The sequence below is a fragment of the Arachis ipaensis genome, chromosome B8, assembly GCF_059453495.1.
Source record: "Arachis ipaensis isolate K30076 ecotype BB chromosome B8, ASM5945349v1, whole genome shotgun sequence".
NCBI lineage: Eukaryota > Viridiplantae > Streptophyta > Magnoliopsida > Fabales > Fabaceae > Arachis > Arachis ipaensis.
In genome coordinates, this window is record NC_142443.1 from 28,850,104 (window position 1) to 28,901,064 (window position 50,961).

Genomic DNA, 50,961 nt, shown 5'->3' on the forward strand with positions numbered 1-50,961 from the left:
GGAACCTACTAATTCTATAGCCAAGTCAACTCCCCTGATCATGCCAACCAAATTTTATTTTACTCAACCACAAGTAATCATTACTAGCATTATCCACATTAGAAGTTTTTTCAGACCAAAACCATTCCACCTCTAAGCCAAATTGAGTTACCAGATTATAAGAGAGGATGTTAGCTTTTAAATTATGATTCAAAAGAGACTAAATACCATCAAAAGTCCACTTGCCATTAGACCATAAATCTAAAATAAGAAGACATGAGTAAGAGATATACACATAATCATCTTTTCAGATAAGGTCCCTTCCTTCTTCCAAGAATCAAACAAGAATTTTGTTCAAATCGCCCAATACACCAATTAATTTCCTCTTTCAAATAGCCAAAGACTTTTCACAAATACTTCTAAACATGGGAGCCCTTACTGAAATTAAAACTACAACGATCACTGTGAAAAGAGATATACTTCGTTATTAGCATTCTGAGCAAATTTTATCAAGTTATTTAATAAATTGTCATAGTAATTTTTCCATCAAGGAGATGTTACCACAGGATAGATCTCTTATGCCAAGCACTCTATTATTTTTTTGGGAGCAACCAAAACCTTCTAGCTGGTAAGATTTAATCCCTTGTTGTTTGCTTAGCCTTTTCAAAAAAATTTTCTCATCATGGAAGAAATTTTATTAGTTATTGCCTTGGAAAAAAGGAAGACATGCATGTGTTACGAGGGAATAAACGTAACTCCGAATTAATAAGACAAAGTATTCCTGCCCTGCTAAGCATTCTACCTTTTCAACTAGCTAATTTTTCACTAATTTTATGGAAGAAGTTATGAAAAGATGCTGAAGTTGCCTAGGAATGATTGAGATTAACTCTGAGATACTTGCCCAAATCCTGAACAAACCTAATGGAAGGAACTCCCGTAAAGATATCTCTTTTTCTAGCAGAAACATTCTTTGAGCAAAGCACTTTAGATTTATCAACGTTAATTTTCATACCTGAGGCCTTGCAAAACTTATTCATAACCTCCATTACCATTTGCACTTGTTTCTTCCTAACTTTGCAAAAAAGTAATAAGTCATTAGCAAACATCAGGTCAGAAATTCTAGGACCCTTTTAGACACAAAAATTAGCTCCCAACTACCCTCATCCACTTGGTGATTGATATAATAGGCCAGATGTTCTATACACAAAACAAAAAGATAAGGTGACATTAGGTCACCTTGTCTAAGTACATGCCTTGAAAGAAAACTATCCAATTCACTGTCGTTCCAAAGGATAGACAAAGAAGATGCTGATACACAATTCATAATCAGTCTAATAATAAAGTCAGGAAAACCAAAATACTGAAGATTTTGTTCATGGAATCTCCAATCCACCCTATTATAAGTCTTTTCAAAATATATTTTAAAAGCTAGAATACCTTTATTTGACTTAGTATGCATCATGAAATGGAGGACTTCTTGCACAATGATGATATTATCTGGAGATCCTCTCCCTGTGATAAAACCACCTTGAAGTGGGCCAACAATATCAACAAGAAAAGGACGAACACTACAAGAAAAATGTTGAGTACTGTTGGATTTATTGTCGGATTCATCAAATAAATTCGACGGTAAATAATTTATCGTCAGATTGAATTTGACGGTATAAATAGCACCGGAAAATTGTTCACCGGCAGATTATTTTGTCCGACACTAATTATCGACGGTTTTTTCGTCGGTTTTTTAATGAATTTGTCAAGACTAAGTTGCTGATTACTGTCGGATTACACTGACGGTAACTTTGGCGCCATGTTACGTGTTTTGTCGCCCAATTACCGTCAAATTTGTCTGCCGGTAAATTATACGGTAGTTTTTCTTTTTTACAATTAAGCCACAATTAGTAGTCAAATTATAATTCTTATTAACGTAATTAGGACAGAAATTCAAAATTACCAGAAATCAACTAATGATTTTATTAAATATCAATTGTCTGAATATAATAAAATGTCACAGGAGAATAATACAATGAAATAGACATAAAATAAATTAAATTCTTAAACCCTATAGATCTCGGTAATCGTCGCCGTCATCGTCTTCCCCCTGCTGAGACAGCGGAGTAGGTGCTGATATCGGTGCCCTACTAGCAACACCACTGCCTCCAGCATGCATCTGCGTTGAACACCTCTATCTGCTCTCGCAAACGCTCTAGCTTCTCCGTTATTTGCGAGTTTATGGCTGCAGTGTCTCCTATGCGTGTAAGAAGCTTGTTGTACTTCTGTTCAGACTGCTGAGCTTGTTGGTGAAGCTCCTGTGTGAGTGTCTGTACCTCCTCCCTCAAGTAGACAACTTCCTCGGGATCGGTAGGGCTGGTGGCAGAGGTAGATGCAGATGAAGTTGCCAATGCAGAGGCGCGGAGGCCATTGGCGAAGAACAACCCCAACCTGAAAATGTGATTCTTGTGGGTCTCAAAGGCGGTCTCGCACTAAACCCTATCAGGATCTACCACTGAGGTATCAGAGCTGGGGTCGTCGTTCTCACTAGGCAGCTGGGATTAATGGGTCGCCAATCTCTGCAATGTAGTCTTCTTGTGTAACACACGTTGTGATTAGGATTACAGGTAATTAACTTTTAACCGAATAAATCTCAAACTTAGAATTAATTGAAACTCACATAATGAGCTGCAGACTTCTCATCAACAAATCTCTCCTTGTTGGCCTTCAACGTATGGGTATACTTGAAGGTCTCCGCTAGTGTCGCCTTACGATCCAACAACTTAAACTACACATATTGAAATCAACCAATAAAATAAATCAAGAAACAACTAATTCAAGTAATAATTAACAAACATTAGCAAACAACTTACCAACCTGTTCTTCGTCTTCATGAAGGTCGCCAACCCAACTGTATACTTCGACGACCTCGGCGAATCTCTGTTAGCGACGTTCGTCAGACGGTGATGCTTGAACCCCTTATCAGTTCTAAAATGGGCCTCCAGTTCTTTCTAGATAGATAGATGGATCCAAATTGTTAGGTGGTCATGCCCCTGACGAACGTCGCTAATCATCTGGTGAAGTCGTTTAGTTGTCCGGTGGTCATACATCTTCCTGATCATGAGATCATGTTCCGTATCCCATATAAATTTCAACTGCACAAAGTGATTCAACAACATTAGTTAGTTGAAATAAAATATAGTTCAAATACAGTTAATTCATCGTGTAACTCAGCCATGGATGGTCGTACATTGACTTAATCATCTCAGAGATCTCCTGTGTACATACATTATTCAGTGTAAACCTGTCAATGAAAAAAACTTAAGATTAACAAACACATAAACCTTATCCATATAAAAGATATTAAAATAGTAATAATTCACGCCTGCATGCTATCAGGCCAAATCCTCATTAGTATGACAGTCGGTGGTAGAGGGGCATCTTGCTGGGACGCGTTAAACGAATCACCCACCGTAGACTCTATCGTTGGATCTGTAGGGGGCATAGCAGAAGGAAGCACGCAGTTTGGGTTCGGGACCATGAGAACTACTGGTCCGCTGGACCCGCCTGTGCCGTCACAGGGGTCGACAGAGTAGTCGAGGTAGAGGGCGATGACAGAGCAGTCCCTGGAGATTCAGTGAAAATTCTTCCTCTACCATAACCACGAGACCCACTCGATCTATCTCTGCTACCCGTCGTCATGTCTACAAAGAAAATATATTATTAACACTAATCAGTTTATATACTATACAAATCCTTCAACATTTAGGAAAGTACATACTTTTTATATTTAATTTTTTTGTTTGAAAGCCATGTGAAGAAACTTCATACCACCATTACCATATATCTTTTTATTCTAAGTTCACTTTATTTTCATACTTAAATTCATAATATATATATATATATATATATATATATATATATATATATATATATATATATATAATGTTGTACATATAACACACACTTTTACTTAGCATATACATATATCTATCTTTATTTGGAATCATAGTGCTAAATTTAAAGCAATTTATGTTCATATAAATTTACTTAAAAGTGCATCTTAATTATTGATATCAAGCTTAACTTACTCATAAATCCTAAAGTAGCATATGATAACCAAATCCTAAATCATAAATTAATGTATAATTAATTCCTAAATCCTAAATTAACTTCATCGTAAAACCTAAATTAGCATATGATAATCAAATCCTAAATCCTAAATTAACATATAACTAAATCCTAAATTCTAAATTAACTTAACCCTAAATCTTAAATTAGCATATAATAATCAAATCCTAAATTAACATATAACTAAATCCTAAATTAACTTAAACAAAAAAAAAGTGACCATGAAACTTGAGGAGCGAACAGAAGAAGAAGAACTTAGGGGAGGGAGATGCAGTGGCGGTGCTGGACGGCGACGGCGACACATGAACAAAGAGAGAGAGAGAGAAAGAGAGAGAGAGAAAGAGAGAGTTACAATTGACGGAGGGGAGAGGAGGAACGAGCTAGTTTCGGTGAGGGGAAGAGGAGGCGGCGACAGGAGGGGCCGACGGCGGCGGGGAGAGAAGAGGGTTAGAGAGAGAGGGAGAAGAGAGGTTAGAGAGAGAAGGAGAGGGAGATGAGATTTCGAAATAAAGGGGGAGAGAGTTCGCCCTTTGAATTTTAGTGTTCGTTACTAGATAAATCCGACGGTAACGCATTGCGGTCACTAGTTAAAATGCAGTGTTCAACTAAAATAGGTTTACCAGTGGATTTTTTCGCCAGTAAATTTCATGCTACATTTTGTGCCTATTTTTTTCATTTTTCCTCCAACTATTACCGACGAATTTACCATCAGAAATGAAAATCCACTAGTAACACCTAACAAATTTCACATGAAAACCGTCCATAAATTCATCGGTAAAGCCGATGCTAATGTGCGACGCTAAATCTGACGGTAAATTATCCGATGATACTCAGTGTTTTTCTTGTAGTGGAAGTCTGTTGACAAGAACCTTTGTAATAATTTTATACACCACATTACAAAGACTAATAGACCTAAAATTCTTTATAGAAGATAGTACTTCTACCTTAAGAATAAGAACAATTAGAATTTCTACCATCTTGGGGTTAAAGGGACTACCCAAAAAAACATGCAAATTAAATTCCAAACATCAAATCCAATCGTCTCTCAATATTCTTTAAAAAAATAAACTTAAAAACTATCAGGACTTGAAGGCTAATAGGAATTTATGTTAAAGACAACTGCCTTAACTTCTTCCAAAATGACTGGTGTCATTAGATTGTTACACACATCATTATTAAGAGAGGATAAACAGACATGAAAATAATATCTTTTCCATAACGAAATCGTGCGTATTATTTTTCTTTATGACAAATTAAAACTATTTTATAGGATAAAAAAAATAATAAATATGAAAAAATTTGGTACTAAAATAATTTTTTTTATACTGATAAAATTTTGTCTGATTGATTTAGGATTACAAATTATTTTCTTTTTTTGTTTCCAACAGAAACAAAATTGCTCAATTATCTCTATAAAACGAAATGATACTACAAAATAAATAAATAAATAAATAAATAATTTTTTAAAAGCAAGCCAACTTCTTCGGTAATAACCTAAGGGGCAAGTATCCCTTTACATGCACGACTTCAATTATTTGTATTATATATCCTATTTTTAGAAATTTGAATTCAACCTATTTGGCTAATGGGGTGAATAAATCTTCAATATTCTTGGACCTGGTATCTTTGGTGCTAGTGCCTTTGATATCCTTGCTGCACTCCCTGAGTCCTTGATTCTTCTTGGTAATAAACTAATAACTATATCTTTTTTTTTTTTTTTCATTAGAGTAAATTAAGGTTTATTATTCTTCTATCCTTACAGTAGTTCTATTAACTTTTCAGTTAGATTCTCATATTTTAAGAATTTGCAATAATTTAATTTTTATATTAGATAAAAATGTTCAATTAAATTTTCTCAAATTATTTTTTGTTAAAAAATACACAATATTTTTTTATATTTTGTATTTGACATATGATGAACTATGAAATATTCTAAAAATAAATATTTTAAAATTATTGCATTTTCTTAAAATAATAACTAGCTAATAAGGATATGATTATACACATTTTTATTTTGTATAAATTTTTATATTATAAAAATTGAAAATCTAGTAAAATTATAAAAAATAACAGAATAATTAAATTTTAAATTAATTAGACTTGTAAAGTGAGTTGAACTTGCAAAATTATTTGAAACATGTTGAAGTTGCCCTCATTAATATTTTTCAACTACAAAAGGATTATTTTACTGACCACTTAATTATCCTTGTAAATTTTGTATTAGATAGTAATATAACACTAATTGAATAATGTAAATGCTTCAACTTATGCTTTGAAATATTAACTAAAAAAACTACTAATTCGTTTTATATATTTTCATTCAATAGTCAAAGGATATATAGATGATGATTTATCTTGTGACATCTATAAAAAAAAAGCATCGTTTTAGCACATAATTTTATTGTTTGCATATTTTCAAACTTGAATATATTTTCTAGACTTCTAGTTTTGTGTTATCTGTTAATGATGCTGATGATGACTTTGCACAATACGTGTATAGCTAGTTTAGTACATAATTATATATTTTGCACCAATAATCGGTGTTAACTTATTATGAAGAAATGTAATGATTCAATATGGAAAACTAGAATCCTACTCGGAACAAAGAATGCAACTTGATGTTACTATTAAAAGTTTGAAATAACTAACACCATAACAAATCACAAATCTTGATATAGCGCTTGCTTCATTTGAAATAATTAACTCCACTTCTCTTATTATTTTTGTTTGAAATAGTAGCGTTGGTGCTTATATTATTTTCTCTTTGCTAAAACTTGTCAAATCATCTACAACTTGAAGTAAAAATCTGTACGTAAATTTTTATTTTTTATTTTGAATTTTTGTTTCTTTTCAATAATTGTTTTATTTTATTTTGAAAGTATCTGGACTAGTGAGCAGTGGCGAGATAGCACGAGAATATGCTGCAACTGGAGTAGGGTTATTGGCTGGATCGTCAATCTTGCTTGTGACGGTAGTGTGGGAACATGTGTTGTCACTGGCGGCAAAGAATTTCAGCATACGAATGAAGATTCTAGAATATTCTCTCAAGGTTCTAACTCACCACTCTCAAAGCGGCATTGACAGGTCAGTTCCACGGTTCCACCTCACTCCTTTAATTGGTCAACTCTTATACATACAACTCATAGAAAAATTTTTAAGTATATTGAGAACATCGATATTCCAGTTGTTTTAACCGTTGATTTCAATTAATATATATTATATATATATATATTTTAATTCAAATTAATGGTTAAAACAACTGAAATATCGGTGTTTTTGATACACTTGAAACTCTTCCCAACTTATATATATGGAAAGACACAGTAATACTTAAAATAATATAAATAATTTGTTTTATATAAATTTAGCTACCAAATTGATTTTCATATTAGACTGCTTATGTGAAAGGATTAATCTAAAAAAATTAAAGTTTTTTTCTGATTTTTTTACATTTTTTACTAGATAATGATAGAAATTAATATATCTAACTTTTTTAACAAAAAATTTGGCATAAAATTAATTAAATAAAATATGAAAGATTAATTTAATAATTAAAATTTGTTAAAATAAAGTGTTAGAGTAAATTTTTTTGGACTTGATTTTAAGTATTACTTATTTTTTTTTTTTTTGCAAATATTAATTTGAGTAATTATTAAGAGTCTTAATTTAGTTTTTTTTTATTAACACTTAAACAAATAAAAATTTAAAATATATATGTTAAAAACTAAAAATATTAAAATTTTCTGTTTAAAAATTAAGAAGCTAAGATATGATGAATTAGATCTCTCAATTATTCTTACTCTTCTATTGTTAAATATAATGTAAGATCTAGTTATATATTCATCATGATTATTGTCAAACTGAACAACCTATTAGATTATCTTAAATGAATGATTTTGTCCTTAAATTAATGCCTATAACAGATTTGATCTGTTTTAATAGTAAATTGTCCCACCAACTTAAGTTAATTTAGTAGTTAGTTTACTAGTTTACTTAAATAATTATAAAAAATTTAAATTTTATTTTATGTAAACATTAAACTCATTGTTTAACAAAAAATCTTTAAATAAAACTTGAATTCATAACAAATTAATTTTTTGCCAACCAAACTAAAAAAATATCAAAAAAAAAAAAATAGTTTATTCCGATTTGCATACTTAAATTAAAAGAGTCAAAGTACTTCGTCTGAATATTATATCTTATTGTTCGGTAAGTTAGGTTACCGGACGATTTGGATTGTCGGTTGAGTATGAAGATGGATCTCTGCCTCGGTCTGGACTCTGGGAACGGTTAGTGCTGGCTGTCGATCTGCCGAGCTCTTGATGAATTGAGGGAGGTGTCACTGTCACCTGCAATGACACTCCGACGCCCAAGTTAGTAGAGTGTATAGGTGATGCGAGGAGTTGGAGTGGGATGACGTACCTTGGGGAGGGGTAGGACCCTCCCCTTATATACCTTGTCAGTGGGTGGACCCCGCGAGGGGAGGCCTCCTTCCAAGAAGTTTCGCTTCCCCCAGCTGTCAAGCAGCTGTTAGTCAGGACGCGTGTTCGGGTCCTGGGTTTGGGCGGAATGCAAACGCCGACCCGGCCGTGTAGGCCGGTCCGTTTCGGGTCGGGCGGTAGACTTGCTCAGCTGGGCTGGGCCGTAACAGTGCCCCAACGCGCCAGATGCGGACGTAAGCGTCGTGTATGGTGCGTTCCCTCTCTCCATTTTGCCCAGTCGTCGTCTTGCTAGTCCCTCGTGGTGAGGACGCGCCTCCTACGCGTGTACAGACCTGTTCGTTGTAGGGGTGTGTCCTTTGTCGCCTCGTTTACCGCGCCGAGCATTTAATGCTCTTAATGGCAGTTCAAAACCCTGCGAGAAAAGACCATTGTACCTCTGCCTTTTGCGCTTCTCAGAGTTGGTTTCCTTTACAGTTTCCATTTGGTTTTGCTTTAGTTTCACTACATTTTCATTGCTCCCTCATTTCTTTCGTAAGAACCCCCATCGCAAACTCCTGCTTCGTCCAGATTCTTATCAGTTCTTCGATCCCTTTTCATCATCATTCCTATTCTGGTAAGCTTCCTATCCTTTTTCTTAGTATTGGTGTTTATTTTTCGCTTTGCATGTGCGTTTGGTATGAACTGATTGATGTGAATTGCGTATCCTCTTGTGTTTTAGCATTAGGTAGGTACTGTAGGGGGTTACCATTTTAGGATTTTGTTTTTTCGGTCTTCTTATTTCGAGGATTATGACTGATGGATAGGCAATCTATAGTTTTCTGGTGGTGTCGTAGCTTTCTGGTAATACTTCCGGCCTCCCGGGCTTATAGACTGATTTTGAGTGGTGCCCCCACTGTAGGTATGGATCGGCGTCGTGTTGTGAGGGAAGTGAGACCGGCTCCATACGACCGGTACGCCTGGGTGACGTCAGACGTAAAGGAGACCCCAAACCAAATGTCCCTGGAGGAACTTGACGAGTTTTGACGGGCCGACTACCTTTGCAGGGGAACCGACGAGGAAGCTAACTACGCAGCCTTTGTCCCTGCCGATAACGAGCGCATATATGAATTAAATCTGCACTCTCCCCAGGTCCCCGATTGGATGTGGCTGTACAAGGCCATGTTCACTCGCTTGGGAGTTCGCCTTTCCTTCTCCCCCTTTCAGATGGCGCTACTCAACCGTTGTGACGTAGCACCGTCCTAATTGCATCCGAACAGCTGGGCTTCCATTCGCTGCTTCAAGATGGTGTGTGAGTACCTGGAGCTGCCGGTCTCCGTAGAAGTGTTTCTTTTCCTTTTTACTCTTACAAACCCCTCAAAACAGGGGAAGGCTATGAAAGGCTATATGTCTTTTCAGTCGGCCCAAGGCCGACGAATTTTTGGCGTGTTTGAAGATTCCTACCATGGTTTTAAGGATAAGTACTTCAAGGTCCGCCCAGCCGAAGGTCAGCACCCCTTTTGGTTGACTCTAGAGGGGGAACGTCGCATACCGACGTACTGGAGTTTTAGGGCAGGGGCCAACGCTTTTACCAAAGTAACATACAAAGGGTTGTCTCCCGAAAACAAGAGGGTTGCCGATGTCTTGTTGGCCGTTTTTGGGAAAAACCTTGTCAACCCTCATCTTCTATTGGGTGACTGGAACATGGCTAGGAGTTATATCTGTGAGTAATTGTTTTGCTTGTCTAGCGACTTGTTTTTCCTTGCATGTTGTTTTGATTTTTCTGCTTGATTTGACTCGTAGTTTCTTTCTGTGTTTTGCTGCAATGTCAATGTCTGCCGAGGTGACTGGACTTGAGGGTTTGTATAACACCTTCTTGGCCGGTAGTGATGATGATTCCGCTACCCCTGATCAGGAGGCCCCAGGTAACGACGTCAATGAGCCTGAGGCCCAGTCTCAGTCTGCTCAGGGGGAGGGTCCCGAGGTCAATGCCTCTTCGGGTCCTCGGTTGGAGGTGGGGGATGGCTCGGGCTCGCGACCTGACGGGGCTGAGGAGGAAGATGATAATCCCAAGAAAAGAAAATCATCTGCTAGTCCCGAATTCGAGATAATCGAGGAGCCAAGGCAAAAGAGGCCGTCTTCTAGCCCGGAGGGGGTTCTTACTGTTATGGAGAAGAACTTTGATGCCGGAAACTTCATTGACTCCCAGTTACTTCCTGGCACGGAGGATTTCTTCTACGGCGAGGACCTTGCTTCGCAGGTGAGATGGATGTATCGCTGCTTGCTCAGAGGTGCCGCGATAGCGAGGAAAGCTGAATCTGCTCTAGCGGGAGCACGGACTCTGGAGACAAAGCTTGAGTCATCAGTTAAGGCTAACTCAAAGTATAGGGATGAAGTGAAACTACTTCGGGAGCAATTGGTTGCTGCCGAGGAGAGGGCCAAGGTGGCCGAAGAGAAGGCTAAGGCCGCGGAGGAGGAAACGAAGACTGCTGAAGAAAAGGTAAAGACTTCCGATGCGGCCGTGGCACGACTTACCGAGCGGGAGCTCACTTTGGAAAGTCAGCTTAACACCGCTCAGGGTTGAGTGGTCGCGTTAGAGAAAGAGCGTGATGAGGCTCTCTCTTCAGTCAAGATTGCTTAGGATGAGGCTACTGAATTCAAGAAGAAGTATAAAGACACTGTTAAGCAGGGGAGGAATGCTATCTTGACGACTGAGGAGGCTCTAAAGGCACAAGTAAAGCTCCTGGCTCCTGACTTTGATACCTCCGCCGTTGGCGTCTTTAAGACCATCAGGGATGGCAAAATTGTTGACATTCCGAAGAAGTGACTTGTATATCTGTAACGTGTATTTTGTGACTTGTAATCCCTCCTTGCGACCTTTTTAGACTTGTGTACTTTATGACAATGTTTGTTTGCCATTTTGTCGGCGTTTACTTTTTCTTGTTTTCTTTACCGTTTGCTGGTATTAACTCGTTTGTTCGCGAACGCCTTGTTGTTTAGTTGGTAATTGGTGAAGCCGGGATAAGGCTTTTACCGTTTTAGTAGCCGCGTTATGGCGTTTGTAGTTTTGTGGTCCTTGGGGTGATCAGCCCCGAGTCCGTTTACTCGTTACGACGCCTTTCTTAATAACAAGCGACGCAAAAAACAAAATAAATAACAAAAGATGACGAATAATAATGGTAACAAGCTTGACTGTAACATGGTAAAAGATGACAAGTAGAAGATGACAAGTGATTTGTCATAAGGTATTCTTACTAAACTGGCGGGTCTACTCTATGAGTAGAATCTTCTCAAGTTATTCGAGTTCCACGTTCTCGAGACTTCCTTGCCATCTAGTCATTCCAACTTGTAGGCGCCGTTGCCGATCACTTCTTTCACCCTGTAAGGGCCTTCTTAGTTGGCCGTCAGCTTTCCTTCCCTGGGTGTCGGGGCTTCGATATCATTGCGCCTTAGGACCAGGTCGTCTCGCTCGAACTCTTTCTTGAGTACCTTGGCGTTGTAGCGTAAGGCCATTCTTTGCTTTAGCGCTGTCTCTGATAAGTGGGCCATCTCCCTGGCCTCATCCACCAAGTCCTTTTCAACGGCCTCCTCGATTCCTCCCAAGAGTAGTCGCGGGCTCGGCTCGCCGATTTCCACGGGTATTATTGCGTCTACCCCATAGGTGAGTCGGAAAGGTATTTCTCCGGTGGTCGACTGTTGAGTTGTGAGGTAAGACTAGAGAACTAAGGCTAGTTCGTCTGCCCACGCCCCCTTCTTCTGGTTAAGTTACTTTTTGAGGCCTTGTAGGATGACCTTGTTCGCAGCCTCTACCTGTCCGTTGGTTTGGGGATGCTCAACTGACGAGAACTTTTGCTTTATGCCCAAGCCGGCCAGGAATTTTCCGAACCTTTTATCAGCGAACTGGGTCCCGTTGTCTGAGATGACGACTTCCGGGATCCCGAATCTTGCTATTACGTTCCTCCACATGAACTTTTGACAATTGGCTAAGGAAATGCTGGCGAACGGCTCTGCTTCTACCCACTTTGTGTAATAATCAATTGCCACTATCAGGTACTTGACTTGTCCCGGTCCGATCGGAAAGGGTCCTAATAGATCAACTCCCCATTTTGAGAAAGGCCGGGAAGCCGTGAGAAGACTGAGCTCGGTTGCCGGCGCTTTGTGGAAGTTAGAGTTTTTCTGGCATCTTTTGCACCTTCTCACAAACTCTTTAGAATCCGCCATCATGGAGGGCCAATAATACCTGGCCCTGATAAGCTTCCTGGCTAAAGCCTTCCCCCCGATGTGGTGACCACAACATCCTTCGTGGACTTCCCGGAGAACATACTCCGTTTGATCGGGGAGTAGGCATTTCAGCAATGGCTGGCTAAGCCCCTTTTTAAACAACTGGCCCTGTATGATTGCATACTTGGCCACTTCCCGCCTTGTTGCTTTGGCTGTCTTCTCGTCGTTGGGGAGCCTGGCCTTTTCCAAGAAGTCGATGATCGGGTTCATCCAACAAGGCTCTGACTGGGTTAGCTGCAGCACCACTGCTGGTTCTTTCATCAAACCTTGAATGAAGAATCGGTTGCCAGTCCCTGGCTTTGTGCTTGCTAGCTTGGACAGGAGGTCTGCCCGTGTGTTTCTTTCTCTCGTAATGTGTTGGATCGTGACCTCCTCAAACTGCTTGCTCAATTCTTTGACTTTCTCCAGGTACTTCTGTAACAGAGAGTCTCTGGCTTGGTAGGTCCAATTGGTCTGAGACATAACAACCTGCGAGTCACTACACACTTCTAGTCTTGTTGCTCCGACTTCCCTTGCTAGAGCTAGGCCGCCCAGCAGGGCCTCATATTCTGCTTGGTTGTTTGACACCGTGAAGTCGAATTTGACTGACTGCTCGTATATAACTCCGGCTGGGATCTCCAGGATGATTCCTACTCCTCCGAACATTTGGTTGGATGCTCCGTCAACGTGGAGCTTCCACCATGTGTTTGACGCCCCGTCTGGGTCTCCTGTTACTTCTACCAGGAAATCAGCCATGACTTGGGCCTTGATCGCGTGCCTGGGTTCATACTGTAAGTCATACTGGGAGAGTTCGATAGCCCAAGTCATCATTCTACCCGCCAAGTCGGGTTTCTGGAGTACTTGCCGGATTGCCTGATCCATCCTGACGATTACTTGGTGTCCTTGAAAGTACTGCCGCAGCCTGCGCGACGATGTCAAGAGCGCATACGCCATTTTCTCCAGCTTGCTATACCTTAGCTCTGCTCCTTGTAGTGCTTTACTCACAAAATATATTGGTTGTTGAGTCTTCCCCTCTTCTCACACCGAGACCGCCACCAAGGCCTCGTCGGTTACTGCCAAGTACAAGTAGAGCGTTTCTCCCTTCTTAGGTCTTGTGAGGACGGGTGGTGCCGAGACAATTTGTTTGAATTGCTTGAAAGCTTCTTCACATGCCGGGGTCCACTCGAACGCGATTCCCTTCTTCATTAGGTTAAAGAAAGGTAGAGCTTTGGCTGCCGATGCGCCGAGGAAACGAGATAGTGCTGTGATTCTGCCTGCCAGCCTTTGGACATCTTTCACGCTCCCTGGGCTCTTCATCTGAATGATTGCATCGCACTTTTCTGGGTTGGCCTCCACCCCTCGTTGGGTTATCATAAACCCCAAGAACTTACCGGCTTCGACGGTGAAGGCGCACTTTAGCGGATTGAGCCTCATTCCGTGCTGACAAAGAGACGCGAAGACGCTTTCCAGGTCACTTAAAAGGGCTTCGAGCCTGGCAGTCTTGACCAAGATATCGTCTACGTATACCTCTACCGTCTTGCCGATGAGGTCCCTAAAGACCTTGTTCATCAGCCTTTGGTATGTGGCCCCCGCATTCTTCAGTCCGAACGGCATAACCTTGTAGCAATATGTCCCTCCCGGCGTTATGAATGCCGTTTTTTCTTCATCTGGCGGGTGCATCGGTATCTGATTATACCCAGAATAGGCATCCATGAAGCTCAGATATCGGTAACCCGACGCCGCGTCGACAAGAGCATCGATGTTCGGTAGGGGGAAGGAATCTTTGGAACATGCTTTGTTAAGGTCGGATAATCCACGCACATTCTCCATTTCCTGCTAGGCTTTTTAACCAGGACCACGTTTGTGAGCCAGGTCGAGTAATCGAGTTCACGTATAAAGCCCGCTTCCAGTAGGCTGGCCGTCTGTTTGGCCACCTCTTCCGCCATTTCTCGGGACATTTTTCTCCTCCTTTGGGCCACTGGCTTTGCCTCCGGTCTCACGGCCAGCTGGTGTGACATGAACTGGGGGTCTATACCTGGCATGTCGGCCAGAGTCCAGGCAAACAAGTCGTCGTTGGCTCTGATCATCTCTATGAGGGGTTCTTTCAGGGCATGGGGCAGATTCCTGTTTACAAAGGTAAACTTCTCCTCTGAATCACCAACCCTGAACCTTTCAAGGTCTCCCTCTGGTTCCGGTCTGGATTTGTCATCGACCCTGGCGTCTAGGTCGGCAAGAAAGACCCCGGATGCTTCTTTAGATTTCTTTCTCAGGGAGAGGCTGGCATTGTCGCATGCGACTGCCGTCTCTAGATCTCCCCTGATGGTCCCAACTGATCCATCATCAGCTACAAACTTCATTAGCAATAACTTGGTGGAGATCGCCTCCCCAAATTCGTTGATGGTATTCCTCTCCAAGATGAGGTTGTAGGCCATCGAGTCTCTTAAGACCACGAACTCCGCCATTAGCGACCTATTCCCCCTACCTCCGCCTATGGAGGCCGGGAGGGAAATTACGCCGTCTGACTTGATGAAGTTATCACTTAGGCCTACCATGCCGTGCTGGTGACCCCTGAGGTCGGCGTCTCGTAGGCCCAGGGCATCAAAAACATTGCAAAACATGATATTGGAATCAGCTCCTGTGTCCACCAAGATCCGCTTTACTAGGCCGGTGCCCACCCTGGCCGTGATCACCATCGGCGGACTCTCCGTAACCTCATCGAACCATTGATCCTCGGGGCCGAAAGATATCGAGGGCAACCTGCGAGAGGTCGGTGCGGTGCCAGAGGACATAGCTAGAACCTTGGCGTCCTTTTTACTAGCCGACTTCGACCTGGGAGGGACATCCCTTCCAATCACCACATTCACCACGGTGAGGGCATGTTCCGCGTCCTCCTCGGGCTCCCGTCTCTGCTTTACAGTGTGACTTTTGTCCTCGGTTGACCGGTCCCTCCTCCTGGGTTCCCTTATTAGGTGGGCGAACTCGGCCAGCTTTCCTTCTCGGATGGGCTGCTCCAGGGCGTCCTTCAGGTCGAAGCAGTCTTGGGTCTTGTGGCTATATCCCTTGTGATAATCACAGTAAAAGTTCTTGTTTTCTTCTGTCCTGTCCCTGAGTTGTCGGGGCTTCGACAAGATGCCCTTGTCGGCAATTTGCTGATAAACCTCAACGATTGGAGCTGCTAGGGAGTGTAGTTGGTGAACTTCCCAACACGGGGAAAGGGTTTAAAAGTCTTGGCCGTTCCTCCGTCTCTGGAGTGTTCCTTGGACCTCTCACCGCCACCGGACGGGCGGGCACCAGGGTATGCGGGCTGCCGTTTATTGGCTGCCACAACCTGACTTACCTCTTCATCATTAATGTATTCTCTGGCTACGTTCTGAATTTCCTGCATTGTCCAAGTAGGCTTGGTGGTGAGATATTTTCGGAAATCCTCATTTAGCAAACCGTTGGTCAAGCATAAGTTGGCCATCGAATCCGTTAAGCCGTCTATCTCGAGGCACTCATCGTTGAATCTGTCCAGGTATTTTCTGGTCGGCTCGCCGTTTTGCTGCGTCACCCCTAGCAGGTTAATCGAGTGTTTTGCTTTGGCGATGCGCGTGGTAAATTGGGCCAAGAAAGAACGACTGATGTCGGCAAACGTGGTTATGGAACCCTGGGGGAGGCCATTAAACCAACGAATCGCCGGCCCAGTTAAGGTTACCGGGAAAGCCCGGCATCTCACTTCGTTGCCTACCCCTTCTAGGTTCATCCTAGCCTCGAAGGCCGTTAGATGCTCCTGGGGATCTTGGGTACCGTCGTACCTCATATCTGTCGGCTTGTCAAAGTGCTTTGGTAGCCGTACTCCAAGGATCGAGTGGTGGAAAGGGGTTGCCCCCATGACCACCAGTTGCCTTTCCCTACCATGTTCTCTGTTAGGGAGGCCTCTCCTCATCCTTTCTCGGCGGTTCACTTGCGGTGGTCGGCTTCTTCTTCTTCCTCGTCTGTCGCTTTCCCAGTCTTCTTCTTCGGTGTCTCTTGTTGGCGATCTGTCGTAGACCAGCAGGTCTCGCCTTCTCCTTAGCACTTCTCTGCTCTCCTGGGTTTCTGATTCTGTCCGGGGGCTCGAGGTCCACCTGGAGCGGCTCCTCCGGCGACTCCTTTCTCCCTTTTGTGTGGATCGGGAAGGTTCCTGGCTAGGAGTGGGCTGATGACTTTCACGGTTGGCTACTTCTCGCTCCAAGTTTTGCACCCTGTGGCGCAGCTCTTATATTATCCTAGCGTTGTCGCTGCCTGTCCCTCCAAAGGGTCGTCCCTCTGTGTGTCGCGGGGGAGATCTGCTGCCTTCGCAAACGGGGGCTCTGGCGGCTACCCCACTGCCTCGGGGATCTATCCCTTCCCCGCGGGTCCCGGCCCCACCAGAAACCAAAACAAAATCCATGTTGGGGAGAGTCCCCACAGACGGTGCCAATGTTCGGTAAGTCAGGTTACCGGACGATTCGGGTTGTCGATTGAGTATGAAGATGGGTCTCTGCCTCGGTCTAGACTCTGGAAACGGTTAGCGTTGGCTGCGGATCTGCCGAGCTCTTGATGAATTGAGGGGGGGAGGGTGTCACCTGCAATGACACTCCGACGCCCAAGTTAGTAGAGTGTATAGGTGATGCGAAGAGTTGGAGTAGGATGACGTACCTTGGGGAGGGGTAGGACCCTCCCCTTATATACCTTGTCAGTGGGTGGGCCCCGTGAGGGGAGGCCTCCTTCCAGGAAGTTTCGCTTCCCCCAGCTATCAAGCAGCTGTCAGTCAGGACGCGTGTTCAGGTCCTGGGTTTGGGCGAAATGCAAACGCCGATCCAGCCATGTAGGCTGGTCTATTTCAGGTCGGGTGGTAGAACTTACTTTCATAACTTGGCGTCGGCAAGAAGAAGGAATAATAGAATTGATGCTTTGGTGATTAATGGAAAGTTGGTAAGAAATCAAGCTAGGATTAAGATTGCCATCAGGAAGTTCTACAGAGATTTGTATCACCATGAGAGATCATCGGTGGTAGGTTTTAAGGACGGACTGGTTAACCGGATTAACGAAGAAAAATCCAGTGCGTTGGAGAGAATACCGTCATTGGAGGAGATTAGAGAGGCTGTTTGGGACTGTGAATTCTCTAAGGCTCCAGGTAGCGACGGGTATAATATGAACTTCATCAAGAAGTGTTGGGATGAGATTGGTACAGATTTCTCGTCAGCTGTACTGGACTTCTTTCGCTCATCAAGGTTGCCGTCTGACTCCAATATTACTTGGGTGGCCCTTGCACCGAAGTACTCTGGACCCAAGGAGATCAAAGACCTCCGGCCGATCAGTATGGTAGGCTGCATATACAAAGTAATTTTCAAGGTGATGGTCAGAAGGATGAGATTAGTGATGCCAGGCCTAGTAGGGGAGTCTCAAAGTGCATTTGTGAAAGGTCAAAAAATTCATGACGGAGCACTGATTGCGTGCGAAACAGTGCAATGGTTGAAGACGAGGAAGAAAAAGGCGGCAATTATTAAATTAGACTTCCAAAAGGCTTATGATCGGGTAAAATGGAACTTTGTGGATATAGTGCTGCAGAAGATGAGATTTGGTTGGAGATGGAGAGAATGGGTTAGGGAGTGTATCGGCACAGTGTCCATGGCAATTCTGATAAATGGTTCCCCATCAAAACCATTCAAGATGGAGAGAGGCTTGAGACAAGGTGACCCACTGTCTCCGTTCTTATTTGTTCTGGTAGTGGATGTCCTACACAGGATGGTAGGAGAGGCAGTGAGGAACAGACGAATCTCGCCGCTGCTGATTGGTAAGGAAAACATAGAGTTGTCACATCTCCAGTTTGCAGATGACACTATATTATTCTGCCCACCGGAGAAGGAGACCATCAGAAACTATGTCAGATTGTTAAGATGCTTTGAGATAATGTCGGGGTTAACAATTAACTTTGATAAATCCAGTTTAATCCCAATCAATTGTGAACAGTATTGGACTGACAACATGTGCAGCTTATTGGGATGTAAAGAGGCGAACCTTCCAGTCAGATATCTTGGTATTCCTCTAGGTGCAAACCTGAGGCCGGTCAAGACATGGAAACCGATAATCGACAAGGTTGAGGAAAAGCTCAGTTTGTGGAAGGCTAAGGTGCTGAATAAAAAGGGTAAGCTAGTCCTTATAAAGTCTGTGTTGAATAGCTTGCCAGTGTACTACCTGAGCCTATACAAGATGCCGAAGGCCGTGGCAGAAAAGTTGATATCATTACAGAGAAGATTCTTATGGAGCAAGGAGGAAGGTAGGAGTGGTATAGCACTAGTTAAGTGGGAAATAATTCAGGCCCCTAAAAAGGAGGGTGGTTTGGGGGTAGGTGATGCAGTGATTAGAAACTCTGCTCTACTCTTTAAGTGGTGGTGGCGCTTTTCAAAGGAGGAGTGTCCTTTATGGAAGAAGGTTGTATGCTCCTGCTACGACTTAAATCCAAATATGATGTTATCAACCCAGCCACTGCCTACTAGAGGGGGTCCATAGAAGGACATATGTCAGTTGCAGCTCAAGGATAGTAATGTAAGGGATAAGATGATTACTGGGTTGTCCATGGAGGTGGGTGATGGAAGGAGGACTCTGTTCTGGGAAGATGTCTGGCTTCAAGGCGGTTCACTCAAGTTGAGGTTTTCGAGACTCTTCTCTGTTTCAAACCAGCAAGGATCTGTCATAGGGGATTGTGGGTTTTGGGATGGGTTAGAATGGGTTTGGAACTTCCAGTGGAGGCGAGGCCTATATCAATGGGAGTTGGAATTATTAGATAGCTTGCATGAGTCTTTAAGGCCTATTAAACTAGCAAGTGACAAGCAAGACAGAGTTATGGAAGTTTGGTAAGGAAGAAATTTTTCAACTAACTCTTTTGTGCAGGTGGTGCAATCAGATACTCTCCCGGAGGATATCACCAGCTTCAGCTTCACCAGAACCATATGGAAAGGTTTGGCGCCACCACGAGTGGAGTTATTTATTTGGTTTGTTCTGATAGGAAGAGTAAATACTAAAAAAAGACTACATATGTTTGGAATACTTAGTCATGGAGACAACATATGTGTGTTATGTAAAAAAGATGTTGAACATATTCACCACTTGTTCCTGGGTTGAGTTTACTTGGCAGGTATGGTGTCGATGGCTTTCTGATTTCGGGAGAGAGTGGTCTATTCCAGGCTCACTAAAGGAACATTTTGAGAGCTGGACAGGAGTCGCAAACAGAAAGGAGGAGCGGAATAGGTGGATGTTGTGCTTCTTTGCGGTTATTTGGAATGTATGGCTTGAGAGGAACAGGCGAATTTTTAATTCCAAAGAAAGTAATCCAGAAGAGGTGTTTGAAAGATTCTTGACTAGCTATGGAGAGTGGAGTAGTTAGTTTGAAACCTTGTTGTTGTTGATGGCAATGCCGAAGATGACAATAGGGATAGTTTAATTACTTTTGCTTTATTTCCTTTATTTTCATGACTACAGTTTGGTTGTCTACCGCTCCACTGTATTGTGTTGAGCTCTCGTTCAAAAAAACAAAATACTTTTTTTCGTTACTTGTTCTTCCTGTTTCAAGATGGAGTTATGTGTTATAAATAATTTGGGTTTTCTTCTTGTCACATTAATAATATTATTTGGAGTTTTTTGTTGGTTTTAAAATATTTTAATTATTTTTTTGATATTTAAAATTTTCAAGGGCATTTTAGTAATTTTCTCTTATTATTTTGTTATTATTGTGGCAGATCGTGGCATTACCACAGATTTGGAGACAAGTTACACCGCATGGATCATGATTGTCTGATTTGTCTCGGTCATACCACTTGCAATTATGCAAATTCCAAATTTATTCCAATTTTCCTATGTCCCAAGAAATGTCACCTTTATTATTGCTCTCATTATCACTGCCATTTTTCTCATTATGTATTTCACTTATCAGATTTATCAACAAAAATCATTTTCTTTTCTAATAAAAAATTTGAGAATCCATTTTACTACTTTAATATATATATATATATATATATATATATATATATATATATATATATATATATATATATTATGGGTCTTTCTGTGGAAACTTTCACGAACAATCGTCGTTTTTTGATGGTTTTTCCGCTTCTCACGGCTGCTCTTTCCACCGTTGGAATGGAAAGTAAGAAAATAAGTCAAGCTAGAAGGAAAGCACTTTTAGATCAGTCGTGGACGGGGGAATTGCATGAATGACGAGCTTAAGCCTATAGTAAATATCGTCTGGTCTTCGAGCTGGTAGTTGGACCCAATTGGAGTAGTAGTGACAGGAGGGCATCATCTAGGTTGGAAATCTCCATTCATTGTTAGAGCTGTTGGAGAGCTTTAGAGCTCACTGGCGGACCCCCGCGTAGTAGGCACTAAGATATGCCTGTACTTTCAGATAGGTTGCTTTTCCTTCTGACTGATTAATGCAGAAACTGTATAAAAAAAGGACCGAGAACTACATATGGTCTGGTTCTATAGTATTTTTATTTATCCTTATAAGAGGGAGGGCGTGCTAAAGCCATGAATTTGATGAAGCTAATGGGGCTCCATGTCACTTTCTCGATCGAATTCTCCATATAAGAAAGCAGCATTAGGGTCGACTCAAGCAAGGGTTACAGTTACAAGAATAGGTCTTCGATCCGTTCATTCTGTCTTCAGTCTTTCAAGCTGAATTTCTTCTTGCATTTCCCCAAATAGAAATTTTAGGCGCAATAGAAAGGAATGCTGTAACCGGGATGGCGAGGTACTGTAGAAGAAAAAACCGCAAAATCCGATCCAATTTATCGTTTGTTGAATACCTCAATCCCAGGGCTAGAGATCCTCCTATAATAGTATAGTGCTGCGTAAACAAAATATTAGCTGTTTTTGTTTGGATTACTGTCTTAAACAAACCTGAAAGCAGGCTCGATCGTCGAAGCCAATTAGCAAGGAGCAGAGATATTATAAGTCCCACGAGCGAATCGGGGAACACATCCGGGAATACATGAGAGAGGAGGTTGGTGTTCCTCAACCCGTGGCCAAAAGTGGTGATTCGCCTCTTTGGAAAGGAATTTGCCTTCGTGTTCCGCAGGCGCTCAACGTCTAATTATATATATATATATATATATATATAATCATTTTGTTTGATCTCATGAGTATAGAAAAAAAGATTGAAAGTTAAGTATGTAAGAATTGTGATAGCTATTATATATATGTAAGAATCATTTATGCTATTTGAAGTGCAGGTTTTTGAACCTAGGATACAGAAAAGATTAAAGAAGGCTAGAATATGTGAAACATGATCATTTAATATTAAGAATATTGCAACATGTTCAAACCAATACCCTCCGAAGGATCCTCGCCAAGAATGGGACTCCAAATGTTAGTGCCATCAGAAGGTGAGATTTTTGCTATCAAATAGTTTAATTTGTCAATAACAATAATATACCCTAATTTATTCTTAAATTTAAAGGTATAAATAAGCTCAATGGTTTGTTAGCATTTTCATCCTAATTTATATATATTATTAGGCTTAATTTGACCTAATTTGTTTATTAAACAAGTCAAGTCAAGACTTTTTAAATAATTTTTTAAAAATATTATATACATATTAAAAATTAATTATTAAATTTGTCATTATATATTTATTTGTGTATAAATATATATATTATTTAATACATTTTTAATATATATTTTATATTTTAATATATATTCTATACAAATAATTGATTTAATGACTATTTTTTGTATTCATTTAGCATAATTGATAACTTTTAGTTGAAAAGATTACACATACAACAGGTTGAACTTATGTATGTTAAATTCTTGTAATCGAAACTGAAAATTGAACAATTACAAAATCATATTATTTCTTTTGTCCTTCCAAAAAAAGAAAAATTCACATATGTAAAATTGGATAGCTGATCTCTTTATTCTTGTATTAATTATTCAATTACCTAATTAAATTGACTACTACTTTTGCAGGTTGTATAAAGAAATAGATCAAGATGGGAGCAGTGGAATATCAGCTTCTGAACTTAGAGACCTGTTGCTAAGAAACAAAGTAACAGAGACAAGTATGAATAAGGAGAAAGAAATAGAAGAGGTGTTGAAAATTTTTGACCGGAATCATGACCAAAAAATAACTAAAGATGAATTTGTCAGTGGCTTGCATAGTGGCTTGATCAAACAAAGCATGCTTTGAATAAACAATATTTTTCAAGGAAATCATTGAAGGAAATATATCAGGTATATGAATATTTTAATGTATGTACTAATTAGCTTGTGAAGAAGAAAAAAATTCAATTCAAAATAATAATAACTGTTACGTTAATTTGAATAAAGTAGTATTAACAACACAGGTTATATAATGATGATAATTCATTGAAAACATTGACAGGTTTTTGAGCCCTGGATTGAAAACAAAAGAAAAGAAAAAGAAGGGAAGAAAGTCCTCACAAACAGCCATAAGAAGGTTAGCATCTTCAATAATAATTCTTTCTCTTAATCCTACACTTAATTACATATAGAATCCATTACTTCTAGCCCTGCTTCTTTATCAAGTTCTGAGTCTTAGGAAGACATATATAAGATAAGTACATAAAACATTACTTCTATTTGTCCCACCTTTAACTTGCAGAAACTTCATCTTTGGTGGTTTTTTTTAAAAAAAATTCTACATGTTTGTCTCCAAACATATTTGTTTTGACATTTTGATTCTTAAAAGGAAAAGTATAGGTAACCAACAAGATTTTTGAAATTAATAGAGTTAAAAGAGTAAATTTAATTAGTAGCATTAAATTAGAGTGTAATGTATTTTCATTTGATTGGTGGTTGTTCATGTTGTTCAAAATTTTCATTGTTCCCCTAGCACTCCCCTTCTTAAAATATTAATTATATTGCACATCTTTGAAATATGTTCAGTTTGACATTTTAGCAAGAGTTTAAATGTATAAGTTATATTTCTGTCTCTATTTAATTATCTTTAATTTTTATGTGAAAATCAAACAAATTTTACATTAGAAATGAAATATTTTGTATATTTTTATATCTGTTTCAATTTCTGAACAAATTTTTATCTTTAATACAAAGTTAAATAAGTATATCTCTCTAAATACTAATAAATTGTTAAAGAGTAACGATATTTCCAAAACTGCAGTATATCCAAAAACATCTTTCTAACTAATGTACAGAAAGAACTAAAGCATTAAAACAAAATTCTCTAGGGACTGAAGTCTTAAATATCTTAGAAATGTTAGAGGATCAATAGAATTTATTATTTTTTGTCAGTAGTTAATTAATAATATTTAAAAATATAGGTTAAAATTATGTTGTTAGACTATTAGACTAAAAATATTAGATTAATGGCTAAAAATACTAGTTAAAAACAATAATTTTTATTGGCTCGAGTTTTTTTTTTCCCCTTAAGGAAGTAAAGTGTGATTGCATACCTTCCAAAAGAATATTTAGAGTTCTGTTTCATTGAACATTGAAGACATGGGAAGAGGCTGACATGGTTGTAGAAGAGAAGCAAAACAAAGCAGTAATTGATAAATCAATATGGGCATGGATGAAGGCTATATCATATGTGGTGATAGGAATTGCTCTTTTATCCATTTTGGCAGATCCCCTTATAAAAAGTGTCAAGAATTTCTCTAACAATGCTGGAGTTCATCCATTCTTTGTGTCATTTATTTTGGTGCCATTGGCCACAAATGCTAGGGAAGCAACTTCAGCCATCAAAGAAGCAAGCCACAAGAAGCCTAGGACTACTTCTCTCGCCATTTCTGAGGTTAATTAATAGGTGGATACTACAATAAAAAATTTATAATTGTCTTTATGTGAAAAAATTTTTTTTGACCATTGGATAATGAATTGTATGGTTAGATTTTGATATTTATAAAAATGTTGTCTTTGTTTAAAATATAGCTAAATAGCAATGAGTTATAACTCAAATGGCATAATCTCTCCATACTCAATTAAGAGGTTGCGGGTTTGAATCTCCTACCTTTGATAAAAAAAAAATATAGCTAAATAAATAAGTCACACTTTTAAACAAAGCATCTTTATGAAAAGATATTTTTGCCATCTTCATTTGAGTAGTTGTCTAATTAATAATTACTTACTCACTCATCACCAAACCTTTTTTTTCTCCTTTCTTTTCTCTTTTCCACTGTTATTTAAGTATGAATAAAAAAGATTGTTTTTTTTTTTGTAAATTAAGTAAATTTGTTATTTATAATATTAATGGTTATTTAACAGGATAACTTATTAATTAACTTAACCTTTTTTTATAAGATTATAAAATATAGTAATATACAAGCAAAAAACTTTCTAATTTATTTGGTATCACTAATAATAGGTCCTTTAAGGAGCGGAGTGTTAGATTATCTATTTTTTCTGAAGTACAGTAGTATTTGTTATTAAAAAAAATTTCATAAATAAAATAATTTATATTAAATATTATTTTTAATTATAAACTTTAATCACTTAAAATAGAATTAATACTTAATTTATCCCCTAAAATTTAAAATTGGACTTAAATTAACCCATAAAATTATAACTGACTTAATTCGCCTTTCAAAATTTACAATAGTAACTCACATTAGTTCTTGAGCTAATTTTTGTGAACAATATGTTAATTTTGCACATTAACTTGTTAAGATTTGAACACATTGCCTAAATTCTATGTGATTGATACCTACTAAAGTTCAGTTTGAGAAAACAGTTTAATTAAGCTACTTTTGAAAAAATAGCTTAAACAATAAATGACTATATTAAAAGTAGTTTATAAATAAATTATTTTGTGTTTGTGTTTTTAGTTTTAAAAATACTTATTTTATAGAAATGTGATAAAAAATAGTAGTATTATGAGAGAAGTCATTTTTTTTAACTTCTCTATAAGCTCATAAATAGCCTTAGAAAGCTACAATTTAGTTTTGAAAATTGTACCAAACATTAATACTATTACTTTTTATAAGCCAAAAACTCAAAAAGTTACTTTTGAAACTTTTCAAACGGACCCTAAATCTTCTAGAAACTTGATTGGCTCTCCAACATCCTCACGAAGACGACAATAACAAGTTCAAGTTAAAAATTTTGCGGTTCTGGAAGAAACAATTAAACTTATAGAACTCTAATAAATTTTAATTACATAAAATCTGGACAAGGAATCCTAATCACAACAAGTTAATGTACCAAATCAATATGTCCTTAAGAGAGATTAGTTTAAGGGTTAATGTAGATTGCGATTGTAAATTTCGAAGTCAATTTGAGTCTATTAAAATTTTAAGGGTCAAATTGAATCAACTTCAAATTTCAAGATCAAATTGAGTATTAACTCTTTGAAATATTATTATATGTTTTTTATTATATACTATTTTTAAAATATTTATAAATAAATAATTTAAGTGTACGTTCTTATTATAAGATAGAATATAATAAGTACAAAGAAAATATTCTCTAAAATGAAAAGAATGATAAAGTATAAAATAAAAAATTAATTATTAGTAAATTTATAATACATAGAGTATATATTTAAATAGGTTCCTAATAAATTTTACATCAAATGTATTCATCTCCAAAATTTTTATTATTATATTGAGGTTCCTGAATTTTATAAAAATAAGACGTATAGATCCTTTTGTCACACTTTAAATATTTATTGTCCAACTGAAAACAATAAATTTAATTAAGATAGAAATTTATATGTTTTATTTTTATAAAGTTCAGGAACTTTAATGTAATAAAAAAAATTTAAAAACAAAAATGTCTGACCAAAATTTTTAGAAACATATTTGAATATAAAATCTAATATATATTATATATAAATTTTATTATCTTAATTTAAAAATAATTAAACTCTTATTTCCTATTTTAGAAAAGTTAGATCGAAAAGTATACTTTTATGGTTCCTACCATGCACAAACAACATATTTGAGAACCTCATTCTCATTTTGGTGTATGACTATATATATATATATATATATATAGTCAACGAATCTTCAAGATTTTTGTTCCTAGTATCTTTGGTGCCGGAAGATGAAAGATGAAGTAACAATAATTTAAGAAGAAGAGATAGTTGTATATAACTAAATATAGAAGTCTCAGACCAATGAAACAGTAGTATAAGCAACAAGCTTCAAATTAGAAAGTAGGATAGGCACAAGCTTCAAATTCATCAGCACAACTTGCATAAGAACTTGAAAATAAGTGCGTAGTGCAGCAGAAAATTAGTAGGAGAAGAACAAGAAGATAGAAGAGAAAGAAAAGGAAGAGCAGAGAGAATGTCAGAAATAGAAAGGAAGAAATTGTACCACTATTCACTAAAGGATGTAGCCTTCCAACCTCCTACTCATAACCCTCTCTCTTCCACTCTTCCTAAGTCCCGAATTGAGCAGTTCACATGCCACCTGTTCACTTTGAGTAACTAATTCTCCATTTGACGTTGCATGGCTTTCATTTCTGTGCTCAAGGTCAATTATGCCTCTTACATTACCCTCCGCTACAAGAGCAACCTTACCCTCAAGGTTGAATTTGGGATAGGCCCTTCAAAACTTTTCTGCATTCTTATCCGTAGAATGCTTCATGTATTGCTGGGATCGCACCAGATTGAGCTTTAGCTGGTCAAGTAGTTGGTTTCTTGCAAGAAAGGCTCGTCCTCTTGGAAGAATTCATACCATAGCAGTGATGGGGGGTTCTCTCCCATAAAGAGCCTTGAAGGGTGACATTTTAATGCTACTTTGCAGAAAGGTATTATACCAAAACTGTGCTCAAGGAAGCATTTCGAACCATTTCTTAGAATTATCAAAACAAAAACGTTGCAAATACATCTCAAAAGTTTTATTCAACAGCTCGCTTTGATCATCGGTTTACGGATGGTATGCCGAACTCATGACCAATTGTGTCCCTTGCAACTTGAAGAGTTGTTGCCAAAAGTGACTCATAAATACCTTGTCCCTGTTGAAAACAATGGACTTCGGGAACCCATGCAACTTGACAATATTCTTCACAAAGGCCTCAGCAACTGATTTACTGTAAAGTCCTGTTTTAAAGGTATAAAGTGGTCGAATTTGGTTAAGTGATCAACCACCACCATAATAACAGAAAAGCCACTTGCTGGGGGAAGAGCAACAATAAAATTCATGCAAATGTCCTCCCAAACTTGTGAAGGGATGGGAAGAGGTTGTAGCAATCCGGCGGGCTTCGTAGTATCAATCTTGGCTTGTTGATAAGTGTTGCAAGAAAGCACATAAATACGAATTTTTCGCTGCATATTAGACCAATAATAGGTAAATAGATCCCTTCCACGGTCTTAGCAACCCCAGTATGGCCTCTTATGATGCTATCATGAAACTCCTTTAAGATAAGCTTGATTAAGCCACTACCTTGAGGAATCATGACCTTGTTTTGCCATAATAACAACCCATTTCTACAAGAATAATTCTTGTTACTAATAGCATGGTCATGACACTGCCGCAACAACTCTTTGAGGCTCGTATCATTCTCAATTTTAGTTTTGAGAGTGTGCAACCAATCAAATTTTTGCAAGGACCAAGAAGCAAAGTAACACTTCGAGAGAGCGTCAGCTGGAATATTGTCAACTCCACGCTTGTAGTTTATCTCAAAATCGAAACCCATCAACTTATGGATCCATCTATGTTTTTTCGGTGTGTGTAAATCTTGCTCAAGAAGGGCTTTAAGACTTTTTTGGTCCGTGCGCAAGATGAACTTCTTGCCTAGAAGGTAGTGCCGGAATTTAGCTAGTGCTTCCGTTATCGCGTAAATCTCCCTAGGATAAGTTGATTGGCTTTGCATGGTTGGAGTTAACTTCTTAGAGAAATAAGTAATTGGATGCTTATTTTGAAACAAAACTGCACCCACCCCGGTGCCTGAAGCATCCGTCTCAACCTTGAAAGGCAAGTCAACATTAGGCAAGGCCAATACTGGCTTCGAAGAGATAGCCTGCTTCAATGGTTGAAATGCCAATTCTGCCTGAGTATGCCCACTCAAAATCATCTTCTTTAATAAGTCAGTAAGTGGGGAAGCCAAGGAAGCATAGCCTTTGATAAATCGACGATAATAACCTGTAAGACCCAAAAACGCTCTAAGTTGCTTAGTGTTCTGAGGTGGTTCCCAGTCCAGAACTGCTTGCACTTCTGCTGACTCCATGTGAAGCCGATTGCCAGAGATGGTATGACCCAGATAATCAATTTCATCCATGCCAAGCAAACATTTAGAAAGTTTCGCAAATAACTTCTCTTGCTGTAATAATTTCAGCACTATCTCCAAATGCTCTAAGTGTTGATTCCATGTTTGACTATATATCAATATATCATCGAAGAAAAGTAAAACAAATTTTCGCAAATAAGGGTGAAGACATCATTAATAAGGCTTTGAAAAGTAGCCGGTGGGTTAGTTAGGCCAAACGGCATCAGTAACCATTCATAAAGACCTTGATGAGTGTGAAACACTATTTTAAGTTGATCCTCTGGCTTCACTAAGATCTGATGATAGCTGGATCGTAAATTCAGCTTAGAGAATATTATGGCTCCAAAAAGTTCATCCAATAACTCGTCAACATTGGGAATAGGAATGCAATCTTTAATTGTGATGTTGTTCAATGCTCCATAGTCTGTACAAAATCTCCATATGCCATCTTTCTTCTTAAATAAAAGAATTGGGGAAGAAAATGGACTCTTGCTGGGTTGTATGATCCCTTCGTTGAGCATGTCTTTGGATTGTAGGGATATCGGTAGGGTTGAGACTTCACAACACTAGCGCCTTGTACCGACGAAATTTCATGATCATGAGCCCGCTTAAGAGGAAGTCCCGAAGGTTGGCCAAACACATCCGCATATGTGTGTAAGAGTAGCACTAATTCAGGTGCTAAAGAAGCGGGCAATTGTAATAAAGGCATCAATTGATCTCCTGTAATTTATACTTCAAGTGTGAATGCTAAGAATTGATGTTCTATCATTTCTTGATCCAACTTCTGTAACACCGCGTCATCTGGAGTAGACTCATCCGTATTTGGCACTAGTGCGATGTCCACTTCAGCTTCCAATTGAAATAACATAAATAGATGATTAGAGCAGCGATGACTCACTGAAAATCTCTCATCACACCAATAGCACAAACCTTTCTCCCGCTTGCACTGAATTTTGTTCGGGGTGAGTCCTCGGATGGAATTCTTGGTGGTTGTAAGAGCTGGACGTTGTAAGGGTGTAGGGAGTAACGGCGGTAAGCTACTGCGAGTAGTGGTACGCGAAGAATTTGTTGAGTTCTGAAGTGTGAATTGGGTTCTGTGGTTGGCAGGACTGTAAGTATTTCTAGGGGGCAAAGCAAACTTGTCTTCATAGAGCCTAGCTAGCATCAATGCGCGCATGAGGGAAGGGGGACATTGAGCCTTGACTTCGCGTCAGATATCCTGGCTAAGACCACTAACGAAACAATCCTTGAGAGCATCATGAGGTTCAAGGTTAGTGTGATTTTCTAGAGAAGCAAATTCAGCAATATACTCACTCACAGAACCCACTTGCTGCAGCTTGAAGAGTAATTAATTCCCGTGGAGACTCGAACAAGGATGGCCCAAATTCCAGTTCGACCGCCCGCTTCAACTGATTCAAGACTGAAACGATGCCATTCGTTGACACATTTGGAACCAAGGAATAGCGGCACCCACCATATGAATAACTGCAATCCGATCTGTTCATCATAGGGAACCCTGAAAAAATCAAAATACTGGTCCACCGAAAAAATCCAGCTTAAGGCATCATTGCCATCAATCTTGGAAAGATCGAAGTTCACCCTCCGATGCAGTAAGCCAGATCGAGGCGGCGCATCAAAATCGGAGTTCGACCCACGCGATAGCTCATGTGCAGAACAACGACGCGGGTTCAGGTCATTGAGGAGCCGAGCTATGGAGTTTTGGATGGCGTCAAATTTAAGATTGGTGGCTTTAGAGGCTCTAGTTCTCTCGGATCTATTGCCCTCCGATATCGACTCTAACATCTGGAAGAGACGTTTGATATCTGCCATGAAAGATGAAAGCACCAGATTGGAATGTGAAAGATGAAGTACAGTAATTTAAGAAGAAGAAATAGTTGTAAATAACCAAATATAAAAGTCTCAGGCCAATGAAACAGTAGTGTAAGCAACAAGGAAGGTAAATTGCTATATCAGGAACATCAAAGACAAAAATTAGAAAGTAGGATAAGCACAAGCTTCAAATTCATCAGCATGACTTGCATAAGAACTTGAAAACAAGTGCATAGTGCAGCAAAAAATCAGCAGGGGAAGAACAAGAAGATAGAAGAGAAAGAAACGGAAGAGCAGAGAAAATGTTAGAAACACATAGGGAAGAAATTGTACCACTATTCACTAAAGGGTGTAGTCCTCCAACTTCCTACTCATAACCCTCTCTCTTCCACTCCTCCTTACTCCTGAATTGAGCGGTTCGCACACCACCTGTCCACTTTGAGTAACTAATTCTCCACTTGACGTTGCATATCTCTCATTTCTGTGCTCATGATCAATTATGCCCGTTACAGGTGATACTACTACTTTTTTAACATCCTTCCTTCCTGCCCTTCCAAAGTTCTTGATTCTTTTTGGTATGAATAATTTTTTTTGTTGAATTAAATAATTGATTATTGGCTGATTCACGGCTCATCCTTAAACGCTCCTTGCTAAGTATGGAGTGCTGCACACTTTATGAATTTGTAAATCTGAACTCTTCATTTATTATATTTTATTTGAATGGTCTGGATTTAAAAAGGTAACCTGTTAATCAGGTTAATCATTTTTTGATAAGTTTTAGATTTTTTTTTGTAAGTCTCAGGTATTGGGCTGAAGTTCAAAATAAAAAAAATAGTATATAAATATTAAAAACAACATGTCTGTAAAAAAATTATTAGACTTTAGAATTAAAATAAATAATACATAAAAAATAAGTTGAAAATTCATGTACTAAATCTAGAAAAAAAGATATATTAGAATCTTAAAAAAAATAATATTAAATATATATTATGTATATAATATTAAAATTTAAATAAATTTTGTTTTGTGTGAAATAAAATTATAATATTAAATATAAACACAATGCTAAAAAATTTTGTGTTATATATATATATATATATTTAATATTTTATACCAATTAGCTTCAAAATTTAATTATTTTTTGAATAAATTAATAAAAATAATACAAATAATTGTTTAAATATAATTGTATTTTAATTTTTCATTCTATTACGTACACGTTGAGGATAATTTGAAATAAAAGATAATGGACTTGTTGTAACTGTCATGTATTTTATGCTTTGATTGCGTTGTCATCTGAGAATCATGGCGCCTTCATGGAGACCGGATTCTTCTACAGAATCAGTTTTACGTTTGGAGTTAGCCAAACAGCAGCGGCCACAACAGCGTCTTCCTTTTCTATGGCAGCAATTTTTCGGGCTTTGAAAGTCCATTTATGGTAGATGTGGAATGAGGTGGGTTCAAGAGCGTCAAAATCTGTGGGTAGACAAAACAATAGTGGAAGCACCTGCTAGCAAACAAAACAATGAAAATGCTTGAAGACATCACATCAACAATAACAGAATAACGGAGGAAGTCGATCAAATTTTTCTGAGTACTTTTCTGGTGTAAAGATAGTCTTGTGTTAAACGAGCGAATTAGTTTGTTTTGTTAGTGCCGGTTTGTTTGTTCAGCCCATGACAAAAAAAAAAAAAACAATAATAAATAAATTTAATTTACCTAATTACTTTTGATAGCAGGTTAACTTTTAAAGAGTGCTGCACTCCCTACTTTACCCAGAGTGCACTAGCTTTCGCCCTGATTCACATGTATAAAGAAAAAAATCTGACTACAAAAATAGACAATTTTAAAAAGTATTATGAAATTGTGATGTTTGAAATTCATACTATTGTCAAATACAAAGAACACGACATACGACATGTAGCTTTTCAATTTTTAAAATTTAATCAAAGAAAGCGACACACACTATAAGAAAAATGCTGAAAACTGTCTAATTTAGCGTTGCAGAGTAACAGCGTCTTTGCTAACGGATTTACCGGTGGTTTAGGCGTCAAATTCATAGTGTCAAAATATTATTGGCGGATTCTCGTTTCTAGCGGTAAATTCGCTGGTAATAATTGATGGAAAAATGGAAAAAATTGGCACAACATTTAGGGTCGGTTCTACAGGCGGAGAATTTGACCAGTAAATCTGACCCTAAATATGTCTTAAATTCGAACCGCGAACCCTCTTCCCTCTCATTTGAATTTCTCTCACTCTCTCACCCTCTCGCCTTCCACTCTCTCTCCACACCTTTCATTTCTCTGGAAGCCCCCTCCAATGCCGGAAGCTTCCTCCTTTGTTAGCGCTGTTCATCACCATTACTGCTGTTGGATTCTGCCGCTGCTACTGCCGCCTGGTGCGGAATTTCTAGATCCACAAACTAACCGGCAAGTGCACTGGATCGTACCAAGTAATACCTCAGGTGAGTGAGGGTCAATCCCACGAGGATTGATGGACTGAGCAACAATGGTCGAATGATTCCTTAGTTAGGCAGGCAGAAAGTGATGTTTTGGGAGTTTAAAAGCATTAAAACAGTACTTCGGAAAGCAAGAAAACAAACAATAGAATTGGTGTGAAATGTATTGAGGAAACAGTTAAGGTATTGGAGATGTTTATTCTTCCAGAATAATTTTTCTTACCAATTAATTTAATCATGCAAGATTCATTTCATAGCAAACTGTCAATGACTAAACCCTAATGCCTTAGTAATTTAGTCTCCTCTAACCTAGTCAACCGCTAATGTATTGATTACTTAATTTTAGTAAAAATGCTACAAAAATGTATATTTTGGTAAATAAAATATTTTTTATTTATTTAAAAAAAATCCAGTGTGAGAGTGGCACAGAATTTATTAGGTGTGAATGATCTTTTAGTTGATGCGCACACACACATCATAAAAATTTTGTGTAGCTTGGCCTAATTGTAATTTGTAAGTAAAGAAAACCAAACTGGACTTGCGTTTTAAATGATGGGGGAATAAATTAAAGTGGAACAAAGAATAATCGAGAGAAATATAATGGGGTTGTATCTGTTTTTTTTTCATGGGTTGTATGTTTTATTGGAGAAGGGAGCAAGGCAGGCGAGTAGACGTCCATATGAAACTCTTGGGCTTCATTGCCTACCCTCTTTAAAATAGGCTAACATCAACATCATAAAAACAAACTCAGAGAAAGTCCCAAAAAACTCAGCGGAAAAACCGAACATAGATAGGGCACCATTTGAGAGACTACCCTGAGGACAAAAAAAAAAAAAAGCAAAGCTGAAAAACTGAGAAAATCAGAAAACAGCCAACGGTTCAGGTCAAGCGCAAATTATCTGTCTCTTAATATGCTGCATCCGAATTTAAAATTTGGCGAAGATCAAGTAGTAGATGAAAACCTTTTTGTGTTGGGTCTTGGGTGTGTGTGTGTAACGTAGTACTTGGGTGAGTTAGTGATGTAATGCGAAAATTCTTAAGACCTATTTGGTATATACTCTAAACAATATCTATATAGGTTGACTTTGACTTTGGCCACTCTTTAAACCTCTTGTTTCGTTCCTTTGCCCCATTCAGCGCAAATGAGGATGATTTCCAAAACACCTTTAGTGTTCATTATCTCTCTTCTATTGCTGGTTAATGTCCATGGTCGCTATCTACTTCCAAATCATGCTTCTGAAGAATTAGTTTCAGATGGAGTTGAAGAAGTTGATGATCATAGTGTTCACCCCAACAGAACTTCTTATTTGCTACTCAAAGGAATTGATGAAGATCATAACTGTGACCAAATTTACGGATTTCTGCCATGCACAAACAACATATTTGGGAATCTCTTTCTAATTTTGGTGTATGGATACATGCTTTTTCATGGAGAATCGTTTCTGAGTAGAGGGACTCAACGAATCTTCAAGATTCTTGGCCCTGGTATCTTTGGTGCTACTGCTTTTAACATCATTCCTGCTCTTCCAGAGTCCTTGATTCTTCTTGGTATCAATATCTTTTCTTTTTTTTTTTTTTGTTAAATTAAATAATTGATTAATTATCGTACCTGTCAAAGGCTTATGTATGCTCTGATTATTGATGATGTTGGGATTCAATGGACAATTTTTATAAAACAATTTTTTTGTGTATTTTATAAAATATATATTTGCCATTTTAGTAATATTTGAACAATAGATTTCTTCGTTTGTGTTTAAACTTTTTGTTATTAGTTAGGCTAATTTCATATTTGTAATTATTTTACAATTAATAAATAAAAAATCGATTATTAATATATTAATTTTTATAATGAGAGATGAAATATTGTTGTATCAATTTCTATTAATGTTATAATTAATTATTTAATGAGTAAATTCTCATTTTTAGTCACAAAATAGTTAGTGCCAATAATTCTAATATGTAAATTAATTTGATACCTATAATTATTGAATAATTTTGTCAATTTTAATGAATAACAAATTAGTTTGGATTTTTCATAACAATTATATTACGTATAAAAAAAGTCATTAATCAACCATTGAGTATAGAAATATGTATTTGAGATTTCATAATTTTTTTTATTATATTACTGAAAATAGATTTGATCAATTTAATCAATTTTTCGGATAATTAAGTTAAAACTTTATTCAGTTCCAGTACTACTTGTGAACAATGGAAAGATAGCAGAAGAATATGCTATGATTGGAATTGGATCATTGGCTGGATCATCAATCTTGCTTCTGACTATAGTTTGGGGAACATGTGTTATCACTGGCAGCAAAGATTTTGAGCACAGTGAAGGATCTAACTCATCATCATCATCATCATCATCATCACCATCATCACCATCACCTACAACTCTCAAACCTTTATTCACTAGTCTGTTTCCATCTCACTCAGTTAGTTAAGACAATTAAAATAGAAAGTTTTGACTCTTTTAATATAGTTATCATTGTTCTTATTCCAAAGTGTCGTGTTTGGATTGATGTGTTAGGTCATGGCATTACTATAGATTTGGAGACAAAACAAGCAGCAAGCAATATGTTAGGTTCAACAATTTTATTACAATTATCTTATGGGACAACAACTGTGCAATCGATAATTGGTCTCATCTTTGCTTCCCTTCTTCTCTTCTTTTATTTTACTAAACAGGTTTGTCAATCTTACTATTATACCTTGACTTCTTGTTTAAAAAGTAACAAAATTTGACCATATAATTCATAACTTGAGGCTAAGAGATATTATTAAAACAGGGTTATATTTATGCAACATGTTAATTGTCAACTTAGAATAGAAAAGAAACAAGTTTTAAGCAAGATGAAAAGAGAAAGAATTAAAGTAAGATTGGTAAGTATATTTCAAAACAAAGAAACTTTCCCTATCTCTATACATGTCTTCCTCTCCAAATCTCTTAATATTTTTATATTTTTGTCCTAATGTAATTACCCAATGAGACCTAAAGAAAAAATATGCATGTTCATATATTATTCATGTCTAACCACAGCCAGTATTATTCACTATGTTTACAATTACTTGCAGGTTTTTGAACCTTGGCGACAGAAAAGAAGATTGGAATACTTGAAACATGATGATTTAATGTTAAGAATACTAAGTTTTGTAGAAAAGAATACTCTACAAAGGATACTCACCAAGAATGGGACTCCAAATGTGACTGCCATTAGAAGGTGAGATTTAGTTTCTCTTATTGGAAAATATGTACTAGTTAAGAACAATGACTGGTCTGACTAAAACATTGGTAGAAAAAATCCGCAACTATTATGAGGCTCTTTCATTAATTGATATTTCGACCATTTAGTCTACCATCTTTTTTCTTGACAGAAAGAATAAGAAAATGATTCCCATTTTCAAATTAAGTTTGAATTAGTGAATGCCGCAAATATAGAATAAGTTATCATGCTTGCATATCCCACCAACACCAATTGAGTCTCCAACAATTACAATAACTTAATATTATTACTAATCTATGTTTTTTATGTATATATAATAAGGTGAAGTTATTTATAAGACAAGAAATCAATCTAATTAAGATATATTACAATTTTATCTAGATCATTGCAACTTTGTAGGTTGTACAGTGAAATAGATGAAGATAGGAGCAGTGGCATATCAGCTTCTGAACTAAGAGACCTATTGCTACGAAACAAAGTAACAGACACAAGTATCGACGAGGAGAAAGAAATAGAAGAGGTATTGAAATTTTTTGAACATGGTCATGATCAAATGATAACCAAGGATGAGTTTGTTGTTGGCTTTGCAAAGTGGCTTGATCAAACAAAGCATGATTTGGATAAAGAGTATCTTTCAAGGAAATCAATGAAGGACTTATATGAGGTAAATGTGCTGCTATAACACAATAATTTGCTTGTGCTACTTGAAAGTGATTGAAAACATTGACAGGTTTTTGGGCCATGGACTAAAAACAAAAGAAAAGAAAGAGAAGGGAAGAAACGAGTCATATCTGAAATATTAAGGCATGTTCAGAATGATATGGTTGGAAGCCTTCTCAGAAATGATGGAAAACCTGATGAGATAGCCATCAAAAGGTTCTGTGATTCTCTTTCCTAATTATATACAAGCATATTTCATTTTAGTAGGAAAATACAACACATGATGAAAATGATGACATGCTCATATATCTTGGTTCAACTTCTGAGTGAAATGAGGTCTACATCTAGTCTCTACTACAAATGATAGTAGAATTTTCACTATGATCAAACTTATTACAATCACCAATTTCTTCGACCAAAACCAGTGAAAAACCAGAACTACTAGAATCCTTTTCCCGAGTTTTTAAATATAAACTATATAACCTACAAACCAGGTTCATACCTCCAAAATAACTCTCAAACTAGACTAAGACATCCTAGGATTTATTAGCTAACATAAGAGAACAACATGGATTTTTCAATGTAATCTTGTAATGTGAGAAAAAGAGAATATTCCATGAAAGTGAATGAAGCTTTGAAATGTTCTCTCTTTTCTAACTAAGAGCAGAACGAATTCTTTAAAAGTCGTCCACTACTACTCAGCCTGTACAATAATCAACAGGTTGTTCGAAAAAATTGACCGCAACAAAGACAACTGCGTCTCGCAATCTGAACTGAAAGAACTAATGATGAACATCACATTTGTTAAAGCATCAATGGAAGTGGAGAAAGCAGTTGCTTTAGTCATTGATGAACTTGACCATGACATAGACCAGATAATCAATGAGGAGGAATTTGTTGCTGTGTTTGAGAAATCACTTAACAAAATTTCAAGTCATGCTCCTTTTTCTGATCCTGACTCTGAAGAAGATATATATCAAGTAAGTGCATAGACAAACAAAAAGTACATAAAAAATTATTAATGAGTGAATCCCCAATTTTTTCCTCAACGAAGAATATAGAGGGACAAAAAAATCTACTAAGATTTGAAAATAACAAATATTTTGTTTATTGAACAAATTCATCGAATATTATTCTAAGCTTGTCTGTTTAAGTAAGTATCAAGAGTTTCAATCTCGTCTTATATGTATAGCAATCCGTTGGCCAATGACAAATTCTTAAATGGAGTTTGGATATGCAGCGAACTAGTCATTAACTTGTTGAGCTAATAATACAGTGAAAAATCCAAAAAAAAAATTTACTAGTATTGACTAATACATTATTTTATACAAATAATGATAACAAATTAGCTACTCATATCAAGGTTCTCAGTATTTTTCATTAGAGAGGACAATATCAAGTGTCAACTTACACTCTTTGATTGTGCATAACTGGACGAAAGGCATGGGAAGAGGCAGGCATGGTGGTGGAAAATAAAGAAAGCAAAGCAATAGTAGATAAATCAATATGGGGAAGGTTGATGGCCACAACAAATGTGGTGCTAGGAATTGTTATTATATGCATTGTGGCACAACCGCTTATGGAAAGTGTCAGAAAATTCTCCAACAGTTTAGGAGTTCATGCTGCCTTTGTCTCATTTGTTCTAGTCCCCTTGGCCATAAATGCAAGGGAAGCAACTACAGCAATTAAAAAAACAAGCTATAAGAATTCTAGGACTATTTCTCTTGCTATTTCTGAGGTTAGTCTATTGTTACTCATCACTCTACACTACTATTTTTCATTTTGCTAATTAAGTATATACCAAAAATCATTTGCCAAATCAGTCATTTTTATATAATATATGTTAAAATAAAATTAAGTATACATAATTGTTAATTTGGTGATTAATTTTTTATGTGCACTTGTCATTTCTGGTAAACTAAATATAATTACATAAATGTTTCTACCATTACAGATATATGGAGGGGTTCTCATGAATAACATTGTTGGATTTTTTGCTATCTCCATTATGATCTATGTCCGACAAGTCACTTATGTATTCCCATCAGAATTGATGGTCGCTACACTTGTTTGTCAGATTATAAGCGTTATTTTAGGTTGTCACTACACTTTCTCTCCATGGTCATGTGTGTATGCTTACTTCACATATTTTTTCTCCTTGGTTTGGAGTTTTTGTATTTAGTCCATGTTTACAATGATTAATTGAGCTTTACTACACTTGTTAAGATTATTAAAGTAAAAAAATTATATTAAAGGTTTTTTAAGAATTATTGATACATTTTTAAGGTTTTTTTTCCCTAAAAAACTTTAAATGTTTTTATTTTGGATGACTTTCCTATCAAGACTTTTATTAATTATTACTTACCACTTTCTTTGGATTGGGGCAATGAATAATCAAAATAAATAAATTATAACTTTGTTTACTTTCAGCTGCACTTTTCTTTATTCCTAAGAAATCTTGAAGCTCATAGGAGATAAAACTCAAATTTACCGAAGTTTTTCTTTTTACCTTTTTCCTTTTTTTTTTTTGGTCAATTCGATTGATTAGAAATGAAGATTAGTACATATTCTTTATTACATTCAACTGATTCAAGTAGTATTTTACAGTAAACATAGATATTCGATTAAGCTTATATAAGAAAAACTATATAGCTTTCCATGGACTTCAAAATGCATGATGATACTATAATCATATTAACAATGACTCCACGTCTTGGTGAAATCGCCTGATCTATAATCTTGATGCCGAGACTACTTTTTATTTAATCCAATATCTACTGCATTTTTTTTTTCTTTTATTAAAAACGGGCTTAAGAGAAAAAAAAATAATAAAGCTATCAACTACAAATAAATACTAATCAGATAAGTGGTATAATGAATTCTTCTTTAGTATCACAATAAGAAATGAACTCAATATAAATCTGTAGAAACATCACTATATTACTTTCTATTAAGTTCGGAGTAAACAAATTTTAAATACTAAATTTATAACTTAGTGTTAGTGACTCGGTGCACAACTTCTAGCTACCAACATACCACCATGCATGTTGTTCTTCATCCTCTACATTTCTAGTCGTTGAGTTTGTCTATTTAAATTTCATTCATTTTAAAATGGAAAAAAAAATAAAATAGAATTGTCCTTTACTTTTTAAATTGCTTTGATTTTGTGAGGAAGAAAAAAAGGCAGCGTGCCAAGCATCATAATCTCCAAAGATGAGAATTGCAGTCGTTCCTCCGGCACGCATGTGTCATTGTGTTGCTTCCCCTATTTCACTAGGGAGATGGAAGAAGTGGATTTTGTGAAAGCTCTTTATTCTTCTTGTTCTCGAATTAAAGTGATTTTTTTTTTGTTTTTTATGATATTTTATAATAAGATAGGATAAAGACTAATATGTCTAGAATCAAAATTTTATTTAAAGATTTGCAGTTGCTCTATAAATTGATATAAATATAAAGTGAGATTTAAATATTGAAAATTTGTTTAAACATATAAGTAAAACTAAAGTGATATTTACCTATTCATTTTCATTTAATCATGGTATATAGGAAAACGAGAGATTATGATTTGGAGTATTTGATATTTATTTAAGAAAAAAGAAAAAAATTAGTAGTTTAAAAAGAAAATTAAGAAAAAGAATAATAGATATTATTTTATACTTTTAAAATATTTGAACCAGTAGATTGTATTTGTATTTTTTGTTTTATTTTTAGTATTTTTTATTTTTAAAATTTTATGAAAAATAAGAAGTAAACATAAAAAATATATTATTATTATTATTATTATTATGTTCCTGAAGATCTAGCCGAGTTATTTTGCTCCCCTTGGTCACGAATATGTCCCTTGATTGAGCTATATCTCGGCTTCAATAGAACATGGTAGGTGAAGAATTTGCAAAAAGTACTCCGACGTTTAAATTAGTATCTTAAAATATTAAAGAAGAGAGAACGAGAGAGTGAAATCAAAGTATATGATTTTCTTCACTTGCCGTTTCTATCCCTTTTACTTCTTCTTTTATAATTAAAGAGTAAAAATGCCTATTAGAGGATACGGTTCGATTTTTTTGAGATATCCGATGTCACTTTTTTTCGGATATATAGTTATCTATTATTTCTTTGATGTATTTCCGTTACGCTATACCTTTATTTTTGAACTAGTCTTCTCCTAGTCTATATGCATACCAGCTAAGTAATGCTGGTATCTCCCTAGCCGAATTATATGGGTGAGCGGCTAATCTTTAAAGAGAAATGGTTGAGATATAACATCCATATCACAGCCTCCAAGCTTGACCTGTCCATGTGGCAAGGAGGCAGGTTGAGCTTTGACATATATATACCTCGGCCATACACGAAATACTTTGTTAGGAATATTAGCCCCCAAACTCAAGCTGTATCCGAGTAATATTTTGAAGAATTGAAAAGTCTAAAAATTATTTTCATGCGCTTAATTAAATGTCATTTAATTGATTTGACACGTAGTGGGAGTTTCGATGAACCCCTATCCATTTGATGATGGAACCCCTTGAGTGATATAAATCAACGACCCAAAGCAATAAATGTGTGTATGAATGGACATAACTGATGAGTTGTGCATTGTTATCATAAAATGTTGTTCCACTTCCTAAGTTAATGTAGTCTGTATTAGGATTGAGTAATGGAGAAAAAACAGTGTTTCACTTTATACTACATGCAATGGGTCAAAGAGGTTAGTTACTGTCATACTTTTAACTTTTCTGCTTCATCTTGTCTATCTCTTTTGCTACGAAAATGTACGAGAGGGTAAAGCTAAGGTGGAGATTAACGAAAACAACCCATATAGTTGGATGGATGAGGATGTAAAGAGTCGTGTGTCTTGCTTTAATGATGCAGAGTCCGTGAGTGAAATGAGGTCGGATATATGGGTACGGAAGGGTGATCGAAAGATAGAATTTTTGCCTTGTGAAGAAGGGGATCGTGTGTGTGAGAAACGAGATGATTAGGCTTACTTCTACCTGTATGGTTGTTTGCAAACTGAGCTTGGTGTTAGGCTTTCATTTTCTTATTTTCGATGTGGAGTGTTATACCAACTTAATTTTGCTCCTACACAGTTACACCCTAAATCTTGGACTTTCGTTAGGGCATTTGAGAACTTGATGAAGTTCTTAGATCAACCTCCTTCTCTGAGACAGTTCTTATTCTTTCAAGCTGAATGGGTTAGGAGGGGCTTATGGGTAAATTTAAGTAGTTATCTCGGTAGATCTATTTTTAGATTATACAAGTCATCTTTCAAGTTAAGGTGATGTTTGTAAAGGTTCGGAGTGCAGTGAATGAATTCCCGTTTTATGTAAATGAGTTTTTAGAGGAGAGATTTTCGTTGTATTGGTCTCCTGCCTAATAAGGCTCTAGATGTCAAGAATAGATGCATAGAGGATGAGTTAATAATGGAATATTTAGTTTCTAAATGGTTAATGGTGAGTTACTATCGGTTACTGAAATGTTAAAATTTGAAAGGGATAGGCAAGCGGTGCTGGATCATATAAGTAATTATAGGGTTGTAATGATATGCCGAGTTTATGATATGATAAAGAATGTAATATTATTTTTTTTTAATGATGTAGATGAGAAGCTCCGACCATAACCATAGTTGGTCTAAAGGAATTTCTAATTCAAAGGAAAAGGAATGAAAAAGAAGGATCCACCACAAATGCGGATAAGGAACCTGGAGTGGAGGCTACGCAATTAGAATTGAAGACAAGGCATAAAAGAAAAAGGGGAGGTGATTGATGCAAAAGAGAAATCTGTTGAGTTGATTGATCTTAAAAATAGCGAAGATGTGAACATTGATAAAGTGAGGGCTTCTCATGAGGTACAGAAAAGGCTATATGACTATGCTAAGGGTGAGGACCTAATGTCACTCCGTTTATGACGCTGGCTGATCAATTTGGCCAATTTTCTGCTGATGTGAAATTAATCAATGAAGTTGGAGCCTCTGGTGTTTGTGGCTATGTACAGGTATAATTATGTTTTGGTCAATTATATGTAGATATATGGATGGAGTTTTAATCAACATATTTGTTTGTAGATTATGGGTGCTCGTCTTGTGTCAATAGGTCGGACACAAGAGCTTGCTTTGGAAAACAAAAATAAGATTGCTATTTCTGTAGAGGAGCTTGTTATGGCTTTGAAGGAAAAAGAGAAGGAAGTTAGCGAGTTAACTTCTTCTTTGAAGACTAAGGGTCAGCAACATGACTTGGAAGATAATGTTAGGGATTTGAGATCAAAGAAGGAGAAGTTTGAAGCTCAGATTAAGGAGCTGGAGACCAAGGTGTATGACACATTTGCTCAAGGGTTTGATCGAGCTGTTGATCAGGTCAACACATGTTTCCAGGGACAGATGTTGAGAAGCTAGATGTGACTAAGATTATTCTAAATGGAAGACTTGTGGATGACGATGTTATGGGCAAGGATGAGGGTGAAAGCTCTGGTGGAGGCCACAAGAAGAATTAATGCTATGTTTATAGTATGTTTGAATTTTGGAATTTTGAACCTTTATATTGTAGTCGGCTTTGTTTATTAGTTTGTTTTGTTATATGAACTGAGTTCGAGTATGAAGCTTGGCTAGTATGCTAGGTTGTTATAACAGTTTGACGTATTTAGTTTGATAATTTGTCCCAACTTTGCTTTGACATTGGTTTGTAGTAGTATATTTTTTTAAAAATGCGATATGAAACTAGAGCATGCTTTAAACATTAAGTAATAAGTTACATGGGTATCCGACCTCAATAAAACCTCTCTGAGCAAAACCCATCGTGGGAGAAAAACTCATGAGTAGGGAAAAAGAGTACCTTCATTTGCCTTTAGCACAAATTTAACTTTGATACAATTTCAATGAAGAGACATTCCAAGTATCCGGGACATTATTGCCTCTTAATGTTTAAAGCGTGTAAGTCTCCTTTCTCAGGACTTTTGTGATGTGATACGGCCTTTCCCAAGCAGCGGCTAGCTTGTCATGTCCTAACGGCCTCTTTGCCTCTTCTGTTCGTCAAAGAACAAGGTCACCGTGTTGAAAGGACCTCGGATTGACCCTTTTATTGTACTTTTGTTGTATCAATTGCTGCATTGCCATTTGTCTCAAGAGGGCCTCCTCTCTGTCCTCTTCAATGAGATCGAGCTCGGCTGAGCGGACTTCCGTGTTTATTGTATCATTGTATGGCTCGGCTCACAATGAGGAGTGTGCAATTTCTACCGGAATCATTGCATCTGCTCCATCTACCAATCGAAAGGGGGTTTCACCAGTGGTTAAATGCGTAGTGGTGTTATAGCTCTATAATATTTCTAGAATGATTTTGGCCCATTGTCCTTGTCATCGTTGAGCTTATTCTTAAGGGCCTGAAGTATAACTCGATTAGTAGCCTCTGCTTGCCTGTTTGTTTGCAGCAATCAGTGAATTGTCAGCCATTGTCAGAAACGATCTCACCAGGGATGCCAAATCGGCATATGATATTTTTCTATAAGAATGATTGTACCTTGTCTGTCGTTATTCGTGCAAGTGGTTGTTCTTCAATCCACTTAGAAAAGTAATTAATAAACACTAGTAGAAATTTTACCTGTCCTGGCACTATAAGGAATGGTCCAAGTATATCTAAACCCCACCGATAGAATGATCAGCTTATCTCGGTCATGTGTAGGAGCTCGGGCGGTGTATGAATGATTGTGGCGTGTTTTTGGCAATTGTCGCATTTTTGTACCATGAGGAGACAATCTCGTTTAAGCGATGGCCAAAAATAACCTGCTTACAAAAGTTTTCCTGCCAAGCTGCGTCCGCCAATGTGATTTTCCGCATACAACCTCGTAGACTTCGAACATGGCTAGCATAGCATCCTCCTTGGTGAATCATTTAAGTAAGGGGAATGAGAATCCTCATCTATATAGGTCATTACCGATGATTGTGTAAAAGCTCGCCCTCCTTCGGAATAACCTCGGATTTGTTTCATTGTATGGTATGCTTCCTTCTTTTATATACTTGATAAAGGGCGATCTCCAATCCTCAATCTGCATGACACTCAATACAGCTGTTAGATTTATGCTAGGCTTGTCTAGCATTAATTATGATAAGGTCTATGCATGTGATTATTTTCTGGTGGTTACCAGTTTTGATAAAATATCTGCTCTAATGTTATGCTCTCTAGGTATATGAATAATCTCGCATAATATAAATTTTGAAATGAGATCCTATGTTGCAGGCCAATATTGCTCAAGAAAAGGATCTCGTACCCTAGAATGCACCATTGATTTGTTGAACGATGAGCAAGGAGTCACAATAGACCTTTAAACTTGTTATCTGTAAATTGTGTGCTAGTTTCAAATCTGCAAGCAAGGCTTCATACTTTACTTGGTTATTACTTGCAGTGAAAGAGAATTCTAGTGATTGTAATATCGCCATGTCCCTTCCATTTTCTAGAAGGATTCCTGCTCCATTGTCTTCATTATTTGAAGCTCTGTCCACATGTAATCTCCAAGTAAGTGTGCCGAGATGTGAATTTGGAGTGGTAAACTCAAATATGAAATTAGCTAATACTTGAGATTTTAGAGCCATTCGTGGTTGGTATTGGATGTCAAACTTGGAGAGCTCGATAGACCATTTGATTAGCCTACTCGCGACCCTGGCTTTGTCAATATCTGACGAAGTGGTTGATCCATTTGTATGACAATGGTATGGCTTTGAAAATAATGTTGCAACCTTCAAGCCATGGTTATTAATGCCAAAGCTAGTTGTTCAATCTTTCAATACCTCTTCTCGGCTAGCTAAAGTATCTTGCTAACAAAGTATATAGGCCTCTGTGCCTTACCTACTTTTGTAACAAGAGTCGAACTTATAGCATAGTTAGAAACAAATAGATATAAATATAAAGGCTTACCGATCTCAGGCCTCCGAAGTATGGGGATGATGATAGCATCGTCTCCAACTCTTGAAAGGATTTTTTGCAATCCTCGTTCCATTGAAACTGTTTGCTCTTGCTTATTTTTTGGAAAAAAAATGGTAAGATTGGTTTGCAATCGTCAGCAGGAATCATGATAGTGCAGCTAGTCGTCCTATTAGCTGTTGGACTTCCTTGGTTGTCTTTGGACTCGACATATGAAGAATGGCACTGCACTTCTCGGGGGTCACCTTGATTCCTTAGGAAGTTAACATAAACCCAAGAAATTTCCCTCCTTGGACTCCGAATGCACATTTTCCGGAATTTAGTCGCATGTTATATCGTCGAATCTGATTAAATATCTCACTCAAGTCTGAATAGTGTGAGCCTTCATGTGGTGTTTTTGCTACCATATCATCGACATATACTTCAATGTTCCGACCTATTTGGTTTTGAAAGACTTTATCCATTAAACGTTGGCATGTTGCACCTACATTCTTAAGGTCGAACGGCATGACCTTATAACAGAAATTGCCAAACTCTGTAATAAAAGCTGTTTTGCTTTGATCATCAGAGTGCATAAGGGTCTGGTTATAACCAGAATAGACATCCATGAAGCTCAAACTGCTAAAACCATATGCGTTATCAACAAATTATATATGCAAGGTAATGGATAAGCATCTTTAAGGCATGCTTTGTTAAGGTTAGTAAAGTCGACGCACATGCGCCATTTACATGAACTTTTTTTTTACCATTACCACGTTTGTGAGCCAGGTTGTGAATCTTATTTCTCTAATAAAGCTTCCAGTGAGTAACTTTTTGGTTTCGTCAGGTGATGCCACCCTCTTATCTGTGCCCAAATTGCACTTTTGTTGTGCTATAGGTCAGATTGTTTGATCAATTGCTAGCTTATGGCATATGATCTTTGGATCTATGCTCGGCATGTCAGTTGGCGTCCATGCGAATAGATAGGCATTATCTCGTAGCAAATTTATCAGTTGGAGCCGATCACTTACTGACAGTGCATGCCCAATATATGTAAAGCAATTTTCAGTATTTGTTAAGGTTACCTTTTCAAGGTTGTCCATGAGCAAAGGTCTTTCATAAAGGTCCACCTGAAGGTCCAACTCGGAAAGCAATGGCAACTCTTCTGAGCTATATGCCGCTTGTATATGCTCATGTGGGGTATTCTCGGTTGTGGTTTGCTTCAGACTTGCATTGTAACATTGTCGCACTTTTTGATGGTCAACATACACTGTTGCTATTAGATCATCTGCACATGGAACTTAACACAAAAATGCACAGTGGATACTATTGCTCCAAGAGAATTTAAAGATGGTCTACCAAGAATAATATTATACGGGCTAATGTAATTAACAACTAAATATTGGATGTCAACTGTTCTTTATCTAGGGTGTTTTCCCAATGTAGTTTCTAACCATATGTAACCAAGGACAGGAACCGTTCTCTATAGAATCTGACCAATTCTCCATATAAGGGTTGCATGGCCTTGTCACATATTTTCATTCTCTGAAAAGTGGAATAGAATAGAACGTCGGCACTGTTGCCTAGGTCCAGCAGTACCTTCCTTACCAAAAGATCACCAACCTCGGTGGAAATTACTACCAGATCATCCCAGTTTGGGTTTTGTGAACGAAAATTAGCTTGTGTGAAAGTTATATCAGTTATGCCGAGGTTTGACGTTGTGTTGATGCCTCCTTTAACTGTTAACATAGCTCGGTAACTTCATTTCCAGGCCAATCTCGTGGTGCCTCCTCCTGCAAAACCTCCTGAAATGCAGTTGATGACCCTCCGAGGTTGTGATGGTTGATTGGAGTTTGACCATCTGTCCTTATCCTTGGTGTTGGAAGGTTGGTGGCTTGTTTCTTGTGCCAATTGGAGCGAGTTTTCTTCTTTTCGTATCCCTCCGTCAACATACGTGTCAAAGAGTCCCTGCCGAGCTAACCTTTCTAGCAAGTCCTTTGCCACTATACATTCCTCAGTAGTATGGTCAAACTTCTGATGAAAAACATAGTGTTTCAATTTGTCTGCATACTTCTAATCTTGATATGTTTCTGCTTTCTTTGGTGGTTTGATGAGTTTGGCATGGAGAAGTTCCTTTATAATAACTTCTTACTTAGTGTTGAACTGGGTGTAGGTGTCGAATTTAGGAGTCAACTTGAATGGTTTCTTGTTATCCTTGCTAAGTTGAGCTTTGTTTAATCTTTCCTCCTTTGGCGAGGTTGTTGCCTTTCAATCTTTCGAACTTTCCAGAGCTCTTCGATTTCCTTTGTCCTATGATTTTTTCTCAAAATTCTGTTAAAGTCTTTGGTTTGGCTACTGCTATAGTTTCATGGAATTTCCCAGGGTGCAATCCACTTTTTTAATGCATGTAAATGGACGTCAGGGCTGAGATCGGGAATTTTCATGGCGGCTTTAGAAAACCTAGTCATGTAGTCCTTCAAGCTCTCATGTTGTCCCTGTTTAATGGTGCTAAGATAGTCCGAGCCGTGTACATATATTTTCAAAGGTGCAAATGATTGGTGAAGGCCTCCATAAACTCTTCGTAGCTTGAGATGGAACCTGCAGGCAACTTAGAAAACCAAAGTAAAGCTGCACCATCTAAAAAATTTGGAAAAGAACGACAAAGTATAGGGTCAGAGACACCGTTCAAAAACATCATTGATTGGAATTTAGTGACGTGAGTATAGGGGTTGCCGAGTCCTTCATATGGTTTAAGGGTGGCTGGTAATGTGAAATTTTTCGCCATTTAGAATTTCATAATGTCCCCGGAAAAAGGATTCGATACCGTCCTTCTTCCCTTCGGAAGTGTTGTTTCCTCGGGACGAACATCTGAGTATTGCTCGTCATTCTGGTGATCTCCTTCTTCGCACTTTCAATTCTGATGTTTAGCCAATAGCTCAGCCATCCTTTGAACCTTAGGTTGCGATTCTGCGTTGTTAGCTAACATCTCAAATTGTGACAGCTATGGGATGCCATTCTCAGCCATGATGGTTATTTCGCAGGAGCAATTATAGTGGGGTTAATCTGTTTCAGGCCCATGGTGGGCGTCAACTGTTCCGTTCCTGAAGATCTAGCCGAGTTATTTTGTTCTCCTCGATTACGAGTATGTCCCTTGATTGAGCTATATCTCGACTTCAGTAGAACACGACGGGTAGAGGACCTGCAAAAAGCACTCTAACGCTCAAATTAGTATCTCAAAATATTAAAGAAAAGAGAAAGAGAGAGTGAAATCAAAGTATATGTTTTTTTTTTTGTGTTTAATTACTCTGTTGGTCCTTATAGTTTTGCAAAATTTTTAATTAGCTCCCTATACTTTTTTTTCTTTTTAATTGAGTTCTTGCACCAAACTTTTTTTTTTAATTGGGTTCCTATACTGTTTTTTTCTTTTATTTGGATTCTTGCACAATTTTTTTTTAATTGGGTCCCTATACAATTAAACCAATTATTGTCAAGAAGGACCTAATTAAAAAAAAAAATCTGGTATAAAAATCTAATTTAAAAAAAAAATATAAGAACCTAATTAAAAATTTTGTAAAACTATAAAGATTAATAAAGTAATTAAACTTTTTTTTTTCACTTGTCGTTTTTGTACCATTTATTTCCTCTTTTATAGAGAGTAGATTATCTCTTAGATGATAGCGGTTTGATTTTTTCGAAATATGTGATGTCACTTTTTTTTAAATATATAATTATCTATTATTTCATTGATGTATTTCCATTACCCTATACCTTTATTTTTGAATTTGTCTTTTTCCAGTCTACATGCATACTGACTAAGTAATGTTGGTATCCCTCTGGCTGAATTATATGGCAAGTAGCCATCTTTAAGAAAAAGTGACTAAGGTATGACATTCATATCAATCATTTTTATAAAATTATAAAAACAAAATTATTAAATAAAAAAAGCAAACCGAACGCACATTTTTCCAAACTTGAACATTGACGTTCTTATTTCCTTTTTATGATTCCAAAACAGTTGGACTTATAATTTCAAAGGATCCCGCTAAGATATTTCATTGGCTCCTCATACTTTTTCATTACAAACTTTTCAAACAATACAATCAAATAAACTTTCTAAAACATTGAACTTATGTCCTTCCTTTATCGGTGGCCAAATTATTTATCGTTATTCAACATCTATAAATATGATAAAATGATAGCATAAGATAATGTCAGTATATTCTAATTAAATTAATTTATGGAGAGATCATCAGTAATTTTCATTATTATTATGGTTGACTATTGATATTTGTTACAGAAAAAGAGGTACGGCCACGGTTACCACACGTTGCGGTACGCTGTCTATGGACACGGCGTCGTGTTGCCCATCCTTCTAGTTCTCCCCTCACATTGGATGCTGACTTTTGAATTTTGATTGATCGCTTTCCATTTGGACCCATCTCAACTGAATCATCTACCCTCCACAATATCTAATTCTCTTCATGATCCAAAAAGAAAAAAAAAAGGAAATTTCCTAAGTTTATCAATTGATATACACGATCCACATGGAGGATCCAACAATTTCTTTACAAAAAATATTAAAGATTATCAAAATTTATTATTTTTATTTATTAATTAATTATTAATATTTAAAAATATAAAATAAAATATATTATTAAATTTATAAACTAAAAAAATTAAATAAAAATTTAAATTAATAATTAAATAATAATCAATAATTAAATTTTAATAAATTTTTAACATTTTTTTACTAATAAAAAAATATTAAAGAATCATCAAAACTTATTATTTTTATCAACAACATTCTACTCTTAGTCTTAGACGGTTTTTCTAATTATTTATTGTCTCCCCTTTTCTATAGTTTATTTATTAAGTATCTGATAAGCATAAAATATTAAAATGTTCTCATAAAAATTATTTTTTTTCTAAAA

At 37.0% G+C, this 50,961-nt stretch overlaps 2 protein-coding genes and 1 pseudogene across 3 annotated transcripts; all 3 read left to right on the forward strand.

Annotated features, from left to right (window-relative positions):
- Positions 1-4,319: 4,319 nt before the first annotated feature.
- On the forward strand, positions 4,320-24,567 carry LOC148547550 (sodium/calcium exchanger NCL2-like; annotated as a pseudogene).
- A 9,635-nt stretch (positions 24,568-34,202) lies between these two features.
- On the forward strand, positions 34,203-39,425 carry LOC107612772 (sodium/calcium exchanger NCL2). 2 transcript variants are annotated; one of them, XM_016314511.3, is made up of 9 exons: positions 34,203-34,812; positions 35,455-35,682; positions 35,798-35,955; positions 36,343-36,488; positions 36,891-37,155; positions 37,222-37,367; positions 37,873-38,131; positions 38,593-38,889; positions 39,106-39,425. In XM_016314511.3, the coding sequence occupies exons 1-9, from the start codon at positions 34,407-34,409 to the stop codon at positions 39,331-39,333; spliced, it is 2,133 nt and encodes a 710-aa protein (XP_016169997.1). In that variant the 5' UTR covers positions 34,203-34,406; the 3' UTR covers positions 39,334-39,425. The 2 variants fall into 2 exon arrangements, with proteins under 2 accessions (XP_016169997.1, XP_088352105.1); XM_088495979.1 differs by having other exon boundaries at positions 34,303-34,812; positions 36,873-37,155.
- Positions 39,426-43,049: 3,624 nt separating this feature from the next.
- On the forward strand, positions 43,050-43,536 carry LOC107612775 (uncharacterized). Its single transcript, XM_016314514.3, has 2 exons — positions 43,050-43,139; positions 43,210-43,536. The coding sequence occupies exons 1-2, from the start codon at positions 43,050-43,052 to the stop codon at positions 43,534-43,536; spliced, it is 417 nt and encodes a 138-aa protein (XP_016170000.1).
- The last annotated feature ends 7,425 nt before the right edge of the window (positions 43,537-50,961 follow it).

What these genes read in the sequence shown, in the direction of transcription:
- LOC107612772 (XM_088495979.1), top strand. Translation starts at nt 34,407, where the DNA reads ATGAGGATGATTTCCAAAACACCTTTAGTGTTCATTATCTCTCTTCTA. An exon ending in CAATGAAGGACTTATATGAG is followed by an intron (nt 37,156 to 37,221) that starts GTAAATGTGCTG and finishes AAACATTGACAG; the next exon opens with GTTTTTGGGCCATGGACTAA. An exon ending in GATGAGATAGCCATCAAAAG is followed by an intron (nt 37,368 to 37,872) that starts GTTCTGTGATTC and finishes AATAATCAACAG; the next exon opens with GTTGTTCGAAAAAATTGACC.
- LOC107612775 (XM_016314514.3), top strand. Translation starts at nt 43,050, where the DNA reads ATGACGCTGGCTGATCAATTTGGCCAATTTTCTGCTGATGTGAAATTA. An exon ending in GTGTTTGTGGCTATGTACAG is followed by an intron (nt 43,140 to 43,209) that starts GTATAATTATGT and finishes ATTTGTTTGTAG; the next exon opens with ATTATGGGTGCTCGTCTTGT.